Raw genomic sequence first — 70826 nt, 5'->3', positions numbered from 1 at the left:
AATTATTTTAAAAAATATCGACATCCCGTGGTCGGTAAATTAAAGAATTCTCTTAAAAAAAGAATGACAATATAAGTCTTACTCCTAAACACTAACTCTCAAAACCTAAGTCCACTTTCACTCCCCACTCCAGACCCACCCCCGACCCACCCCCATCGGCGCCAATCCCCACCCATCCCCGACCGGCGCCACACCACCATCCCCGACCGGCGCCACGCCGCCATCCCCGACCGCAGCCACCCACCTTCGCAGCAGCAGAGGACGTCGCGGCAGCTGCAGAGGAAGTCACGCCCAGCAGCAGGAGGTCGTGCGCCTCCATCCCGACCGGCGCGCCTCCATCCCGACCGGCGCCGCCTCCATTCCGACCGGCGCCGCCTCCATTCCGACCGGCGCCGCCTCCATCCCCGACCTTCTTAGTGAAGGTGAATTTTTAGAACCTCCATAATAGATTACTTTTGTTTCTATTTAGTTGAAGTATCTCAAAATTAGAGTACTAATATACTTAGTTTTATTGATTGTTAGTTTGATTGATTGTTAGTTAGTAAGTGAATGATTTAGGGTTTTTGATTGTTAGTTTGAATTAGGTATTATTTGATTGTTAGTTTGTGTTTGTTGATTGTGAATTGAAAATTTTAATGTTAGGGTTAGTGTGAATTAGGGTATCTTAGGATTTGTTTGAAATTCGGTATTTCTTAAGTTAATTACTTTGATTTTGGAATTGTAAGATTAGATTGAATTAGGGTATTTAAGGAGTTGTTTGAACTTGGGTATTATTTGAGTTAGTTTGAATTATTATTGAGATTTTAGGACTAATAGTTTGAATTTGGGATTAGGAATAGCTAGCTAATTTGAATTTAGGATTTTAGTACTAGTTAGATTTTGGGATTTTAGGGCTAGTTTGAATTTGTGATTTTAAGATTAGTTTGAATTTTGAATTTAGGACTAGTTTGAATTATTATTGAGATTTTAGGAATACTAATAGTTTGAATTTGGGATTTTAGCACTATAGTGTGATTTTTGAATTCTAGGAGTACTTTCAATTTGTGATTTTAAGACTAATTTGAATTTGGAATTTAGGACTAATAGTTTGAATTATATTTGATATTTTAGGACTAATTTAATAGTTTGAAGTTGGGACACTAGCTAGCTAGTTTGAATTTAGAATTTTAGGGATTTGAATTACAACTTAATTAGAACTTATAATTAATTATAACTTGAATTTACTATAAATTGAACTTGAAATTATAACTTGAAATTATAACTTGAACTTGGAACTAATTAGCTTGAATATATAACTAATTAAGTTTAGAAATTAAATATGAACTTGAATTGAAACTTGAACTTATTAAAACTTGAGAATATATATATATAAACTAATATTCTTGGATATGAAGTTTATATTTAACTAATTTAAGAACTTTTCGTGCTAGGCAACTGAGGAAGCTCAACATGTAAAAAAGTTGATACAGGACTATTTTGCTTCTTTCATCAAAGTTGGAGATAAGGTTGCTGCTTCTAAATTTCTCAAGTTCAAGTACAATTGTTTTGAATAATGTGTTTGTGTCCATCTAGTATTAATACTTGGCTTTAATGCTAGTAATTATAATTGATTGTTTGTTAGTATATCATTGTTTTTGTTTGTTGGTTGTGTTATTCAATTGTTAATTTGATTTGATTATTGTTAGTTAGGTATAGATAATTGAAGATTTTTATTTTAAGGTTTTTTTAAAAAGAAATTAGGCATTTTTAAATTGGGCATTGTTAGTTAGTGAAGAATTAGCATTTTTATATTTTAGAACTAGTTTAAACTTGAGAATATGTAATTTGAGGTTAAATTGAGATTTTTTTTGGATTTGATTTTAGGACTAGTTAGTAAAGTGTTAATTTGAAGTTAGAAATTAGTAATTGAAGTGTTATGAGTAGAAGATGAATGTTTGAATGTCATGAACTTAATTAGAATTTGAAGTTGAACTTAGAATTTGAACGTGAACTTAGAACTTGAACTTGAACTTAGAATTTGAAGTTAAACTTAGAACTTGAACTTGGAACTTGAACTTGAAATTAAAACTTGAACTTAGAACTTGAACTTGAACTTAGAATTTGAAGTTAAACTTAGAATTTGAACTTAGAACTTGAACTTGAACTTAGAACTTGATCTTGAACTTGAAGTTAGAACTTAGAACTTGAACTTGAAATTAGAACTTGAACTTGAAATTAGAACTTGAACATGAATTTAGAACTTGAACTTGAATTTAGAACTTGAAATTGAAATTAAAACTTGAACTTGAACTTGAACTTAGAACTTAGAACTTGAACTTAGAATTTGAAGTTAAACTTAGAATTTGAACTTGAAATTAGAATTTGAACTTAGAACTTGAACTTAGAACTTGCACTTGAACTTGAACTTGAACTTAGAACTTAGAACTTGAACTTGAACTTAGAACTTGAACTTGAACTTGAACTTAGAACTTGATCTTGAACTTGAACTTGAACTAGAACTTAGAACTTAGAACTTAGAACTTGAACTTGAACTTAGAACTTGAACTTGAAATTAGAACTTGAACTTGAAATTAGAACTTGAACATGAAGTTAGAACTTGAACATGAACTTAGAACTTCAACTTCAACTTCAACTTAGAACTTGAACTTGAAAATTAGAACTTAACTTGAACTTAGACTTGAACTTGAACTTGAACTTAGAATTTGAACTTGAACTTAGAACTTGAACTTGAAATTAGAACTTGAACTTGAATTAGAACTTGAACATGAATTTAGAACTTGAACTTGAATTTAGAACTTGAAATTGAAATTAAAACTTGAACTTGAACTTGAACTTAGAACTTAGAACTTGAACTTAGAATTTGAAGTTAAACTTAGAATTTGAACTTGAAATTAGAATTTGAACTTAGAACTTGAACTTAGAACTTGCACTTGAACTTGAACTTGAACTTAGAACTTAGAACTTGAACTTGAACTTAGAACTTGAACTTGAACTTGAACTTAGAACTTGATCTTGAACTTGAACTTGAACTAGAACTTAGAACTTAGAACTTAGAACTTGAACTTGAACTTAGAACTTGAACTTGAAATTAGAACTTGAACTTGAAATTAGAACTTGAACATGAAGTTAGAACTTGAACATGAACTTAGAACTTCAACTTCAACTTGAAACTTGAACTTGAAATTAAACTTGAATAGAGCTTGAACTTGAACTTGACTTAGAATTTGAACTTGAACTTAGAATTGAACTTGAAATTAGAACTTGAACTTGAACTTAGAACTTGAACTTGAACTTGAAATTAGAACTTGAACATGAATTAGAACTTGAACTTGAACTTAGAACTTGAACTTGAACTTGGAACTTGAACTTGAAATTAAAACTTGAACTTGAACTTAGAACTTGTACTTGTACTTGAACTTGAACTTAGAACTTAGAACTTAGAACTTAGAACTTGAACTTGAACTTAGAACTTGAACTTGAACTTGAACTTGAACTTGAAATTAGAACTTGAACTTAGAATTTGAACTTGAAATTAGAACTTGAACTTGAAATTAGAACTTGAACTTGAACTTATAACTTGAACTTGAACTTAGAACTTGAACTTGAAATTAGAACTTGAACTTGAACTTGAACTTGAACTTAGAACATGAATTTAAAATTTGAAGTTGAACTTAGACTTGAACTTGAAATTAGAACTTGAACTTGGAACTAATTAGCTTGAATATATAACTAATTAATTTTAGAAATTAGATATGAACTTGAATTGAAAACTTGAACTTATTAAAACTTGAATATATATATATATATATATATATATAAAACTAATATTCTTGGATTTGAAGTTTATATATAACTAATTTTAGAACTTTTCGTGCTAGGCAACTGAGGAAGCTCAACATCTAAAAAAGTTGATATAAGACTATATTGCTTCTTTCATCAAAGTAGGAGATAAGGTTGGTGCTTCTAAATTTCTAAAGTTCAAGTACAATTGTTTTCAATAATGTGTTTGTGTCCATGTAGTATTGATACTTAGCTTTAAATTTAGAAATAATATATTTGGTAAGCATAAGTACCAACACTAGTTGATCCTATTGATGACAAAATTGATTTTCTTGCAAGATCGATTTGTGTCCATCTAGTGTTGACACTTAGCTTTAAATTTAGAAATAATATATTTGTTAAGCATAAGTACCAACACTAGTTGATCCTATTGATGACAAAATTGATTTTCTTGCAAGATCGATTTGTGTCCATCTAGTGTTGACACTTAGCTTTAAATTTAGAAATAATATATTTGTTAAGCATAAATATCAACACTAGTTGATCCTATTGATGACAAAATTGATTTTCTTGCAAGATCGATTTGTGTCCATCTAGTGTTGCTATTAAGCTTTAACTTAGGAATAATGTGTTTGTTAAGCATAAGTATCAACACTAGTTGATCCTATTGATGACAAAATTGATTTTCTTGCAAGATCGATTTGTGTCCATCTAGTGTTGACACTTAGCTTTAAATTTAGAAATAATAAATTTGTTAAGCATAAATATCAACACTAGTTGATCCTATTGATGACAAAATTGATTTTCTTGCAAGATCGATTTGTGTCCATCTAGTGTTGCTATTAAGCTTTAATTTAGGAATAATGTGTTTGTTAAGCATAAGTATCAACACTAGTTGATCTTATTGATGACAAAATTGATTTTCTTGCAAGATCGATTTGTGTCCATCTAGTGTTGCTATTAAGCTTTAATTTAGGAATAATGTGTTTGTTAAGCATAAGTATCAACACTAGTTGATCCTATAGATGACAAAATTGATTTTCTTGGAAGATCGATTTGTGTCCATCTAGTGTTGACACTTAGCTTTAAAAAGTTGTTAAAGTTATAAAGTTGTTAAGTTGTTTAAATAAGTTAAATTAAATAATGTGGTTTTGTTGATGGATTTAGTTGTTGGAATTAAGTCAATATTAATGTAGTTAAAGTTAAAAAGTTGTTAAGTTGTTTAGATAAATTAAAATAAATAATGTGATTTAGTTGGTGGATTTAGTTGTTGTATTAAGTCAAAACTAAACTAGTTAAAGTTGTTATGTTGTTTATATAAGTTAAAATAAATAATGTCGGTTTAGTTATGAATTTAGTTGTTGGAATTAAGTCAAAACTAATCTAGTTAAAGTTCAAAAGTTGTTATGTTGTTTAAATAAGATTGCAGCAGCAAAGGAGGTAGAGAACAAGAGGTATGCAGCGCTTCAGGCCCAACTAACTTTTCTTTTTGAATCAGGAAATATTCTTCCTCCATGTCCGGCTAGCAGTGATGGATCTGATCAGGAGGGTGATGAGAATGATAAGGAGAGTGAGGGTGATGAAGAGTAGTTGTATCTATTTGACATTTTAGACTTCTATATTTTTAGAATTGTTTAATTTGATCGTATTTTAGTTTATTTTTAAGTTGGATGAAGTTTATTTTGAAATAGTTTGTATATGTTGAAAATATTGTGTTGTTTTGGTTGGATGAAGTTTATTTGGCTTTGGGTTGTTTTAGTTGGATGAATTTTATTTGGCTTTGGGTTGTTTTGGTTGGATGAAGTTTATTTGGCTTTGGGTTGTTTTGGTATAAATATGCAGGTGGGCAACTAAAAATTGCAGCAATTTGCTGCCTGTTTTGCAGCAAAAAACCGACCTCCGGAGGTCGAAATTTCAACATTACAAAAATAAAAATACCGACCTCCGGAGGTCGGAATTTCAAAAATACAAAAATAAAAATACCGACCTCCGGAGGTCGGAATTTCAACATTACAAAAATAAAAATATCGACCTCCGGAGGTCGGAATTTCAACATTACAAAAATAAAAATACCAACCTCCGGAGGTCGGAATTTCAAAAATACAAAAATAAAAATACCGACCTCCGGAGGTCGGAATTTCAACATTACAAAAATAAAAATATCGACCTCCGGAGGTCGGAATTTAAAAAATACAAAAATAAAAATACCGACCTCCGGAGGTCGGAATTTCAACATTACAAAAATAAAAATACCGACCTCCAGAGGTCGGAATTTAAAAAAATGAATATTCCGACATAAAATAAAAACCGACTTCGAGAGGTCAGTAAATACCGACCTCCAGAGGTCGGTATTGAATAGCGACCAAGCTTTTTCCGACCTAAGCTGGAATGTCGGTTTTAGGTTGGTATTTCAGGGAATACCGACCTCCGGAGGTCGGTATTTATAGGTCGGTATTCACTGTTTTTTTAGTAGTGTAACCGACTGCAGAGGGAATATGACCAAGCAAAGGAAGACACCTCAGAGTCGGCCTAGAGCAGTCCAGAGAAAGAGGTAGAGAATCAGAAATCATTTCACCAAGTTTAAGCAATTGAAGAAGTACAATATACTAGTTAAGGTATTTGAAAAGATAGCTCACTTGAGTGAAGCGAAAAAATATTATCGATGAAAAGGAGCACATCTTGCCCTTCAGTGTCTCGGAAGTGTTCCATAACTGTCAGTTCAGTGAGCCCAACACGAGCACAATGTTGATGGTTAATCGAAATTTAGTTTGCTTGTGCATTATTCAACTCTTACGAAGTTCTTCAAATGCTGATGAGGATCACTAGCATATATTTCCATACCAACACAATACATTCACATATTTTCTTTTCCATACCAACACAATACATATATTACTCTATACATTTTTAAAAGGCTCACTAGCGAAATTTTTTTTGTGGGTGTTCTAATCAAACTTCGGTCAAGATTTTGCGGTACTTATTTTCTTCATTTGAGGTTAAACTTTACCTTATCACTTTAATTTATTTATGAAATTTGGTGTAATTATGTGATAAGTTTTTTTTATAGTTTTGTTTTATTCATAATTTTATTGAAATGGATATTGGGTTAAGTGATATATATCTATTTAATGAATGAAGATAGTTTAATTGGTGATTTTTTTTTTATTCGTTAATTATCTCTTAAAGATGAACGGGTCATAGCGGTGCCCTTGTATTGATTCAGATGCCAATAATGATAAAGTAGAAATTATTAGCCCCAAATAATTTGTTGCCTCTTTTAATTTATCAAACAAAAATAAGATAGTATAAGTTGATAAAAGCAACCGTGCTAGAATCACGAGACTTGAGGGGTGCCTCATACCTTCCCGTCAGTCAACATAATTTCTTACCCAGATTTTATTTTCGCAGACCAAAATTAAAGAGTCATTTCTTTTTGATTAGGGACTAAAAAAATGTGACTTGGAACACCGTAACTTAATTCCAAGTGGCGACTTCGAACATAATAAAATAGTCCCTTTTCAATACCGTCACTTAAATAAAAAAAAATTCGTTCCAAAAAGGGGTGTGACAATGTCAAATAGACAATTTTACCTTATATTTAGAACTTTAGAATAATAGATAAAGATATAGTCATCTTTAAACTAACAAACGTAGTAAATGTTTTCAAGGTGAAATTAAATCAATAGTTGTTAATAGAATGAATATTTAAGCCGTTCATATTCAATATAAAAGTTTTGATTTGAAGAGTTCATCACTATATGGATTCACAACCTGATCAGTGAAAAGATGAGAGTAATTTTGATTGATTGGTTGATTCAAATCCACCACAAGTTTGAACTTAATTGAGAACCACTTCACATCACAGTCAACATTATTATCATGAGAGACTGCATCAATCAAGAAGGGAATTGCAATCGGTGGGCATTAAGGTCATGCTCATAATCTTCAAATATGAAGAAATTTGGCCCATTGAGATATATTTCCAAAGCTTACATCAAATAAATAGAAAAGTCTTTCGCCTTATGAGCGGCTTATAACTAAAGCTAACAAATTTTTTAATAAACTAATTTGGTTTTTCAGGTCATAAACTTTGTGTGCAATTTCAAAAAAAATAACACTCATGATCAGGTGTTAATCATAGAGAAACAAATTCTTCGACAATTTGAATAGTACCTAAGAGTCCCACCACCTTAAGCATTCCTTGTGCGTTTAATTTCGGACGCGTTTGATCATGAAATTTTCACTTTTTTGAAAGTTGAACTACGAAAAATATATATATTTTAAAAATTTATTTGCTATATTTTGATTTGATATGAATGTTACGAAAATAAGAAATTTTAAAAATTTTGTGATATCAAATCGTAGATATATCAAATTCATCAAAATGCATATGAATTTTGAATGTGACCCTATTTTTAATAATGTTCAATTTTGAGGAGCAACTAATGGTGTAAACATAGTACAACCATGTACAACCATTCATAGCATCACTTTCCCTCCCACTCCTCTTTCTATGGAGGCATCAAGAATAATGGGGGATTTCAGTCCAAGAACTCATAGCATCACTATAAGCTTATGATGCTCATAAAAGTAAAACTCCTGGAGATCAATAGACAAGTCGAATACAATCGCCATATAATTAAAAAAAAAAAAACCATATTATCGTTGCAATTAATTCTTTTTGAAAATATTCATATTTGTTTGTAAAATTTCAAGAAGTTTTTTTTTTAAGGAATGAATTAGTAAAATTCTCTTTTCATTTATAATTTTTAATATGCGTGTATAAAGGAAAGTGATCAACTAATATAGAACAGACAAGAAGTACAATTTTTTCTCATATTAATATAATAAAAAAAATATATAAGTATTGATCAAACTTCATATCATATATCATTTGATTCTAAAATAAAAAAAATTGTGATATTTTGGAAACGAGAGTAACAACCATCCAAAGAGAGTAATAACAGAAATATGAAATTCCAAGGATCAACATCTCTTTTCTCTAAACGCAGCTCCTTTTTCCCATTCACGGGCCGCTGTTCACCACCACAACTCTCACCGCCATCACTCATAAAGTTACCATCATCATAAGGAAAAAAGACACTTCCTTTTATGAATCATAATGTTATTAATATGGGCGGTGTGACATCATCCATCGACTTGTCTGTTTACTCCACTGAATGAATCAATAGACAACCAGGAGATCGGGATTCCATGTCTAACTTGTGATACCAGATTATGTCCTTTTAGAATTAAAAGGAAAGGAATCACAAAATCCGGCAGCTTACCTTGTTCTCTTGGGACAATTATTTTCACAAAGCAATTCTGAGGATAAGGCTTACTAGAGATCTCAGCCGACATAACAGTGATGTAAAATCATTCACATTCGGCAACTGTCAGTTCAGTGAGCCCAACACGAGCACGAGCACGAGCACCATGAATTTCATTCATTTGACCATATACCAAAGCAGATAAATATGTATAAAATCAGCCAGTTGCAAGAAATTTATGTACTATATATTGAAAAGCAAATGTTATCTACAGAAACCTGTTTTTCACCATGTTTAAGTAATAACACTACTCTCAATCATTTATCTGTACAAATCGTTACCCTCTCGAGTACGTTCACCAACACCAGCAAACTAGCGATTTTTCCCGGTCTTGAACCTCTCCTCAAGCCTAACCTTGGTCTCTTTCGCAGCAGTCACCTTTTTGTCACGTGCCTGAAGAACATCAACATTGACGACATCCTTCAGATCCCCATCGACTGTGTAACGAGTAGGCATGATGTGGTTGTAGTTCACGAGCTTGATGAAAGCCTTCATACGAGATATATTCGCCTGCTTCTTTGCTGAATCCTTACGGATCACCTTTTTCGGGTACTTTGAGACACCTGCAACCAAATAATGGCCATATGGCCTGTCTCTTGTTTCTTCATCAAATGCAGCTTTCCAGGCAGCATAAAGCTTTGTTTGGCTTCCAAAACTTCACCATCCTCACCGCCACAGATTCTCACTATCTCTCTTGGCTGGATGAAATGGTAAATTTTGAACTTACGAACTCTACAAGTAAACCATTTCACATCCAAATCCAAAAAATAATTTGAATCGCTGAAAAACACAATAGATAACCGCTAAATTTTGAACTTATGAGCATTGCAAGGCTATTTCACATCCAAAACCAAAAAAAAAAACCTTCAATCACAGAGTAATACAACAACAATTGCTATGAACTAATGAACACTACAAGTACACAATTTCACATCCAAATTCAAAAAATAACTTAAATCACTGAAAAATGCAATAGGAAAAAGGTAAATTTTGAACTTATGAACGCTACAACTACACTATTTCACAGCCAAATTCTAGAAAAAGAATAACTTTAATGCACTAAAAGATACATCAAAAAACGTGAAAATAAAGTTTTGCACAATCACATAAACAACATAAAGTACTTGCAAAAATCGTCAAGAAGTTCCTCCCGTCATTCCCATTAACTAGAAGCTCACTTTTTTGGTTAATAGGGCCAAATATGATGCCCCTAGGGAAATGACTCTCAAAATCTCATGTTTTTGTTGTCATTTACTTGGTGTTGCTAGCCACCACTCCCCCTGGAGGCCCTCGAGCCCACCCCCTGGATACCCTCGACCCCCCCTCACACACGAGCCCCCTGCCCCACTCCCTCAAGGCCCTGCCTGCCTGCCTCAAGTTCTCACCCGAGATCCCTGTGAAACCCCTGAGACCCCAAGGCCCTACTCGAGGACTCACCTACTCTTGAGGCATTCCCGAGGCCCCGCACTCCCTGAGGCCCTGCAGTCCCTGAGGCCCTGCACTCCCCAAGGCCCCGCCCGCCTCGAGGTCCTGCAGGCCACGAGGCTATCCACCCACCTCGAGGCCCCACCCGCCCGCCTCAATACATCACTCCACCCGCCCTTGAGGCCCTGCCCGCACTCCCTTACCTGCTCAACCCAAGGCCCCGTACGCCTCGAGACCTGTAACATCCGACAATTTGAAATAACTATGAAGAGGCTTAGAATTGGAAATTTTCATTTTTTGGAAAGAATTTAAAAATCTGGAAAATTTGGCTAAGTAGGGAAAATAATGAATTTTTGGCCAACTTTGAACAGTTATAACTCCTAACTCAGGATGATCTAGGTGTGGTTCCAGTTATGGTTGCAAAGTTCATGGATTGGTCTTTCTAACGCCATCGAGTTTGCTCATTTCTGAGTTCGTATGAGTGAGTTATGCCCTTTGAAAGTTGGGCAGTTGGCAGGGAATCCGTCCGGAAATTTGTAAGGGCATTTTGGTCTTTTTCCTAGCTTTTTCTTTTGGATATATATGAGTGTGTTGGACTGATTTTGATCAGTTTTTCTCATTTTTAAAGAGTGAAAGTAAGGGTTTAAGAGTGAAGAGGAGAAGAAGAGGAAAAAAAGAGAAGATCAAGCTAGGTTTCGTTAAAGATCGTCGTGGTTTTCTTCGGGGGTGATCCCTATTAAGGTATGTGAGTTCATAGTGTTGGGTTGGTTCTTTCCCCCACACGCCAAGCTCGTTTAATTTCGAGAAAAGATTGATTATGTTTGATTGAAGTTGTTGGTTGGAATTGTTGAAGTTGTAGTTGTGTTGTGTTGTAGTTCTTGTTGGTTTGGTGTATGTTTCCGGTGGTGTTTTTGAGTTGAATCTAGTGTATGTTAAGGGTTTTGATGATCCTAAATGTTTGGGGGATGAAGCTTTGAAGTTTAGAAGGTTTAGAGTTGGAGAAAAGAAGGAGAAACGTGTTTTCGGGGAAAAGGGCTGGGGTGTCGCGCCAGCCAGCGCGCCCCAAGAGGGACTCTGAGGTCCAGCCCTTGGGGCGCCGCCCCTACCAGAGCCCCAACCAGACTTCTCTGAAGTTTGAGGTCTGGTGCTCCGCGCCTCTCAGAGCGCCAAGTCTTCCCATTCCTTCCCCACTTTTTCATACATGTTCCTAAGTGTTGTACCTATGTTCCCAAGTTGTTTCCAACACCCCAAGGTACGTTTAAACGTCAAGAACTCATCCATAACACGTGATCAAACACCTTGAGTCCATGATTCCAATTCAAGGAGAGTAAGTTTCCAAGTCAAGGGAAGTTAAGAGTTGAGTCTAGAAGTTCAAGAAGGGAGTGCGTCTTTAAAGCTTTCTAAGAGTCTCTGTTGAATGTTTTAACTTCATTTTTAAGGCTCAAGTTTCAAGTTAAGTTAAGAGTTTCAAGTAAAGAGTCAAGAGTTTCAAGTTAAGTCAAAAGTTTAAAATTGAGTTCATTTCTCAAAAGTTATTAGGGAACTATGTATTCCCAAAGAAGTTTCCAAATGTTTTTACATTTGAGTAATAAAGGAACTATGATTCCAAAAGAGCCTTTGGGCTAGTTTTCAAGAAAAAGGAACATTGATTCCAAGTGAGCCTTTAGGTAAAGTTTTGAGTAATTATCTCAAATAAAGAAAGATGTGTTTAAAACACTTATGAGCTAAGTATTTTTGGGAGTAGTCTTGAGCACCGAATTGGGGACACGAGTTCATATTAACTCGACTCTCCATAAGAACCATGCGCCAACATGGGAGTTAACGGGTCATACTTTTTAGATGATCACGTAAAGTTAATCTAGTGGATCCACTTAGTAAAGTTAGCTTCCTATATCACGGCAAGGTATAGGATGGTCCTTGGACAACGTGAGGTAAAACGTTGTATCACCACTAGGGCTCATGGTGGTGATTGTCGGTTAAAGAATCTCCCACTAAAGTTATATTACTTTTATATAAGTAAAGTTGAGTTGTTATTGTTTAATCTTTAACAAGCTAATTTGTTTATACTATTTTATAAGCTTTATATATTGCATGTGTCGTACTGCTTTATATATTGAGTTCAGTTATTCATGAGTTGAACAGAGCCAAGGTAAGAGTTCCTTTGTACTCTTTCCAAGCTTAAGTGGTGTTTAGCTTTCCATCTTGCATACTCGTACATTCAATGTATTGATGCCAGTTGGCCTGCATCTTATTATGATGCAGACACAGGTACCCAGGGCCAGCAGTCGGTTCGCCATTGATCCAGTTGAGTACTGCCGAGTCTGTGGTGAGCCTCTTTGTGTTCCGGAGGACTCGATTATGTTGTTCTTTTAGTTTTGTTTTATTAGGATGTTGCGGGGTCTGTCCCAACATCCATCTTAGTATTATAGAGGCTTCATAGACAGTCAGTCAGTTAATTTGGAGTCTCTCATCTATGTATATATGTAAATATTCTATTTTGAGACTCAAGTTGCCTTTTTGGCCAGATTTTATTTTAGTCAGGTTGTTTTAAAACCTTGCATTGCATTGAGTTTTCCGCTGAGTTAATAAAGCCAGGCCAAGGGTTCGCTTGGGGGCCAGCAATGGTCTTCGAGTGCCAGCCACGTCCAGGGTGTAGGCTCGGGGCGTGACAAGACCCTTCCCACCCCCTAGGGGTGCACCCATCCTAAGGCCGACCACCCACCTCGAGCCCTGTCCGCCCGAGTTCCCATCTGCCCCTGAGGCTCTACCTGCCCCCGAGGCCCTGTTCACCCCAATGCCTCGCCCATTTCACGACTTCGCCTTCCCCGAGGCCTTGCCTTAAAGCGGGCCAAGCTTCTCCCCACCACCAGGCCCCTTCCGCCTCGAGGCCCTGCCCACCCTTAGACCTCGCCTACCTCCAGGCTCAGCCTTCCCCAAGGCTTCGCCCTCCTTAAGGCTCCACTTGCCTTGAGGCTCCGCCCGCCTCTAGTTTTGGCCATTCCCACCTAGAGGCCTTGCCCGCCCCAAGGCCTCGTCTTCTTCGATGCCTTGCCCACCTCGAGGCCTTGCTCACCTTGAGGCTTTGCTCGCCTTGAGGCTTCACCCACCTTGAGGCACCGCCTGCCTCGAGGCCCACCACCTCGAGTCCTCTGCCCTGAGGCCGCCCGCACCTCCTACTCTTTCCATCCACTAACTTAAACCCGAGACCCTACCCCAACCTGAGACCTAAGATTCAAACCCAATCCCGACCCTGACCCGGAGACTTGACCTTGACCAAAACCTGAGACCCGACACCCTTCCTGAGATCCAACCTTGACCCTAACACCTAACCCGAGACAAAATTGGGATGGAAAGTTGAGGTTTGAAGTTCAAAATGATTTTGGAAAATGTTTTACTTACTTTTTTAACAAAATAAAGTAGAACACAAAAATGAAAAAAGTCTTTTAGGGAGATAAACAGATCAAAGTATTCAGAAGCTGTATATAACTTCTACAAGCTATAATACAAAGTAGAACATCAAATACTAGCCAATATATGGCCTAAAATTAATAAGGAAATATGCATGAAAAAATTCATCATGGAAGATAGATCATGATTAAAATTGTAGTGCAGGTGGTAGTTAATGCATGAAAACAATATTCTAACAAATAGATAATCCAAGAAGATGATACAACATAAATGTCGGCGTAGCATGATAATTTAGAACTTTTAACATGAAACTTAAGTGTTATTCTAGAACCATATGTCAGCTGCAGATTATGTCCAAAAAGATCAATGTCCTATAAGTTTATAAACATATTTCCCCATACAACTAGAATATACGCCATGCGAAGTAAATCTCATACGACCTCCATGATACATATATGCTATTTATGCCAAATGCACTTCCTTGGAAAGAAGAGAATTATGGGATAGTTTGGAAAGTATGAGCAACTCTATAGATGATCCATGGTGTATTGGACAATAATGGATCCTAATGAGAAACTAAGGGGGCATACCCCACAGGGCTAGCAGGTGTTTTGACTTCATTAGCACCATGGAGGCGCATGTGGACTATCTGATATTGGTTTTGTTGGTCCTAGGTATACTTGGTGTAATAACAAGAGACCTGGTAAAAGAATATGGAAAAGACTTGATAAAGTGTTTGTTAATGATATATGGGCTGAAAACTATCAAACCAAAACCATCAAACATCTTGCTAGAGTTGGATCAGATCATAGACCTTTACTGATGAAAAGCCACTCTGATAAGACTGATTTCATCAGATACTTTAGGCTTTTAAACCTATGGACTCAACATCAGGACTTCCTTTAGGTAGTGCAAGATTCTTGGAATATGTATGTCATTGTGGAGATTACAAAATAAGTTAAAAGCTCTCAGAAAAAGACTCAGTCAGTGGTCTAGAAACACTATTGGAGATATTTATAAACATGTTAACACTTGGGAAGCTAAGGTCCTGCTTCTTGAAGAACTGGATCTTGTCAATAATACTAAACAAAGCAGGGAGGAATTGAACAAGGAGCATGCAGAGTATGTGAAATGGCTCAGTATGCAAGACACTCTTCTTAGGCAAAAAGGCTAAGAAGATTTTCATAAATATATTCATAGTGTTATTAGAGATAGGAGGAAGAAACTTCATATTCACAGGATTAAGAACCACAATGATAAATGGACTCAAGAGGAAAACAAAATTGCCAAAGCTGCTATTAGGCTTTACAGGAAACTTTTTAATTTGGAGCAGCCTGCTATGAATAACAACTTCCTGGAGTGTACTCCAAGTCTGATTATTGATGATGATAATGAAACACTTCATAAAACTCCTACGGAGGAAGAAATCAAAGATGCAATATTCAATATGAGTGCTGAAAGCAATGCAGGACCAGATGGCTTCAATGGTAAGTTTTTTCACACTTGTTGGGATATTATTAAATATGATATTTGTGAATTTGTTGTTGGATTTTTCTCTGGTAAAAAGCTTACAAAGTATTTCACTCACACTTGTCTGGGCTTGATTCCTAAGGTTGTTTCCCCTTCAAATTTCTCACCTGAGACCTATTAGTCTAAACAATTTTTCCAACAAAATTGTTTCCAAAATTTTAGCAGAATCATTTCTGTTAATCAAAGTGGCTTTATTACTGGTAGGTTGATTACTGAAAATGTTATGTTTGCTCAAGAAATTGTTCATGTCATGTTTAACCTAATGTTGGTGGTAATATTGTTATCAAATTAGACATGGTTAAAGCTTATGATCGAATGGACTGGAATTTTTTAAAGAAGTCCTTAAAAGATTTGTTTTTTCAGACTAACTGATCACTCTTATATGGAATCTTATTTCTAATATTTGGTACTCCATTTTGATTAATGCCTATGGCTTCTTCTCCTCTTCTCAGGATCTCAAACAGGGTGATCCTCTATCCCCCTCTATTTTTATTTTGGGTGCAGAGGTTCTTTCCAGAACTCTGAACATTTTGCTCACTAACGATAACTTTACTCCATTTTCCATGCATAAAAGAGGCCCCCAAATCAATCACCTTGCTTATGCTGATGATATTGTTATCTTCAGTAGTGGCAATAGTAAGTTTTTTAAACTTATTATGAAACAGGTGAAGAATTATGAAAGTGTCTCAGGTTAAAGAGTGAACAAGGACAAAAGTTACTTCCTCACTGTCCCCTAAAACTGGTGCTTACAAGATTAATAGAATGAGGTGTACTAGCTTTATGGATAAAAACTTCCCTTTTACATACTTGGGTTGCCCCATTTATATAGGGAAACAAATTTCTTACTTTGATGACATTGTCACCAAGGTAGTCAGAAGACTCAATGGCTAGAGGGTAAGATGCTCACCTATGGCTGGCAGGGTAAGATGTTCACCTATGGTGGAAGAATTGTTCTGATCAAAAGCGTACGTCAATCTCTTCCTACTTATTTATACTCTTACTCCCATTAATCCGCCTGTGAGCACTCTTAATTTGTTAGAAAAACATTTTGCAAGGATTTTTCTGGGGATTCAATGAGAATAAATCCAAGTACCATTGGAGATCATGGAAGAACTTATGTATCCCTAAAGATGAAAGTGGCATGGGCATTAGAAGTATGAATGATATTTCTAAAACATTGGCTATTAAAAGGTGGTGGAGGTTTAGAACTCAACTATCTCTTTGGGCTAAGTTTATGATGGCTAAGTACTGCTTCACAATCTGATGCAATTCAGACTGCCTCAAGACCATTCACTCATAGCCAAGTTCGGGAACTTCAATGTATTGAAAGATTGTTCACAAGGACGGAGGTTCTTGAGCTTGCGTTGATGACAAAGAGGGGATTCCATGCCTTGCATGGTAACATACGCGCTTGGAAGGAGCTCCCAATTGAGCAATACCATGTTTGGATGATAGCTTGGATTGTGGGAGGTCTAACGAAGCAAGGAGGAGCAAGTGAAGACGCTACCTCATTCGACGAGCTAGAGACCACTTCGGCAACTAGCCAAACTGATTTGGTGAGGGTTCCAAGATCGCCTAAAGTTCCAAGGAGATACAAGGGAAGCTGCTCATTCGGCGAGCTGGAGATCAATTGGCGACTCGCCGAGTTCCTTAGGCGAGCACGACCTAGATCATCGAACTTTACAGAATGCTTCAAGGGAAGGCTTCTAAGGGTCACGTCGCCGAGTTCATTAGGCGAGCCCGACCCAGCTCGCCCTTTATCCTTATTGGGCCACTATTGGGACTTTTATGGTGTAATAGCCTAAAACTATAAATAGGCAGTTTAGGGTTCATTTTTAGGTAGACTATTTTGAAAATAAATGATTGATGAATTGGATCTCCTTTGAGAGACTTGAGAGCTTGGTAAAGCTTTTGTTGAACTTTGTTAGAAACGGGGGTTGCTTGGGTATTCAATTTCCTTGAGGTCTTCGTAAGAGATTCGGTGCTTGATTCAGATTAATCGATTGAGGTCTTTAGGTTTAATATACCTTTAGGTTTAGGTTGCTCTTGATTTCCTTTTCCTGTGTCAATCTATTTATCTTGATTAGGTGCTTGTTTAGGATTGTAATTGGAGGTTTTACGATTTAATATATCCTTTAGTTGCCAATTGTTCCTTCTTTTGTATCTCTTCTTCTACCTTTCTTTTGTTTCCGCATTTTATCTGTAATTCCCTTTTGAGAATTACATCATTTGGTATCAGAGCAAGGCTTAGAATCGTTCCTACGAATTCTAGTCTTGGGTTGTTACAAAAAAAAAGAGTCAAAACAAATGTTTTTCAAGAAAACCCTAAAAAGTTTTTGTTGATTTGATTCTTGTTTGAAGTTTCCAAGGTTAGATTAGTATTCTCTAACCTTATTTGAGTTTAGATCAGAGATTTGGTGAAGTTTGGAGATCTATTGAAGAATTCACCATTGTTGGGTGAAGAAGCTTGAAGAATTTCAAGTGGGTTTTCAGATTTAGGTTAAATTGGAGACTCTAGGGTATTGGGGTTTGATCTCTATATCCTTAGGAGCTCATAGCTGAAATTTGAGTGAAAACGGATTAAAAATCCATTGGGTTTGAAAATTGTTGTTCTTCATGTTCATGGTGTTCTTCATGACTTGAAGAAAGAAGGAAATGGGTTTTGAAATCCGAAGATTTTGGCAAGGAATTGGAAGATAAGAAGTATTGGGGTTTGCTTCCTATATCTAGGGGAGCTTGTATCTCAAATTTCGTGAAATTCCGAGCTAAAATCGTTGAGGGTTTATTTTGGGTCTTCATCTTGTTCATAGTGTTCTTGAAGTCAAATCTTCAAGAAGAAATCTTCCAAAAAAGTGTTTGATCCAAAAGGAAGAGAAAAGGAAAGAGTACTTGTGTTGGTGCAAAAGGGAATTTACCAAAAGGGGTGAGTACTAGGTCAAGGAAGTACAACGGGACCACAAAGAGTGCAAAATCGCAGGCTGAAAGTGTGCAGGAAGGTCAATTGGGCGAGCTAAGTCGTGCTTACAAAGAAGACTCGATGACTTGCCAAATGGGAGCTGAGCTTGCGAAATGAACTTACCTCTCTAGAAAATTCGGTGAGCTGAGGGAACTTCAGCGACTTGCCGAACTGATTCGGCAAGCTACAGGGAGTAAGTTGGCGATGTGAACTTCAATTTTTTTTTAAAAGTTTAAGTTTGGACACCCGAGCTTCATTTTATGATAAATCTCATGTTTTAACTTCCTAATCTCATTTTCCTTGATTCCTACTCACTTTGATTTTAAAAACTAATTTCCAACTAGTAAATGTCCTTGCTTAGTTGTTGATTAGTCTTGTGTCCGTTTTTCTTTCTTGTGCTTTCTTTGTGTGTTTTTTTAGTTTTACTTCATAGTTAACTTCTTGATTCAAGTCCGTGTTGCTTTAACGAATCGTCCGTCCTTCTTGAAACAAGAATCCATTTCGACGAAGAGCTTAATTGACACTTGTGTACCACCGGATTGAAACAAGGTTCAATTTTAGCCAAGCCAATTTGTGAGGTATTCAAAGGTGAGAAAATGCGAGTGTTGGTGAGAAGCTTTTACTACTAACCTTGTTTGCTCGTTTTGTAGGTACAAAGGAGTTATAAGGAAGTATGTCATCAATAGCCTCGGACCCATGTGATTATGATATGGGAGACAATGATTGTAATGATGGAGGCAATGGATGTGAGGATGATGGTGATTATGGAGGTTATGATTATAGCCATGATCAAGAGCCGAATAGGAATGGGAGCTAATATTCGGAGGAGAATATGAGGAACATGGTGAACATAGCTCTTATGGTGAAGATGGAGTGTACGACGAACCTTGTGATGGCTCCAATGGTGCTGATGGAGCATGTGAGAGATCTTACTCCCACTCCGAGAGTGAAGATGGTTCCTATAATGGTGCCGGAACATATTACACTTCCCACTCCAAGGATGAAGGTGAGGTGAGGTATACTCTCTTATATAAGAATTATGAGGAGCATGCCCCTAAGGCTTGTGAAGATTCATATTCTTTGTCTTGTGGTAATCCTTGCCCTAGTCGAAGCGGTGTGTATGGTTACACTAGTTCAAGTCAAAGTCATCCGATGGGAAGAAGAAAGTGTGCATATCTAATGTCTAAGGATACTACATCCTACACTTCTCATGTTAATGCACATTTGTCAGGATATAGGAACCAAGGCAGATATGGGGGATGTGTTAGGGGTCTCGGTACCAAAAGGGTTAGTCTTCCTATCTTTGAAGGAAAGTGTGATCCCGAGGCGTATCCTGATTGGGAGTGGCAATGTGAGCAGAATTTCCAAAACCATGATTTGGGAGACATTGAGCAATCCATGTATGCCCTTGAATACTTTAAAGGTCTTGCATTGAGTTGGTGGAAACATACGGGATGGCTTCGAGGACTCAATGGAAATACCAACCCATTGACATGGGGAGAATTGAAATGGCTTATGAGGTTCAAGTATGTGCCAAAGGGGTACACAACTTTATAATGTTGACCTGAGAAGACAAGTTCTTAGGATGAAGGTTCACATTTGTGGAGTTTTGGGGTTTGATATTGTCCTCGATGATTATTGCAATCTTAACTGCATCACTCCATCTACGGTAGCCTACTTGAGACTACCCCGAAGATCAAGGTGTTATCCATACACCATGGAGGGATGTAAGGTGAAAGAATTTGTAAAGGTCTCTTTCACACGCGGTGCATACTATGAGGAGGTTTTGTGTGATATAATTCCCATGGACTTTTGTCACTTATGTTTGGGAGCCAATTGGTTTAACCAACATAGGGTCCCAAACGAGCAAAAATGATCCAAGTATGTTGTGGATCAATGGGGTACACATCTATTTCCTCCTTCTAAGGTGAAAAATGAGAGACAAAAGATTGAGAGGAGTAAGGGAGAGCAAGGTTGCCACAATCTCAATCTAACCTTTTTGTTTATCCTTCACTTTGTAAGGATTCTTATGTAGGTACTGTTGAAGAGTCTGACCATCTCATCTAAAGCTTAAGTTAATAGAGATAACATACTTTTATTATTTGATTATATTCTCAACACGCCCCCTCACGTGCGGGCCTGATTTTTTTTCATGGGCCAAGCACGTGGAAATTCTTTTTGATTTGGGTGGCGGTGAGATTCGATCTCAGGACCTTTGCCTGCTCTGATACCATGTTGAAGTGTGTAACCATCTCATCTAATAGATTATGTTGTTAGAGAGAACACACTTTTATTATTTGATTATATTCTCAACAGGTACAAGCATGATGAATGGAGGAACACGAGTTCCCAACAAAGAGCCTACACTTGAAGGTGTGATGGATGCACTTTTGGGATGTCCCAACATTCCTAAGGGAGTGTCATTCCAAGGTAAAGAAGATCTTTCTTGCGAGCGTCAAGGTACAAAAGATAAACTTAACACTTTTACAATTGCAAATGAACAAAGTGTAAGTGATAGCTTGTTTTTATGTGAGCCTAATGCTTCTTTACCATGTGTTGATAATGTACATGTTGAGAGTGTGGATACACTAGTTGATCCTATTGATGACCGAATTGATTATTCTAATAAGATCGATTTGTATCCACCTAGTGTTGACACCCGTGCTTTGAGTGATAGTTCATTATCATGTGATAATTGTGTTGATCAACTACTTTTGAGTGTAGTTCACTAATTGAGGGATCTTGTGATGTGATTAAGGAACCTCAATTTGGTGATACTAGTGATAATGTTGATCATTTGAATAGGAGTGACTCTTTGAGTATATCTTTTGTGGAAAATCCGATTGCTTGCTTTGCTCATAGAGATCATGTTCTAGAAAATGCTTCGAAAAATGATGTGTCTTTTTTAGGGTAAACTTGCATGTTTTAATTCTCCCATGGTGGTTGATCATTCCTTTTTTAAGTACAATATCTTATTTGAAGAAGATGAAATCACTCCTAGTGATGTACCTAGTGGTGTGAATCATGAGAGTAGTGTAGTTCTTGATAGTATGCTTTCTACAGTAACCCACTATGGTGTGAAGATTGTCCTCACAAAGATGGAAATCTCTTCTTGGAAGATGAGAGTACTCTTGTAGGGAAGGATCATGATGAAAAGGAAGGTGGTATGTGTTTTCCCATTACCTCTTCGTCTTGGTGAGTTTCAATTCTTAATGGTATTGTTAGTTTTCAGAGAAGGAAAAACATAACAATCTGATTTTATTTTGTTATTGAACAAGTAGGAACATTAGTTTGATAAACCAACAAAGAAAAAATTTATGAAAGCAAAACTACTACATTATAAAACAGATATTTATAGAGTTTACAAGTAAACCAACTCCTAAGGATAAGATTAAAAAACTAAGGATAAGATAGAAACTAATTAACTGTTAAACAGTAAATAACTACCCTAACTACCCTACAGTACAGAGAACTTGGACTGTTGCAGTTCTTATGCATATTTCTAACACTCCTCCTTGCTTTAAGAGCTGCAAACTCCAAGTTTTTGCCTGAGAAGTTGAAATTTATTGCCTGATAATGGTTTGGTGAAGATATCAGCCAACTGCTCTTCAGTTTTGCAATAGAGCAGAATCACGTCACCATTATTTTGCACTTCCCTCAAGAAGAAAAGCTTGATGTTGAAGTGTTTTGTTTTCCCATGAAATACAGGATTATGAGAAATTGCTATCGTAGATTGGTTGTCCACAAATACTTCAGTTCCCGTTGTTTGATTCATGTGCAGATCACGAAAAATTTTCCTCAACCACAATGCTTGATTCACTTCTGCTGTTGCAGCCACAAGTTCTGCCTTTGCAGTGGATTGAGCCACAATGTCCTGCTTCTTTGAGCAACACGAAAACATTCCTGAGCCAAGACTGAAACAATATCCAGATGTGCTCTTCATGTCATCTGCGGATCCAGCCCAATCACTATCAGAATACCCAAGTAGTTTCAGATCTAATTTTTTCTGAAACTTGACACCATAATTGATGGTACCTTTGATGTATCTGACAACTCGTTTTGCTGCTTTTAGATGCACCTCAGTAGCACAATGCATGAACCTCGATAGAATGCTTACAACATACAAAATATCGGTTCTTGTAGCTGTGAGATACATCAAACAACCGACTAAGCCTTCAGACGTTTCCTCCACTTTCTCTGCTCCATCATTCTTGCCTAGTTTCTCTTTTTGGTTCATAGGAGTGAGTACTCATCTCCTTGCAATCTTCCATGTTGAACTTCTTGAGAATTTCCTTAGCATATTTCTTCTGGTAAATGAAAACTTCATCCTGTCCCTGCTTGATTTCCATACCAAGAAAATAAGACATTAGACCAAGATCAGTCATCTCGAGGCTTGCATCATTTCTTGCTTGAAATCCTCAATATGCCTTGTATTGCTTCCTGTAACTAGTACATAATCCACATATATAGACACAACAAGAATATCAATGCCATGATGTTTAACATAAATAGTAGATTCTGATAGACTTTTTTCAACGCCTAAGCCAAGTAAATGGCCATCTATTCGACCATACCAGGCCCTTGGTGCCTATTTAAGTCCATAAAGTGCCTTTCTTAGCCTATAAACTTTGTCCTCCTTTCCTTTCTCCACAAAGCCTTCAGGTTGCTCAACATAAATTTCTTCCTAAAGAAAGCCATTAAGGAATGCTGATTTGACATCCATCTGATACACTTTCCAACCCAATTGTGCAGCAAGAGCAAGAAGTAACCTGATAGTGTCAAGCCTAGCTACTGGTGCAAATGTATCAAAATAATCCACACCAAAAATTTGAGCATACCCCTTAACTACAAGTCTTGCTTTATGCTTGTTCACTAAACCATCAACATTTAGCTTGGTTCTAAAGACCCATTTCAATCCAATTATCTTTCTGTCTTCAGGTTGATCAACAAGCTCCCAAGCCATGTTCTTCTCAATCATAAACAACTCTTCTTTCATAGCAGCCACCCATTTTTCATCATTCTTGGCTTCATTGTACCCAACAGGTTCACATACTGCTACATTGCATCTCTGATATATATCAGTGAGTTGTCGAGTACCTTTGACTGGTAAATGATCAACCGTTTCATCCTACCATGAGAGTGATATTTTCTTGTCAAAAAACTTGATAGGAGACTTTTCTGCTTTGTCAGAAGTGTTAAGGACAGATTTCTTCGAGTCTTCCAACACCACTCTTCATTCTCTATAAAATACACATCTCTACTAAAGATTATATTTTCAGTTTGTGGTTGGAAGACCTTATATGCCTTTGAAACTGAACTATATCCAATAAAAATGCCTGGGACAGATTTTTTATCTAGTTTATCTCGTTTAACTTGAGGAGTGTAGGAAAAACAGAGACAACCAAACACTTTAAGAAAATTTAACGATGGTTTAAATCCATACCAAGCTTCAAATGGAGTTCGGTCTTTCACTGCCTTTGTGGGAAGCCTATTTTGAAGAAAAACTGATGTATTTGCTGCCTCTGCCCAAAATTTCTTTGGCAAGTTCTTCTCGTGCAACAAGCATCTGGTTATCTCCATAATGTATCTGTTCCTTCTCTCGCTTACTCCATTTTGTTGTGGAGTATAGGGAGTAGTAAGCTGATGATGAATCCCTGCTTCCTCACATAACATGTCGAACTGGTAAGAAGTGTATTCCCTTCCATTATCTGTTTTTACGGACTGAATTTTACAGTTAGCTTCATTTTCTACTTTTGCTTTGAACTTCCGAAAGACATTAGCAGCCTCTGACTTATGCTTGAGAAAATAAATCCAGCACATGCGGGTTAGATCATCTACAAAAATGATATAGTAAAGACTACCTTTTAGTGAAGGAGTCCTTTGAGGTCCTGCTATATCAGTATGAATTAGTTGCAATTTATTCGAGGCTCTCCAAGTTGTCTTTGGAAATGGAAGTCTGTTTTGTTTTCCATATTGACACGCAAGACAATTTGAAGAATGTACTTCTAAAACAGGCAAGTCCTTACCTATTTTCATTTTTTGCATTTTAACCAACCCTTCATAGTGACAGTGTCCGAGTCTCTTGTGCCATACTTCTGCAACATTTTCTTTTGCTGAAAAAACAACATGCTCCTCCTCAAATGGATCTAATGAGAAACTTTTGCCTCTCATTCTTACTTTAAATATTTCTTGATCTGAAGCATCCTTGATCAACCAATGATTATCTTCAAAATTTAATTTGTAGCCTTTTTCCATCAATTGACCAACACTAAGCAAGTTTTGATCTATTTCAGGTACATAAAGCACATCAGAAATTGTTTTAGTACCTGAATGACTTGGAATAGCAATGGTTCCTTTCCCTCTTACAGGAAGATGGTCACCATTACCTATTCTGACTTTAGTAATGGTCGTGAGCTTCAATTCCTTAAAGAGAGACATGTCATTTGTCATATGATTAGTGCTTCCACTATCAATCAGCCAACACTCTCTCGATGATCTGCTTGAAAAACATGTAGCAACAAAGAGTTGATCTTCCTCTTCACTATCAATAATTTGAGCCTCTGCTTCTTGTTGCTGACCATTGTTCTTGCAAATGACAGCTTCATTCCCAAGTTTATTGCATTTACTACATCTAGCATCAGGTCTTCTCCAACATTTATATGGTGGATGACCTTTCTTGTTACAATGCTTGCAAGGAGGATAACTTTTCTTTGAGTGTCCACTTTTTCCTTTGGTAGTACTTGCTGAAATGCCTTCACCATTCTTCTTGTTCTTTTTTTTTGTTTTTGTCTCCATCTTGAGGCTTGGCAAACAATGCTCCCTCAGTATTTCCTTCTTCTCTCATGACTCTTCGTTGTTCTTGAGCCTACAAAGCATTCAATAACTCTGTGAAGGTGATCTTGGACAGATCCTTAGGGTTTTCCAAAGTAGTTATGGTTGCTTCAAATCTTTCCGACACAGTTACCAGAATGTTTTCAACAATACGTGAATCATTAAACACGGAACCAAGCAATCTTACCATGTTTGCTATGTTCAAGAGCCTTTCAGAGTAATCTTTGATGGTTTCAGTTTCTTTCATCTTCTGCATCTCGAAATCTCTTATAACATTTAGCACTTGCATACCTCTGATTCTTTCATCCCCTTCGTATTCTGCCTTGAGATAATCCCAGATGGCTTTTGCTGACTTTAGAGACATAATTCGAGTGAAGATTGAAGAAGATACTGTTGAAAATAAACAGACCTTTGCCTTTGATTTTCTGGTTTTCCTGTCTTTATGGTTTTTGATCTAGGCCATAGTCGGATTGTTAGGCAACGAAGGAACTTCATAATCCTCTTCGATTGCCTCCCACATATCCATGGCATCTAGATAAGTTTCCATCCTTACCACCCAAATATGATAGTTATCACCATTAAAAACAGGTGGTACCATTACGGAAAAACTTGATTCTGCTTCCATGATTGATAAACTTGTCTTCTTGACTACAATCGTAACTTTGATGAACACCCACAGATCCCTCAAGAAATAGATGCTCTGATACCAATTGTTAGTTTTCAGAGAAGGAAAAACATAACAATCTGATTTTATTTTGTTATTGAACAAGTACACCAACTCCTAAGGATAAGATTAAAAAACTAACTGAGGATAAGATAGAAACTAATTAACTACTAAACAGTAAATAACTACCCTACAATACAGAGAACTTGGACTGTTGCAGTGCTTATGCATATTTCTAACAGGTATGACCAGTGATTTTGAGCCTATTAGTAGTCATACCTATGAAAACACCTTAGATGAAGTTGATTTGTGAGACACCTTTCTCTACTACTTGTTTGCATATGATGATGTTCACGCTTTTGAGTAGAGTATGTTGTTAGAAGATAAGAGTGTCGATCGGGCAAAAGGGAGAGTACTTAATCCAAGTTCATGGAATTCCTTCCCATTTGACCCCGGTAGTGAATTGAATTGCGGCACTTGTGTAGTGATGCTTGGTCAAGATGATAGGTATCATTTGGATGGATCTGTTGACACCTTTCCCTATGATGGAAAGTCTTTCTTGAGGGTTTACAATCCACATGAGGAGCCTACATTATGTATGGGGAAGGGTAGTTTCCTAAACCCCTTTCTTTACTCTTGTTTTGAGTATGATCTTGTTGATCGTACATTTTATGGGGGTAGGAGTTTTTTGTTGAGAGAAGGTGAAGTTTATTTTTAAATTTGCCATGATGTCTTTATGTGTTCCTTCTTGTAATGTAATGTGTGCTAGGATCCTTGAACCTAGTTGTGCTCTTGCATATGAGAACACCTTAGATGTCCCTAGTGTGCATGACACCTTTCTCTATTATTAATTTGCATATCATGATGCTCATGCTTGTGTAGGTAGCTTCTTTTATGCTAATAGTAGTATCAATAGGGAAAATAGGAGTCTCCTTGACTCGATGCTATATATTCCCTTCCCATTTGACCTCGATGTTGGTCTAATTTGTGATAAGTATGGTAGTAACACTTCCTTTCATCGTTATGATTCTTACTTGGTGTTATTACTTGAGCCTATGTGCTTGAATGAGGTATGTTTACCGATCTGCGTGGGGAATACTTGTGTACTTGACCCCACTCATGAATTGGGAATAACTACATTCTTGAAGCTAGATAGTGCATTGGATGGAACCTTAATTTGGGTTAACATTGTTTATGCCTTTGCACTTAAGTATGAAAGTGTTCATGTGCTACTTGACTTAAAAGGGGAATTGTGCTTGTTGAAATGCGGAACCAATGAGGGTTTACATGTGTGGTTGCCTAAGTATAATGTTTCCTTCGCTTTACCCTTTTGTCAAAGTCTCTTAAGTAGCCAAGTATCTCTTGTTTTGGTGGGTTACAAATCCTTGGTTGATCATTTTGATGCTTCGTTATATGTTAAGTTTGTGCATCTTTGGCATGGTGATAGAATAGTTATTGCTAACGTTAACCCTCGTGCCATGAGGATTTTGTTGTTACTTGCTTTCCCTATGGTTTTGCAAGGTTTGGATTCGAGGACGAATCCTTTTCAAGAAGGGGAGAATGATCCAATTCAGATTGCCTCAAGACCATTCACTCATAACCAAGTTCGGGAACTTCAATGTATTGAAGGATTGTTCACAAGGACGGAGATTCTTGAGCTTGAGTTGATGACAAAGAGGGGATTCCATGCCTTGCATGGTAACATACGTGCTTGGAAGGAGCTCCCAATTGAGCAATACCATGTTTGGATGTTAGCTTGGAGTGTGGGAGGTCTAACGAAGCAAGGAGGAGCAAGTGAAGACGCTACCTCATTCGACGAGTTGGAGACCACTTCGGCGACTCGCCAAACTGATTTGGCGAGGGTTCCAAGATCGCCTAAAGTTCCAAGAAGAGACAGGGGAAGATGCTCATTCGGCGAGCTGGAGATCAATTGGCGACTCGTCGAGTTCCTTAGGTGAGCACGACCTAGATCACCGAACTTTACAGAATGCTTCAAGGGAAGGCTTCCAAGGAAGGGTCATGTCGTCGACCTAGTTGGCGACTCGCCGAGTTCATTAGGCGAGCCCGACCCAGCTCGCCCTTTATCCTTATTGGGCCACTTTTGTGCCTCTTATGATGTAATAGCCTAAAACTATAAATAGGCAGTTTAGGGTTCATTTTTAGGTAGACTATTTTGAAAATTAATGATTGATGAATTGGATCTCCTTTGAGAGACTTGAGAGCTTGGTAAAGCTTTTGTTGAACTTTGTTAGAAACGGGGGTTGCTTGGAGATTCAATTTCCCTGAGGTCTTCGTAAGAGATTCAGTGCTTGATTCAGATTAATCGATTGAGGTCTTTAGGTTTAATCTACCTTTAGGTTGCTCTTGATTTCCTTTTCTTGTGTCAATCTATTTATCTTGATTAGGTGCTTGTTTAGGATTGTAATTGGAGATTTTAGGATTTAATATATCCTTTAGTTGCCAATTGTTCCTTCTCTTGTGTCTCTTCTTCTATCCTTCTTTTGTTTCCGCATTTTATTCGTAATTCCCTTTTGAGAATTACATCACAATCTACCCTGTATCTAAATCTTGGATTTGGGGTAATTCGCAAGCTTGGAAATCTTTACTTAAAGCTAGAGATGATGCAGAACACAACATTTTATGGAAGATAAATTGTAGAAATTGTAATATGTGGTGGCATAATTGGTGTGAGAAAGGCCCCCTTGCCTATACTATATCCTGATTGTACAAACAATGCTATGCATTGTGCCAAGGAGTACATGTTGAAAGTGGTGCCTCAAAACCTGGAGATTAGTTCCACTTTCTGCTGTATCAATATACAGCTTAAAAGTAGGATTAAGTTCAGATAAATTAGGCTGCAGTATTTGGCAGAATCTGATTAGTTAGTTGCTATATTTTAGGCTTTAGTTATTGGAGATAATGTTAGCTTATTTCACTCCTTTTCTTTAGCTTTTTAAGTTATGAATTCATGTATTTATATTACAGTCATTATTTCAATAAACAATGCAACTTAACCTTGTTTCTTCTCTTTTCTTTCTTAGTAAACATCTGTTATTCTCCCGTTAAAAACCTTCATATTGGTATCAGAGCATTGCCATCTTGAGGGATCTGTGAGAAGAGAGTGAACCATATAAACCCTTCTTTGAACTACTATTTTAAATAGTTTATAGAAAATGAATTCTGAAACAAGCTTCTTAACTCCACCAGTCTTCAATGGTGAGAATTATCAAGCTTGGGCAATAAGAATGACGGTTCATCTTGAAGCGCTAGATCCCTGGGAAGTAGTAGAAGAGGATCATGAAGTAACTTCTCTCGGTGATAATCCAACAGTGAATCAGATGAAACACCACAAGGAGAATAAGACAAGGAAAGCCAAAGCTAAAGCTTGCCTTTTCTCGGCAGTATCCCCTTCAATTCTTACCAGAATTATGCAAATGAAGTCTGCTGCAGAAATTTGGGAGTATCTCAAAAAAGAATACCAAGGAAATGAAAGAGTGCAGAATATGCAAGTGATGAATCTGATTAGAGAATTTGAAATGAAGAGAATGAAAGAATCATAAACTATTAAAGACTATGCAGACCAACTACTCGACTTGGCCAACAAGGTGAGATTGTTCGGTAAGGATTTCACTGATGAAAGAATTGTTCAAAAGATTCTTGTTACACTTCCTGAGAAATATGAAGCCACAATTTCTTCTTTAGAGAATTCTAAAGATCTGTCAAGCGTTACCTTGGCAGAACTTGTTAAAGCTTTGCAGGCATTAGAGCAAAGGAGATTAACGAGGAAAGAAGGTTCTGTTGGAGGTGCTTTTCAAGCTAATTCACTGAACAGCGAGTCAAACAAAGGAAGGAAAAAGAACAAGAAGCAGAGGCCAAGCATTAATTACAACAATCAGGGAGGAATTCAGCCTCCCTGCCCTCATTGCAAAAAGACAAATCACTCTCAATAGAAGTGTTGGTGGAGACCAGACGTCAAGTGCAACAAATGTGGTCAATTAGGCCATGTGGAGAGGGTATGCAAGTCACAACCGCAACAAGAAGAAGCTAAGGCTGCAGTAAATCAATATCAAGAAGAGCAATTGTTTGTAGCAACTTGTTTTGCTAGCAAAAGCGCTTTTGAAAGTTGGTTAATTGATAGTGGATGCACAAATCATATGACCAGCGACCAAGAACTCTTTAAAGATCTAGATAGATCTTTTATTTCCAAAGTGAAAATTGGAAATGGAGAATATCTTGATGCGAGAGGCAGAGGAACTGTTGCAATTGAAAGCCTTACAGGTTTGAAACTTATAATTGATGTTCTTTTTGTTCCTGATCTTGATCAAAACCTCTTAAGTGTTGGACAACTACTTGAAAATGGTTTGAAAGTGTTGTTTGAAGAAAAAGCATGTGTCATCAAGGATGCTGATAATAAAGAGATGTTCAAGGTCAAGATGAGAGGAAAAAGTTTTGCCTTGAACTTGTTGGACGAGGAGCAAGCAGCAGTTATCAAGTTGGAAAATAACTCAGAACTATGGCACAAAAGACTCAGACATTTTCATCATGATGCTATACTCTTCATGAAAGAAAATCAACTAGCAGAAGGTCTTCCAAGCCTTGAGAAGAACCTGTCTGCTTGTGAAGCTTGTCAATATGGGAAGCAAACACGGTTGCCTTTTCAGAATTCATCATGGAGGGCAAAGCAGAAGCTGCAACTTATTCACACGGATGTAGGCGGACCTCAGAAAACACCATCTTTAAAGGGTAGTAAGTACTATATTGCCTTTATTGATGATTGTACCAGATATTGTTGGATTTATTTTTTGAATTATAAATCTGAGGTCGCTGATGTATTCTGGAAATACAAGGCTTTTGTGGAAAATTAGAGTGGTTGCAGAATTCAAGTGATAAGAACTGATAATGGAACTGAGTATACTTCAGAAAAATTCAACAAGTTTTGTAATGAAGCGGGAATTGAGCATCAGCTAACAACACCCTATACTCCCCAACAAAACGGAGTAGTGGAAAGAAAAAATAGGACTCTAATGGAGATGACAAGGTGTTTGCTCCATGAGAAAGGAATGCCAAAGAAATTTTGGGCTGAAGCTGCAAATACAGCAGTATTTCTGCTAAACAAATTGCCAACTAAGGCCTTGCAAAAGAAAACACCATTTGAGGCTTGGTTTGGTTACAAACCTTTGCTAACAAATCTGAAAATATTTGGTTGTCTTTGTTTTTCTTATGTACCTCAGGTGAAAAGAAATAAGTTGGATAAGAAGGCTGAACCTGGAATTTTCGTAGGATACAGCAGTCTCTCAAAAGCTTATAGGATCTATCAACCTCAAAATGACAAAATCATTGTTAGCAGGGATGTCAAGTTCGTGGAAAATGACACCTGGAGCTGGCAAGATGATGAAAAGCAAAAAAATCTAGAATCTCTAGATGAAGATGTTGATGATGTACCTGTTAGAGGCACAAGAGCACTTTCTGATATATATCAAAGGTGTAATATTGCAATTTTAGAACCAGGAGGATTTATGGAGGCTGCTAAAGATGAAAAATGGAGATATGCAATGTAGGAGGAGCTCAAAATGATAGAAAAGAACAACACATGGGAGCTGAGCTGGTTGACAGACCATCGCACAAGAAGGCTATTGGAGTCAAGTGGGTTTATAAGACCAAGCTAAATCCTGATGGTTCCATAAACAAGTACAAGGCCAGGCTGGTTGCAAAAGGGTACGCACAAATGTTTGGAGTAGATTTTTCAGAAACTTTTGCTCCTGTCACCCATTTGGATACGATAAGAATGTTGTTAGCTTTAGCAGCTCAACTGGGATGGAAGATACACCAGCTTGATGTGAAATCAGCTTTCTTAAATGGCTACCTTGAAGAAGAAAGCTTTGTAGAACAATCTGAAGGTTTTTCTATCAAAGGCAAAGAAGACAAAGTGTACCTTCTAAAGAAGGCATTGTATGGCTTAAAACAAGCTCCTAGAGCTTGATATAGCAGAATTGATGCTCATCTTCTGAGATTAGGCTTTACAAAAAGTCTCAGCGAGTCTACACTCTATATTAGAAAGAAGATTCTGATTTAACTATTGTTTCTTTGTATGTAGATGACTTGTTAGTTACAGGTAGCAATTTGAACTTGATTAATTTGTTCAAGACTAAAATGATGGAAGTTTTTGAGATGGCAGACCTTGGTGAAATGTTCTACTTTCTTGGCATGGAAATTCAGCAAAAAAGACATGAGGTCTTCATATGCCAGCAGAAATATGCTAAACAAATTCTCATAAAGTTCAAAATGGAAGAATGCAAGTCTACAACAACTCCTATGAATCAAAAGGAGAAGTTCTGCAAAGATGATGGAGCTGAAAAGGTTGATGAAGGACTTTATAGGAGCCTGATAGGTTGCCTAATGTACTTGACTGCAACAAGACCAGATGTTCTTTATATTGTGAGTTTACTTTCAAGATATATGCATTGTGCTAGCGAAATTCATTTTCAAGCAGCTAAACGTGTGATTAGATATGTTAAAGGTACTGCAAATTTTGGCATAATGTTTAAAAAAGCATCAGACTTTCAGTTTCTTGGATTTTCTGATAGTGATTGGGCTGGTAGCTCAGATGATAAGAGAAGCACCTCAGGTTACTGTTTTAGTTTTGGTTCTGGAATATTCTCTTGGTGTTCAAAGAAGCAAGATATTGTGGCTCAATCTACAGCTGAAGCAGAGTACATTGCAGCTGCATCAGCTGTGAATCAAGCCCTTTGGATTCGGAAGCTACTGACAGATTTGTATATGGAGCAAAAGAAGAGCACTGAAATCTTTGTTGATAATCAACCTGCAATTTCAATTGCAAATAATCTTGTTCCACATGGAAAGACAACATTTCAAGATCAAGCTTTATTTCTTGAGGAAGGTGCAAAAGAATGGAGACATAGACTTGGTGCACTGCAAAACTGATTTTCAGACTGCTGATATTTTAATTAAGGCCCTACCTAGAGCAAGATTTGAATTTCTCAGAAAAAGGCTTGGGACTGCTGCTCTTGAGTCAAGGAGGAGTGTTGAAAGTGGTGCCTCAAAACCTGGAGATTAGTTCCACTTTCTGCTGTATCAATATACAGCTTAAAAGTAGGATTAAGTTCAGATAAATTAGGCTGCAGTATTTGGCAGAATCTGATTAGTTAGTTGCTATATTTTAGACTTTAGTTATTGGAGATAATGTTAGCTTATTTCACTCCTTTTCTTTAGCTTTTTAAGTTATGAATTCATGTATTTATATTGCAGTCATTATTTCAATAAACAATGCAACTTAACCTTGTTTCTTCTCTTTTCTTTCTTAGTAAACATGTGTTATTCTCCTGTTAAAAACCTACAGTACATTTCACAGGTTTGGAAAACGTTTAGTTTCCAGTTGTATGTGTTGTACAACACTAGTTGTATGTGTTGTACAACACTAGTTGTATGTGAATCCTTGCTTCATGTTTTCAGTGATGTGATACGGCCAAATTTATATGGAATACTTTTGGAAACTCTCTTGGAATTAATCACCGAGGGGAAGATGATCAAAGAATTTTCAGTACTTGGTGGAACTTCAGCACCACCAACAGTGTAGAGTATGATGCAACAAATACCGAGGGGAAGATGATCAAATAATTTTCAGTACTTGGTGGAACTTGAGCACCACCAACACTCCAACAGTGTACAGAGTATGATGCAACAAATTACCCCTATTTACATTTCTTGGGAAATCTGGAAAAGCTGGACAGCTTGTAAATATGGCGATCATAAAATATAATTTGTGACTTCAAGTATGGAGGTGCATATCCCGTGGAATATCAAGGAAGCCATTTCCACTGCCTTTCGAAACTATGACACTACAGGTACATGGGCTGAGCTTTGTGCAAGAATGGAAAGGTACAAACCTATTGTGAGCTGGAGACTAGTCAGGTGGATGAAACCTGATATAGGTAAGATCAAAGCCAACACATATGCAAGCTTCATCCATGAAAAGTCTAGAGCTGGCATAGGAGGAATCATTAGGGATGCTACTGGTAACCTTATCCATTATAAGTCCCTGCTCAATGCAAGATCAACAATCAAGCTGAAGCTATCCCAGCATTATATGTTACCAGATGGTGCAAGCAAGCTGTCTATAACAAATATGACTTGGAACTTGATTCTATGATAGTGGCCAACATGATCAAAGACAAGGATACCAAAAACTTGAAGCTGAAAGGAATCATTCGAGACATTGACCAGGCCATGAATGGGGAAGAAGCAAATATTTCCCACTGCTATAGAGAAGCCAACCAAACAGCTGACTTCTTTGCTAAACATGCCTCTTCAAGTGGAAGTGGTGCCTTCTGTTATTCTTTTCATCAATTTCCTAAAGAGGTGAAGGTACAATTTCTACTAGATAAGTGGCAACTTCCTAGCATAAGGAAAAGATACGACAAATGTAGTTTTTTTGTTAGTTGAACAATTGTATTTTGCTTATAGTATGAAAGTCTATGTCATCTTAGCCTTTCCGTAGATTGCTTAGTTTATTGTTGTTGTTCTCCATCAGAGGTTAGGTCCATGTCCCCCTCTGCTTTTGTAAGTTTTTGGATGTTATAGAAATGGCAAGAGTTAAGCCTAGCCCCCACACAGTTAAGGTGATGGCTTAAATTTTTTTCTAAAAAAAGTCAAGTTAATGAAGATTCACTTGATTTGTTTTAGACCATCAATTCAGAATAATAATTATATATAGAAAAATTATATGGAAAGCACAACTATACACAATTAGTTAAACTGAAAATAGACTATGCACTAAAATGGTCACCTCAGAAAAAGAATGTTTCGAGTCTCTAAGTAGTAACTAAGTCAGGACGTAGGATGAAGCACAATCACTGTGATAGAACCTAAGTAGTAACTAGATGTGCATAATTACAATTGTCAACTATCTGTAGCAAAGAGTTACATTAAAGAGCATAATGCAAGACTCACCTGTCATGGATCTTCGCTTGACAAGCATATCTGAAAGCATTCAGGACACTCTTTACTCTTAGTGCACCTATACTGCAAAACAAAAGAGGGGCTTGTAATCAAACAATGAACTCAGATACTAATGACCATGAACGAAATTATACAAAATCCCTAGATAATCATATCTAAATTCAAATGACAAAAGCAGAATCCACCTAGGTCTATTCTTGACTGAAATAAGAAAATTTAGTCTTCTCTTAGTTGTCCACATGCCATGGAAATAACCACTTTTACTTCTGTTAGTGCAATCAAAATCTTAGTAGGTCATGGAACTGTAATCCTTGAACTGGTGGATTTCAATATCAAGTTGCTTAAAATCCACCACCTGCTGCTATAAATAATCAGAATCAGAATAGAAACCGCCTCTTGAAAGATTCAATTAAACAAACATAAACATTAGTACTACTCATTGAGACATGGTGAGGTTGTTTAGAAGTTTTTCAGCCTCCTTAAAGAAAAGGGACACCACTTCAACTCTCAAGAAACCGACTTTCCAAGAATTCCTTTTGCGTTCAACACAAAAATGATAAAAGCCTGATAGGGAGATAAACACATCAAAGTATACAAAAGCTGCATATAACTTCTACAAGCTATAATACAAAGTGGAACAGCAGGGACTTGCCAATATATAGCCTAAAATTAATAAGGAAATGTGCATGAAAAATTGCATGGTGGAAGATAAATCATGATTAAAATTGTAGTGCAGGTGGTAGTTAATTGCATGAAAACGATATTCTAACAGAGATAATCCAAGAAGAAGAAGACGACAAATCAGTTAATTCATTGAAGACGAGAAACTGAGGGAATAGTTTGAAAGCCATGATAAGTAGCTATAGAGTTGAAGGTAGTAGAATGCATAAAAGGACAACAACATCAACAACATACTCGTGTAATCTCACAAGTGTAATCTCACAAGTGGAGTCTCGGGAGGGCAGAGTATATACAATCTTACCCCTACCTGTAAAGGTAGAGAGACTGTTTTGACGCCCAGCTCAAGTAAAGCATATCAAAAATCAAGTACCTCATGATCAGGAAAGTACAACAATTTAGAAATGCAACAGTAATTGAAAAATCAGGATCTAAGGCACTCATCAAAAATGATACAAAAGAGTAAACACACCACTTACTATTTTTTTTAACACAAATTAGCTAAGGTAAAAAGAGTGTTTGAAGTTTGTGATATAAGGTACAACATTTTTTTTTTAACAAGGTACAACTTTCTTTAACTACTTTCAAGCTTCTTAGCTGCCTACTTTTACTTCCAGATTCAAAATGAAACTTCCATAGTAAAAAAAGTATTGCTAATGTGCCTAATTAAAATCAAGTTTCATATTATATAGTAACATAATTATTTAGCACTCCAAGGTGTTCAAAATTCTATTGATGAAACACCACATTTTTCTCACTTCGATAAATCAATCAGTAATGTTTACTTATACAGAATCCCAGGCAAAAAAAGCTTAACTGCAATCATAAGAACTCTTACAGATGTTATCGACAACATCGTAGAGAGTACAGAGTAGAACTTAACAGACAACTTTGTATAATGAGGTTTGAAGAGATGATTTCAATATAATGGGTAAATGGTCAACGTCATTTGAAAAGAACCACCTTTCCTTAGAAGAAGCTGTAGAGGGTTTCATTTGCCCTACATTTCAGGAAAAGTAAAAAGGAGTGGATGAAGTAAGAAGAAACAAAAGGAAAAAAAGGTACATAAGGAGTGAGAAAGAAAAACATGGTTACGGGAATCAAAGGTTAGGCAGATTACTTTATTCCTATCTGTTACTCCTTTTTTTAATGTTGCCAATTGCCAAAATACTAATGTACCTTCGTGTACAGTAGTCCAACAACTTTCTTCCTACAACTTCGTTAGCCACTTATGCATCGGTCATATTTGGGAAAGCTTGCTATGTGGTGGAGCTTTAGCAATGCAGTAGCCTAAAGAGGGTTGGCTATCTTAAGACAAGTTAAGGCAGGTCCTTCTGGGCTTGCTTCTCATGAGATTGGGTAGGGGATCAGAAAGGGTTTCAAAAATTGGGCTGTCGGGAGCACACAGGAAAATGGAAGTGGGTGGAAGGTGTTTCTTAGCTAGAGAGGTCCCGTAGTAGCGGGTGAAGACACGGTTGGACATCTGGTTCTAGACAAAGTTGTAGGGTTACCACCACTTCTGCATCTATCATATTTGGGAAGGCTTGCTCCGTGGCGAAGCTTTAGCCATGCTAGTAGCCTAAAGAGGGTTGGCTATCTGAAGATAAGTTAAGGCAGGTCCTTCTGGGCTTGCTTCTCATGAGATTGGGTAGGGGATCAGAAAGGGTTTCAAAAATCGGGCTGTCGGGCACAAGGGAAAATGGAAGCGGGTGGAAGGTGTTTATTAGCTAGAGTTGGAGGTCCCGTAGTAGCGGGTGAAGACATGGTTGGACATCCAGTTCTAGACAAAGTTGCGGGGTTACCACCACATCCTTTCCCAATAGACTTGAAGTTCTTCATAAGCAAGCGAGATAGAAAGTTTTCTCTCATAAAGAAGACAGACAAGAGATGACACAGGAAGGCAATCAGTTCAGAAAGAGAGATGACAATCTGAATAACTTCAGTCCGAAATTGACGAAGGATAGAAGCAAGCTACAAGCCTTAGCGACCACTTTCCTATTAACCTTATGTAGTAAAAAAAAGAGAATAAAAAAGACACTAAGTTGCTGCTTAGTTGCAATCATAAAAACTCCTTTCATTGATCTCTATGGTGAAGATATGAGCAATTTCTGGCCAGTACTCCCCCTTTTCAAATTCTAGGAGTGGTTTGAGCAATGGGCAGTTGGAAATAGAAAGTTTAGTGAGGGAAGAGGGCATACCTTTTACTGGAAGGGATTGGAGATTACAGCAATACTGGATGGTCATCTCAGAGAGGGAGCATGACAGTGCTGATTCTGCAAGAGATTGGAGTTGATTGCAGGACGTATAGATGTTGAAGCGAACTGAGGTGCATGCCAAAGACCTTGGGTTGGTAGAGAATGGAGCTCATGATGGCAATATAAATGTAGCTCAGAGAGAGATGAGGGAAGCCCTTCTTCCAGTAGAGAGTGAATTTGAGGTAAATAAATAGTAGACACATATTCAAGAGAGGTGAGGCTTTTGAGAACTTGGCTACTTAATTGTTTCAGATTTCGTATCGTAAGTCTTCGAATACAGCAAGGCAACTCCCAATTCTCATTAGTATGAATCTCTTCGTCACTGCATCATGGATAATCATTATCTCTCTGAGACAGGGGAGTCTCTATAAGTTCCACTCCTTTCGGCCATTCACCAGTTTCTCGCAATCAAGATCTCAAAGACTTCTAAATTGAAGGGCAATCCTCCTTCAGAAAAGAATCCTATTTCTGGACATCCAAGCAGTTGCAGTCTATTAAGAGATGGAAGGAGTTCCTGCATACTTTCTGGCAGCAGCTTCAGGTTCTTGCTGTTGACGATAATCAAATAACGCAACGGCTGAATCCCACATGACAACGAAAGTAATTCAATATTCTTACAATCCCAAGTCACGAGACCAACTCAGGTGATATATCATGAAGATCTAGCACTATGGAGGACTGAAATTGATGCCAATTTTATAACTCACATTCATTGGTGTGCTAAAACAGGCTCACCAACTCATGGAGTTGGCGTTTGGAAGCATATTAGTAGCCACCAAGCAGACTTCTTCAAGAATATCTCAAGTTAAATTCTAGAAGGATAAATGTCTTGACAACAATGCTTTAAAGCCTCATATCCTGGACTATTCCTAATAGAAAACAGCTAAGAGTCAACTGTCGAACGACAAAGAGACAACAACTCCTGGACCCCTCAATTCAGAAGGAACCTTTTTGATTGGGAACTCCATTACCTCCTCACTTTGTTTGCCACTCTAGAACAATACACAATTGATATACATCAACAAGACAAAATGGTATGGGGGGATTCCAAAGATGGGCAGTTCACAGTCAAGGACAACTACAATCTCATGTGCTATCAAAATGGTATGCTTGACAAGTGGCCTTGGAAGTATGTATGGAAAATCAAAAGACCTCCAAAGGCCACTTACTTCACATGTATTGCTTTAAATGAAATAGCTCTAACCTATGCATATGATAAACCAAAATATGTAAACCTACACAATATTATAGTCAGTACGGTCGAGCAACGTAGGATCAAAACAGAGAATTCATTATATAAATGGGCATGGAAAGAAAGCTTTTTTTACCAACTAGTATAGCAGCATAAAAGGGATTCCTCACATTCAGTTGAAAGTGTCATCATCACTTAGTTCCTCTTCAATGCTAGAAACATCCATCCTAGCAGATGCTTGTTTTGCCCACTTAACAATCTTCTCAGCCTCTCTATTAATCTTCTCTTGCTTCTCCATAGCTTTCTTCATCAACTTCTCTTGATTTTTCGACGAAAATATACACAAGTCCGATAAAAACTCATCACCCTTCGCCCATTTCAGCCCCATACTCATACCCCTATTCTCTTTCCCCTTTTTATTAAACCCCATCTTAGGTGAACACCCAACACCCTGTTTTCGCGGGTGGAAACAAACAATCCTTCGAAAAATTTCAAGAATCCAATGGAGATGATATTGGCCCAGAGGAAGATTTTTTCCCATTTGTGGTTTTCGAGAAAACATCATTTTCAATTGAACTAACCTTTGATTTCTACTGTTTTTCAACAAACCCATCTTCCAAATTCACCTTAGAACCTTTCTCCTCATCTGGGCTTCCTTCAATTTTCTCATTTTCATCATCCATTTTCATCGTTTTAGGGGTGTTTGGGAACTCTGAGGAACCGAAACTCCTGGAATTTCTTGCAACAGTATAAGGTTTTGGAGTTGTCGGAGCAGCAGGAAGGGATTTGAGTAGAGTGAGTGAAACCAGAACAATTAATGGCAGTAACTTGTTCAAGAATAGATTGATCCATTACTTGTGATAGAAGCTCTTCTACAGCTTTTTCACTGTCGCTGCCAGAAAGAATTGAGAAATCTGCTATGATTGAAGGTGCAGTTGAGGTAATTGGGAGAAATTTTTTGCTCTTTACATCAATAGAGCCTCTTCTCTCACTGCAATAACGGCTCACTCAGTTTTGGAACGTTGTATTTCAATTCAAAAAGTGTGGGAGGTGGGATCCATTATTCATTTTATTTTATTTTATTTATTTTAGTACTCAAAGCATTTTATTTCATTTTATTGAGCTATATGTTAACAAAATTAGATAGGATGCTATCTTATAATTAAAAGGAACATGTGCCACAATTTAAGGTTAATTAGCCTTAGTAATCATCATATCCACTCAATGTTAGACCAAAAATAATTTTTATTTTGACCAAAAAAGTATATGTTGTGGATTTGTGGTACGTATATTGCATGTGTGAAGGATATAATATTAATTTTGATATATGAAAAGGTAACTTGAAAAAATTCCACTGTTATGCATTATATAGTAAGAAATAGCGTGTCTCAATAAATTTCATGAGTTCGAGGGCAGTAAATGCAGTTATCCATTTTTTTATTTGGTATTCAATACCCATATTGGAGTTTGATGAATCATAATTTGCACTGTGTGGGGCCTATTTATGGGAAGCACTCTTTATCAAGAATTTTTTCATAGCCAAGATAGATAGAATACTTCTCAGAAATAGTGTAGAGAATAGCAGAAGAAAAGTATAATCGAGGAACCTTGTCAAGCCCCGAGCCAACACCCTGAACGTAAATGACATTCGAAAACCATTGTTGATTCCCAAGCGAACTCTTGGCATGGCTCCTTACACAGTGGAACTTACTCAAGCAAGATGAAAACTCATGATGCAAAAATAACTTTAAAAACTTAATTTAAACTCAACTCCAATAATCGTCTCAAAATAATTTAACAAGTATTAGTTAAATACCTCATGGACTCAAAACATTACAAAAACAAAGGAAATAATGATAGACTCCTCGACCTTCAAACTATCTAACAAGCCTCTACTATTACAGAAGAATTATCGGGACAAGACCCACGACATCCTAACAAACTGAAAGTAAAAAATGGAACACTCCGGAAGCAAGGAGGCTCACCATAACTAACTGGAACTGCAAGTGGTAATTAACGAAGCTTCTGTTGATGACCCTGAATACATGTATCGGCATCATAAAAGATGCAGGCCAAAAGACGTCAAAAATGTACGAGCATGTAAGGGGAATTCTAAAGCATAAACAAAAGCTTGAACTGATAGAAAAGAAACACACTTACCTCTTCTCAAATTCACTCAACTAAACTCAAACTCCCCTCAAGAATAGGATACTCAACTCAAGATATTCAAGGATAAACCAACAATAAAAGATGCAATATATGAAAAACTGTAAAACAATAGATATCAACTCAATTGTATGTAAAAATACAATAATAATTCATTTGTATGTAAAAACACAATAATAACTCTTATTTGGGAGATTCTCTAACCGACAACCATCACTGTGAGTTATGAGATGATACATCGTCTCGCCCACGCTGCTAGAACCGTCCTATACCTTGCAGGGGTATAGAACTCCTCAACTAAGTGAATCCACTAAGCTATGCTTAAAAAGCAAAAAGGAATCATCTAAAAAGTATGACCCTTTTTACCTACGTTGGTTACATGGTTTATGAGTACTTTGAGTTATCTGAACTCGTCCCCATATCGGTGCTCAATACTACTCCCAAAATATAACTTAGCTCATATGTTTAAAGACATTTCCTCATCCTCAAACTTTGAGATTATTACTCAAAAGATTTCTCTTAAAAGAGATACTACTCAAACTCCTCATGAACTCATTTGGAAATCGATGTTCCCCTCATTTCAAATGTAAAAACATTTACTCTTGGGAATACTTAGGGCCCGTTTGGCCATGCGATATGGTATCATGATATGGAATCATGAGATGAAATTGAAGGTTTGTTTGGACATGCGATATGGAATTTTTGTGTTGTATATTTTCTCATAAACATAAAAATTCCATAAGTTGTAAAACTATTAAAATAGCCCCAATTGTTTATTCAATCTTATCAAATAAACAAAAATTATAAAATCGCATAATAAATTATTACAAAGTTATTTGTTCTTCAGTTAAATAATTGTTTCATCTAACTTTAATTTAATTTAAAAAAATTGGACATAAATTGTACTTGATAAGCTCATATCTCTCAACTACTCTTACAAATAACCTATAAAGTAGAAAAAAAACATACATTAGTGAGTAAATATTAACTTAGAAGTTAAATGCACTAAGATAAAAATTAACAAACATCACTAACTTCTAACTATTTACAAGAAAAATCAATAGTTAAATATTATTGAATAACGAAATTTTAAAAAGTTACCACAAGTTTGAGTCAAAAACACTTCTAATAAAATTTAATCAAAAAAATTATAACTAGTCCACATGACTAAATATTAATAACTAATTGATAGTACTCTTTCTCAAAGATACTCAATTTATTGAGTTCGTGCGGAATTATGGGTATGAACGACTCGACTCAGGGATCTCAATAATAATGTAAACTCATGAATACATTCTTCTCATTCTCGTACTCAAGTACTCAAGTCTTAAATCAAGTTTCAAAACATTGTAAAAGACTTCTCAAAATGATTCGAAAGAATTCTCAAGACTTTTCTCTTAACTCTACCTTGAATTTGAATTATGAATTCAAGGGTCATGATTCATGTTATGAAGGATTTATCTATGTTTAAATGTATTTTAGAGTAGTTAGAATCAGAAGGGAGTGAAGGTACACTTTAAGAGGACTTGGTCAGAGCAATCGACGGAAAAAGGGTGGGGACAGGCGACCATGGCGCACTGTTGGCGCGGGGCGCCAGCCCCTAAACTTCAGAGACTCAAATGTGGCACCCCAGCCCCCTTGGCGCATCGGGGACGCGTCGCCTCTGCCCCTCCCCAAATCCTTCCGACGAATTTTCTTCTTCGATTTTTGGCCCTAATTCGCCTAGAATCGAATGATTTCTTTCCAACTCACTTAGATTCCCTAACATTCATTTCAAGAACTCATCAAACTCATCACTAACGATTTAAGAACGAAACTCAAGAAACTCATCACGAACTCAAATCATTCAACCTCAAGAACGATATTACAAATTTAAAATCACATGATTGGCATGTGGGTGAACGAACCCAACACTATGAGAGCTTATATAACTCTTAGGATCGAATCCTTGGAGAAAACCCATCGAAGATTGCAAGAATCTTGATCGTTCTTCCTTTTGTCCTCTTTTCTTCTTCTTGAACTCCTCTAAAAACCCTAAGCATAATTGAGGAATAACTAAAACTGACTCCAATCAGCTTAGACCCCTAAAAGGCTAACAAAACAAGCTAGGCTAGTAGGGTAAGTAAAAGACCACAATACCCCTCATTAATTCGGGTAACTTTCCTTAACTAGACAGGCTGAACTCAAATGGGCATATCTCCCTCATCTGAACTCAAAATTTAGCAAACTCGATGTGTTGGAAAGAAGATTCAAAGACCTTGCATTTGATATCTTATGGGCATCTAACTCATATTGTGCTAAAAGTTATGGTCATTTGAAGTTGACCCAAAACTTAAAAGAACTTATGAATGACTTGAATGAATTCTATTTAGTTCTTTTTGGAACTCAAGGTGTTACATCTAGTGACCTTAGCACTTAAGAAAATTTAAATTCCTCGGTAAAAATCTTACTCACAATGAAGAATGGTTCGAGTCTTAGCTCAAAAAACTTTCGGGGTGTTACATTATCTCCCACTTGGGATCATTCGTCCTCGAATGATGGTTGGACTGGGTATGGAGCGACATTTTCTCTGACTCATGAACTTGCCTACTAACGCAGGCTGGAGTAATTCACACCAAGAGTCGGGACCTTCTATAGCACTTAAATCAAGAACAATGTTGTTATGAACATAGTCACGCTCTCTCTGAAGTTACCTAATCTGAAACAAAGGAAGTCTGGGTATAAGGTAAGAATAGAAATACCATGCCTTGGGGTAATATGACTTCTAGTTGTTAAGCTTAGCAACACTCCTCAACTACGTTATTCTTTCCTTATTGATGTACCTCATTGGTTTTGACGTCCATAGCCCCTACAAGGGTACATGACCTCTCTTACTAAGGCTTGAGTCTACTGACATGCTCTTACTATATTCAAGCTTAACCAAAATCCTAAGGTTCGGGTTCTACACCTTTCTATAGGGAATCTCATCCCAAGAGTATTACTCTTTACCACCATATTTAATCAACATTGGACTCATATAAAGAACCACCTTATGTTTAACAACACCACATTTAAGCTTAGTACTCTAACAATTCCATGGACTCCTACTAACCAGCTCCTTAAGAAGTTCTCATTCTCTCATTATCTCTGCCATACCAACTAGAATTTCCCGCATTACTACTCGGAACCAACTAAGGACTCTCATTTAAATATTCCTCATAGTAAAACCTCATCCTCATCTTCCTCCTCACTTATATCCTTATATGGAATTATCACACCATCATTATCACGATACGATCATTAAACTTCTCTAACTAACATCACTCCACTACTAAAAGGGCCTCTAAAAAGATATCTCACATACTCTTTTGAACTCATTACTCTTTTATTCTCAACACTTGACTTGATTTCTCATCATATCATCTCCCCCTTAGGTCTAAGGCTGACACTCGAAAGTTATGGACCTATTCCATCATCTAAAAACTGGTCTACATCCCCCTTTTACTCTAACACTCGGGAAAAGTTTATCTCATGACTACCGAACTCTCCATAAGAAGGTACTAAGACCTCTTTCTAAGATGTTTCTCTTGACCTCAATTGGGACTTCGTCTGGCCACATACCACCTCAAGTGTACCTCTTACTGCTCTACCTTCATTCCTCTCCTCTATAGATCATAATACCACATTTTCATTGCAGGTACCACTTTGATCTCCTCACCTATTTCAGGTCAAACCTACTAGATCAGATCTCAAAACAAATGCCATCACCCTCACGTTGCCATTTTTTGACCACGACACTTATCTCAAATTCAAGCATAGTGTCTAGTACTAAGAACATATATCAATATGATTGCTCACACCTTATACTACTTGCGACTACTAGAAAAGTCAAGAAACAATCATCCACTAAGATCTCATGACAAGTAGGAAATCTTTAGCTCTTCGTCTACCCTCTATTCTAGTTACAAATATACTCTACCTCATCTTGACTAGTAACTATTCCTCTACCCTCTATCATGAACCCTCTACAACATTATTATTCCTTATTCTACTCATAAAGGAACTCATCTCTTATAACTGAGTGGGTACGTGATTGAAATAACATAATATGTCCCATCACTATCTCCTTTTCATAGATTTCTATACCTCTGTATGTTTTTCTCTAACTTAAGGGCACTATTTACTACTACTGCTCATAATTTCGTAATTCATACTGTCTCTTAAGGTGAAAATATTACCCAAGGTCTAAAACACACTTTCTCATAAGGGTCTCACATGAATAAGGTTTAGAGAAAAGAGTACATCTCGATTTCATCTCAAACGCACGATTCATATGAATATGAGTGCATTCTTTGAAAAATCAATAATTAACTCTCTCACGGGCTCCTCTCAAGCCTCTGTAAAGTCTCATGACTTTCTTAAGATTTTTGTTAAGAGCAACGCATCGATAAAGGACTGACTTTGTTTTTCAGCCACCTCTAGTATGAGGGGTAGTCAAATGGATATGTGAACACATGAGTTAGAATAAGTCTCTATGACATAGTTCTATTTCACGATTAAGAGTATGAAAGAAGCTAAGGGAAACTTTTCTTACATGTCTATAGTCCCTCGTTTATAGAAGTGGTTCCCTCACAACCATAAACAAGACCCTAGTGACACGGCTTCATAGACACCCTAGGACACTTGAACTCTATGCTCTGATACCAAGTTTTTCACACCCCGAGCCTACACCCTGAATGTAAATGGCATACAAAAACCATTGTTGGTTCCCAAGCGAACCCTTGGCCTGGCTCCTTACTCAGCGGAAGACTTACTCAAGCAAAATGAAAAATCATAATGCAAAAATAACTTTAAAAACTTAATTTAAACTCAACTCCAATAATCGTCTGAAAATAATTTAACAAGTATTAGTTAAATACCTCATGGACTCAAAACATTACAACAACAAAGGAAATAATGATAGACTCTTCGACCTTTAAACTATCTATGAAGCCTCTACTATTATAGAAGGATTATCGGGACAAGACCCACGACATCCTAAATAACTAGAAGTAAAAAATGGAACCCTCCAGAAGCAAGGAGGCTCACCATAGCTAACTGGAACTACAAGTGACATCAACGAAGCTCTTGTTGATGACCCTTAATACATGTATCTGCATCATAAAAGATGTATGCCAAAAGGTGTCAGCACAAGGAATGTACGAGTATGTAAGGAGAATTTTAAAGCATAAACATAAGCTTGAACTGATAGAAAAAAATATTTACCTCATCTCAAACTCACTTAGCTCAACTCAAACTCTCTTCAAGAATAGGATACTCAACTCAAGATACTCAATGATAAAGCAACAATAAAATATGCAATATATGAAAAACTATAAAACAATAGATAGAAACTCAATTGTATGTAAAATACAATAATAACTCATTTGTATGTAAAAATACAATAATAACTCTTATTTTGGGGGATTCTCTAATCGACAACCACCACTATGAGCTATGTGATGATACAACGTCTCGCCCACTCTTCCAGAACTGTCCTATACCTTGTCGGAGTATAGAACTCCTCAACTAAGTGGATCCACTAAGCTATGCTTAAAAAACATCAAGGAATCATCTAAAAAGTATGATCCTTTTCTACCCACGATGGATACATGGTTTATGAGGACTATGACTTATCTGAACTCATCCCCATATCGGTGCTCAATCCTACTCCCAAAATATAACTTATCTCATATGTTTAAAAACATTTCCTCATCCTCAAACTTTGAGATTATTAATCAAAAGATTTCTCTTAAAAGACATACTACCCAAACTCCTCATGAACTCATTTGGAAATCGATGTTTTCCCTCATTTTAAATGTAAAAATATTTATTCTTGGGAATACTTAGTTCTCATATATTCATTTTGAAAAATGAAACTCAACTCTCCTCATCCTAATACTCATTTACTCAAGTCTTTAAACAGATTATAAATAATTATAAAAGACTTCTCAAAATAGGGTTCATGCTGAATTATAGACGTGAACGACTCAATTCAAGGGTTTCAATAACCATATATAGAACTCAATATTTGAAACTCAATAACTCCAGAACCCATGGACTCTATGATACTACTCATCTCATGAATGCTCGACTCATAGGGTTCATGCGGAATTATGGGCACGACCGACTCAACTCAAGGACCTCCACGTATAACACATGGTAATCCATAATTATGAAATATAGTTTCAAAAATGATTAGGAACTTAATACTCAAGAACTTAGAACTCGAAAATACTACTCCTCTCAAAGAAACTCAATTTATGGAGTTCATGCGAAATTACGGGCATTAACGACTCGACTCAAGGATCTCAACAATAATGTAAACTCATGAATACATTCTTCTCATTCTCATACTCAAGTACTCAAGTCTTAAAACAAGTTTTAAAATATAGTAAAAGACTTCTCAAAATGACTCGAAAGAATTCTCAAGACCTTTCTCTTAACTCTACCTTGAATTTGCATTATGAATTCAAGGGTTATGATTCATGTTATGAAGGATTTCTCAATGTTTAATTGTAGTTTAGAGTAGTTAGAATCATAAGGGAGTGAAGGTACACTTTAAGAGGACTCAGACGGAGAAAACGACGGAAAAAGCGTGGGGGCAGGCGACCCTGGCACACTGCTGGCGCAGGGCTCCAGCCCCTAGACCTTAGAGACTCAAATATGGTGCACTGCTAGCGTGCCGCACCAACCCCCTTGGTGGATCGGGGATGCGCCACCCCAACCCCCTTGGCGCATCGGGGTGCGTCGCCCAAGCCCCTCCCTAGAACATTTTGATAAATTTTCTTCTTCGATTTTTTGCCCTAATTCGCCTAGAATCGAATGGTTTCTTCTCAACTTTCTTAGATTCGAATACCCAACATAATTAAATGAAAATATACCCAAAAACAACCCTTAAACTCCTTACATTCATCTCAAGAACTCATCACTAACGATTTAAGAATGAAACTCATCAAGAACTCAAATCATTCAACCTCAAGAATAAAATTACGGATTTAAAATTACATGATTGGCATGTGGGTGAACGAACCCAACACTATGAGAGTTTACATACCTCTTAGGATTGAATCCTTGGCGAAAACCCCTCGAAGATTGCAAGAATCTTGATCGTTCTTCCTTTTCTCTTCTTTTCCTCTTCTTGAACTCCTCTCAAAACCCTAAGCATAATTTAGCAATAACTAAAACTGATTTCAATCAGTTTAGACCCCTAAAAGGTTAATAAAACGAGCTAGGCTAGTGCGTATGGAAAAGACCAAAACACCCCTCATTAATTCGGGTAACTTTCCTTAACTGGACAGGCTAAACTCAAATGGGCATATCTCCCTCATACTAACTCAAAATTTAGAAAACTTAGTGGCGTTGGAAAGAGGATTCAAAGACCTTTCATTTGATATCTTATGGGCCATCTAACTCATATTGTGCTAAAAGTTATGGTCGTTTGAAGTTGATCCAAATCTTAAAAGAACTTATGAATGACTTGAATGAATTCTCTTTAGTTCTTTTTGGAACTCAAGGTTTTACATCTAGTGACCTTAAAACTTAAGAAAATTAAAATTATTCTGTAAAAATTGTACTCACAACGAAGAATGGTTCGAAGCTTAGCTCAAAATTTTTTTGGGTGTTACAAACCTTCGTCTAGCCCAAGATCTTTAACTAAGATCGAAAGATTCAGTTAAGGAAGTGGAAGCTAGAAAGGAGAAATTGTTTATGGAAGAAGACTCTTGAATTGTCTTTGTTTTGGTTGTTCTTGGGTTTTTCGGTTACATACAAATGACTAAGGCCTCCCCTATTTATACTTGTGTGGGATGGTTCTAGATATTACAAGATCTAGAATATTCTATCTTTTACTACAAATATCTAACTATCTAGAATATCTAGATAATTCTTCAAGGCAACTTCTCTAGAATATCTAGATATTTCTTTAAGATAATTATTTTAGATACTACACTATACTATTCTAGAAACTATAATAGATAAATCTATTATATTCCAAAAATCAACTTTTTCATTTTTTACACTCCTACTTAAAGTAATTTTTGTAAACTACCCTGCACTTGTTGTGGAAGAAATCAAACAAAACTTTGAGCCACGTTTTGGTGATCAACAGTTTCTTTCAGACTCCTCTTGCTTCTTCAAATGATAAAAGATTCTTCATCGTGAATTGATCCATGTAGATTATCTCCTTGTTGAGTTTTCAGACTCCCCCTTTCTCTTAACTTTCCGACAATTATATTATCCAGAGAAATACTATCAATTTCCTGTGAAGTCTCAACACCAACATATGATCCGTTGCCATATTCTCTTATCATCTCCTCGATAGATTTTTTGGCAGCTTTAGAACTTTCAGAAATCATATTGTTTGTCTTTAAGATTTCAATATCAGTTTCTCCTCTATTTGATCTCTACTTTCTCCATCTGCTTTCAGAATTTGCTCTGAGTCATTAGTTGATCTTGATATTGCATATGATTGACCATATACTTTTGTTTCCAATACATCTTCCCCAATGCTTTCTTTGTAAAGTTTGCCACTAGCACATGTAGTTTTAGATATTGCCTGTTCAAGATCTTCTTCTTTGATTTCTTCAATAGAAGATACCCTGTCACCACTAGGAACATCCTCAAAAATTTCTTGTTTCATGCCGACAACATCAGTATCTTGCTTCTCCACGTGATCGGCTATATTATATTCTAGATTCTTGGTCTAGTCTCTTCAAGATTGATGGAAATCATGGCATCTATTGATCGAGTCTCAGTTACTAAACACTTTCTCCACTCTTCTTATTCTTCAACAACTTTTTGAGCCATATTGCTCTCCTTGGCTAGACAATATCTTTTTATGTGCCCTACTTTACCACAACGATAACATCTAAGAGGCTTTTACCATAATAGTTAGAAAGCTCTTCCTTCTCTCCAGGTGAGCGTGAGCCACCTGAGGATCGAGAGTGTGGTATATGTCTTGTTTTTCCTTTAAAGTTCCTCTTGTTGGTTACAAGTGTATTTTCTTCTCCTTCTTTGATAAATACACTAGCCAACTGCTTGGCTAGTAGTTCTTGTGACGACAACAAATTTTCAAACTCCTCCAAGGATGGTTGTTAAGCAAATCCTTGAATCGACGTCACAAATGGAATATATTCAGGTTTCAAACCACGAATGATGATTCTTCTCATTCATGCTTTAGAAATAGCCTCTTTCGGACTCAACAAAGATATCTCGTAACATAAGTTCTTAATATTAAAAAAAAACTCGGTGATAGAAAGGTTACATTGAGTGGTGTTAGCCAATTCATTCTCCAATAACTGCAATCGAGCTTCATTCTTCTTGTTGAACAAATGATCGAGGATCCTCCATATTTCATGAGTTTATTTACACTTTAAAATATGGTCGAATAAACCAGAGGAGATTGTCCTCTTCAGAATGAACTCCGCCTTCGCATTAATTTGCTTCCACTTCTTGTACGCACTGCTATTTTCCGGTCCGTCATCAAGAGGATTTGTGTTACTCTCGTTAACAACATTCCGCAAATTCTCGCCCACAAGGTATGATTCCATACATGTCTTCCATATCTTGTAATTGGACTAATTCAACAACTCCATCCCTAGTCCATTAACACATCGCTAAAATCCATCTACACAAACTAGTTGAATCTACTACCAACCCGATCTTGAAATAAAACTCACAAGCCAATATACGACTATGGCTCTGATACCATGTAGAGAATAGCACAATAAAAGTATAATCGAGGAACCTTCTGCTTGCCCAAGATCATTAACTAAGATTGAAAGATTCAACTAAGGAAGAGGAAGCAAAAAAGGAGAACTTATTTATGGAAGAAGACTCTTGAATTGTCTTTGTTTTGGTTGTTCTTGGGGTTTTGGGTTACATACAAATGACTAATGCCACCCCTATTTATACTTGTGTGGGATGGTTCTAGATATTACAACATCTAGACTATTCTATCTTTTACTACAAATACTAACTATCTAGAATATCTAGATATTTCTTCAAGGCAACTTCTCTAGATTATCTAGATATTTCTATAAGATAATTATTCTAGATACTACACTAGACTATTCGAAAAACAATACTAGAAAAATCTATGATATTCCAAAAATCAACTTTATCATTTTTCACAAATGGGGCATAACGCATGCGAATACGAATTAGTCAGACTACAATACAAATATTGAATACCGTACATGAAAACAAAACAATAGATAATTGCATTTACAATTACTGGCACTCGAACATATCACAAATTTTATCTAGATGTAATTTTATCCAGAAAATAAATAAGAGATACTTCAAGATTTCGAAATGATGGTAGATTTGATAGTAATTAATAACATAGCTATATATATAGTAAATATATGTGAATTATCTTTTTTTTTTCCTAAAAAATCCTCCAGGTATAATTGTATAAGATTCAATTTATTCTTCTTCTTCTTGTTGTTTTTTCCATCTTAAAATGGATTCACCACAAGTCATGATGTCTTTGGCAATCATTGAAGAAAAAAAGAGTGATGAACCAAGAAATTTCAGCAAGATTAATTCAGCCAGCTACTATGGAGATTGGGGAATTGATGAACATATTAATGCAATAAATTCAATTTTTCCAAAGAAAAACAAGAAACCTTGAGGAAGGATAAAAAGAAAGAAATTAAAGAAAGCAAAAAGTAGTGAAACTTGTTATATAAATTTATGAAATTGTAAGGCAAATTGTTAGTCATAAATTATTTCTCTAGTAAGTTAAAAGATGCATTTATTTTTCTTATAAATGGATAGGTTCCTAGTTAATTTTCTCTTTAATTTTGAAATTATATATGGTCATAGGTAACAATTGATATTTGATATGTTATTGAGAACAAGTTGATTATTTATTCAATATTACTATCATTGTTGAGGTTTAGATAAACAATCAGCTGATAGTTTTTTATGTTACGCTTTGTGAATTGTGAACACTCCTAATTTAAATCACACAACAAAACAAGTAGTCAAAAGTAAATTTGAAAGAAGAATATTGAAAATTAGTGGATATTTTAGAACAAAGTTCAAAAGGAATTGAAAGAAAAAAAGAAAGGAGGAAGATGTTAATTCTTTCTCAAATAAGTCAGTTTCAAATTATATTATATACATAAGTCAGTTCATATTCATATTTCTATCAATTTGTAGCTATTATACTTCACAAATTTATCAAGTTCATGTGTTAATATATCATATAATAAAGAAATTATAAACAAAAATATTTGTATTTGTGATTCTCAAATAATTTGATAAATAGAATTCATTTTTGATATCCTATGAGTTTTATTTGGTAAACTCATAGATGTTTGTAATTTGTATAAAATTGATTTAGGGAGTGATGCAGTAGTACCTTCTATAAGCAAAAGAAAAGGGTTATTTTATTTTATTGGTAGATTTATCTTTGTTCTTTTTATTTTTTTAGTTTTCTTTTATTTTTGTAACTTGTGTGTTTTTATTCGACACCTATATTGAAGTTCATAATATATCTTTTAAGTGATTTACATTTACCAATTAACTCAAATATATATTGTTTAAAATTTATTTTATTTTCATAAAAAAAGAGGGTACAATAAATTTAAATAGCTTTTTACAACCGCGCGAAGCGCATACAAATTCACTAGTTTAAAAAAAAAAGGAATTAAAGTTTTATGATCCACATTTACTCTATTAATTTTGGCCTGAGTAAGTTTTGAGATATATATATATTTAGAGAGAGAGATAGAAGGTGATGTGACACCTCTCAATAGTCTTCATTCATATGTAGTATCTTTTTTCTCCTTTTTTTTAAAGACATTTTCTCACTTTTATTGCATTGTTTGGATTATTTTTTTGCTACAAATTAATTATCTATTAAATGCCAATTAAATATAGAAATCAAATGCAATAAATTCCAATTAAATCTGAACCCGCATAATCGCATCCCCTTCATGCTAAATTAAATCTTTTTGTAACAAAATTATATTATAAGTACAATAAAGGAAAACACTTAATACTCATTCAATTTTAGTTACTCAATATATGTATTATTTCTTTTCATATAGTGTAACTATTTCATTTAGTCATTGCATAACATTTTACTTTTTCCATTTCATAGCTTCCTTCTCAATTCTTCTTATTTTATTTATTATTTCTTTTTACTTTCAATTATTGATGTTTTTGTCATAATTATTGATTTTATAAATATATATATATATATTGATGCCTAATTTTTATTTATTAGGAAGTGGGAGGTCCGTGAAGACCTATTAAATGGTGTGCATTGCGTTGGAGGGTCAAACGTCAATATTTTCAAGTTCAAATGAGGCACAAATCGAGAAATTGGGATTTTTTAAATCATTTTCGTGTGTTATAGTCCATGGATTTTGGTGATATGTGCGCCGGATGGTTTTTTTATTGAAACTTTTTGTAGGCGTCCGTGACAACCTATTAAATGTTGTGTGTTGGTTCAGAGGGGCAAACATTGAAATTTTCAAGTTCAAATGAGGCCCATAATGGGAAATAAGGATTTTATATTTTTCTTGTGTTGTAGTCCATTGATTTTGGGTGATATGTGTGCCCGACGGTTTTTTGGCCGAATTTTTTTTGAGCGTCCGTGATAACCTATTAAATGACGTGCATTGTTTCAGAGGGGAAAACGTTGGTATTTCAAGTTCAACAAGGCACGGACCAGGAAATACACATTTTTCCATTTTTCGTGTGTTTATAGTCTATGGGTTTTGGGTGATATGTGCATCCGACAGTTTTTTGGCTGAAATATTTTGTGGGCGTCCGTGACGACCTATTAAATGACATGTGTTGGTTTGAAGGGTAAATAATCGGTATTTTCAAGTTCAAACGAGGCCCGAACGGAAAGTAGTATTTTTTCATTTTTCGTGTGTCATAGTCTATGAATTTCTTGTGATATGTGCACCTGGTGATTTTTGGCCGAACTTTTTTGTGGGCGTCCATGATGACCTATAAAATGTCGTGCGTTGGTTCAGAGGGGAAAACATTGGTATTGTCAAGTTCAAATGATGCCAGAACAGGAAATAGAGATTTTTCCATTTTTCATGTGTTATAGTCCATGGATTTTGGGTGATATGTGCCCCAAATGGATTTTTGGCCGAAATTTTTTGTGAATGTCCGTGACGACCTATTAAATGAAGTGCATTGGTTCGGAGGGGAAAACATTGGTATATTAAATTTCAACAGAGGCCTAAAATAGGAAATTGAGATTTTTCTATTTTTCATGTGTTGTAGTCTATGAATGTTGGGTAATATGTGCGCCAGATGGTTTTTTGGCCGAAATTTTTTGTGGTCGTTTGTGATGACCTATTAAATGGTGTGTGTTGGTCAGAGGGGTAAACAGTTGTATTTTCAAGTTCAATTGAGGCCCGAAACAGAAAATTGGGATTTTTCCATTTTTTTCGTGCGTTATAGTCTATGAATTTTGTGTGATATATATGTGCGTCCGACGATTTTTTGGTGGAATTTTTTGTAGGAGTCTGTGATGACCTATTAAATAGCGTGCGCTAGATTAGAGGGTCTAACGTCAATATTTCAAGTTCAAATGAGGGCCAAAATTGGAAATAAGATTTTTTCCATTTTTCATGTGTTATAGTCCATGGATTGTGTGATATATGTGCCCGACGGTTTTTTTTGGCCAATTTTTTTTATGGGCGTCCGTGATGACCTATAAAATGGTGTGCATTGATTCAGAGGGGCAAACGTCGGCATTTTCAAGTTCAAACGAGGTCTAGAATAGAAAATATAGATTTTTCATTTTTCGTGTGTTATAATCCATGAATTTTGGGTGATATGTGCACATGATGGTTTTTGGCCGAAATTTTTTATGGGTGACAACCTATTAAATGACATGTGTTGGTTCAGAGAGGCAAACATCAGTATTTTCAAGTTCAAATGAGGCCCAGAATGGAAAATTGTGATTTTTCCATTTTTCATGTGGAATGTCGGGTGATGTACAACATGAGGTTTTTTGGCTGAAACTTTTTGTGGGCGTTCGTGATGACCTATTAATGGCGTGCATTGATTAGGAGAAGAAAACACTGATATTTTCAAGTTCAAACAAAGCCCAGAACGGAATATTGGGATTTTTCCATTTTTTTGTGTGTTATAGTCTATGAATTTTGTGTGATATTTGTGTCCAACGGTTTTCTAGTCGAAAATTTTCTTGGGCATCTGTGATGACCTATTAAATGGTGTGCATTAGTTCGGAGGAACAAATGTCGGTATTTTTAAGTTCAAACAACGTCCAGAATGGGAAATATAAATTTTTCCATTTTTCTTGTTTTATAGTTCATGAATTTTGAGTGATATGCACGCCTTACGGTTTTCTTATCGAAATTTTTTGTGGGCATCCATGACAATATTTTAAATGGCGTGCGTTGGTTTGGAGGGGTAAATGTCGATATTCACATTTGTATTACCCTAGTATTTCAAATTCAAAATTCATTTTGTTTCATCGCATTTTTACCAAAAAAAAAAAGAAAAACAATTTTCTGCAAAGCTAGGGATAATTTAAAATTGACTAGTTAAAAGACATTTTTTAGAAAATCGGCTCAATCAATCCACCTTACGGTAGTTTGAACACATATATCTCGAAAAATACCCGAAATGAAAAAAAAATCACATGAAACAGACATCTGAGGCCAAAATTATGAACATTTGAAATTTCACCAATTTACAACTTTCCACTCCTTAATTTTTATGACCTGTAATTGGATCCATAAAAATCAAACCAAAAATAATATTTCGAAAGTTGGTTTTACGAGTCTTATCAACTGATTGTAAATAGTGTTCGTAGTTGTCAGACAATTTTTTTTTATTGGGCTAGTCTCTAGTAAATTGGTCATAACAATTTACTCTAAACTCTCACTGATACAAATCTGGTGGTGTTAGAAAGAAAACTCATAGACCTAAAGTTTGATAGGTCATGGGACACTCAATATATTATGTATTAAAAGATATGGTAGTATATAGGCAATCATTGATTACATTATTTATTAGGCTTTTTGGCCAAAAATTTTCGTAGAGGTCTATGAAGACCTATTAAATGGTGCCCGTTGGTTTAGAGGGGAAAACGTCAATATTTTCAAGTTCAAACAAAGCCCAAAACGGGAAATATGAATTTTTCCTTTTTTGTGTGTTATAGTCCATGAATTTTGGGTGATCTATGCGTCCAACAGTTTTTCGCCAAAATTATTTATGGGCGTCTTGTGTGGGTTGGTTCAGAGGGGCAAACATCGGTATTTTCAAGTTCAAACGAGGTTCGAAATGGGAAATAGGGATTTTTCCATTTTTCGTGTGTTATAGTCCATGAATTTTGGGTGATTTGTGCGCCCGACAATTTTTTGTGGGTGTTTGTGACGACCTAATAAATGGGTGTGTTGCTTCGGAGGGGCAAACTTCGGTACTTTCAAGTTCAAACAAGGCACGAACAGGAAAATAAGAATTTTTCCATTTATCGTGTGTTATAGTTCATGAATTTTTGGTGATATGTACGCCCACCGGTTTTTGGCCGAAATTTTTTGTGAACGTCTGTGACGACCTATTAAATGGTATGTGTTGGTTCAAAGAGGAAAACGTCGGTACTTGCAAGTTCAAACGAGGCTCAGAATGGGAAATAGTTATTTTTTCATTTTTCGTGTATTATAGTCCATGAATTTTGTGTGATATGTGCGCCCGATAATTTTTTAGCTGTAATTTTTTGTGGGCGTCCGTGATGACCTATTAAATGGCCTGCATTGCCTCGAAGGGGCAAACGTCGATATTTTCAAATTTAAACGAGTCCTAGAGCGGAAAATAGGGATTTTTCAGTTTTTCGAATGACACATTGACAAGGCTGACACAACTTGATTCTGATATCATTTATCTTTGTGGAATTCTTTAGCTGCAATGATTTGCGCCACCAGGGCCGACTCTTTGCTTTGTTGAATAAGGCATTGGCCTTAGGCCCCCAATTTTATGGGGCCTCAATTTTCTTACCAACAATAAATTAAATAAATTATGTGTTAATTTTTTATTAAAAAAATTGATTATTTATAATAAATATTATATTCTTTTAAAAAATTATTTTATTCTTTTCAACCCCATTCAAATAGAAGAAATATTAAAAAAAATTATTTTATTTTCTTATACGCTCTATACTAATACTCACATTATTTTATTCTCTTAACTCCCTTTACACTTACTTCTTTAAATTTTTGATAAGTTAGAGTAATACTTTGTCAAAAATATGAATCAATAGTCGAAAAGTGTTGAACGAAGTGAATTGTAAATTTTTTCTATTATTCTTAGATTTTCAAGCATTACAACAAGCATAGTAAAATGTGGGGTATACCAAACTATCAACTTCTTGAGTCAAATTTTATGGTTCTAACTCTTATCTTTATTTGAAATTTGTCAACTTATTACTTATAGAACCATTAACAATTCATATAATGATTGTCAAAGTAAAAAGATGTTTTTCAACGTTGAATTGATAAAATCTTATCTAAAACTAATAATTGAAAAAGAAATCAAATAAATCACTTATTAAAAAAATATATTAAGTAATACTTTGCACTTAAAAATGTAAGAAAAATTAATTTAAAATAAATGCATATAAAGTTTATTTAGATTTTAGGCCTCTAGTTGAGATTTCAGTCTAGATCTTTGATTGCGTTGAGTCGTCCATATGCGCCACTACGATTGAATGACTCTAATACCATGTTAAGAAACTCCATTAATGGGAGCTGAAAGAAGATATACAGTGATTAGAGTCCAATTTATAGACATCACAGTGATTAGAGTCCACCGACTCTTTCTAATCTATCATTAACTAACTAACAACTAAGCTTAACTAACTAACTAATACATATAGTTTGTTAAATTAACCACCAATGTTTAAAATCTTTGTGTTGCTAATATAAAGATTTCAAATTTAATTAGAGTTAAAGTTTCGTGTATCTCTATATTATAGAATAGGAGAGGCAAAAGTAACTTCCATGATTTTTTAATTACTAATAACTACTCGAAATTGTTGTCATTTTTTTTTTCTTTTATCATAAGTTAAATTGCTCCTCTCGAAGATGGTAAGTATATATTTTTTCTTTTAAGTGACAAATGTGTATGTGTAAAACACATCTTATATTTATAAGTTGATGTAAATATCTGATGCGTGTAAGTATTTACCTTACCATGTATGTCTTAATTTGGTGGTGAAAATTTACTTTTTATCCCACCCCACTTAACACTTTCCTCCTATATTCTCTATCCTACTGATCTTCTCAGCCAACAAATCCAAATTTTCAGTCACAATTCAGAAAAGTCCAATTTGTGTATTTCCAAGTAAAAAAGGTTGGTACTAGAGATATTAGTAATGTTGTACTATTCATTTTTTTTTAATCACTTTGTACCAGACCTGACATAAAAATTAATGAATATTGTCTTATTTACTGTCTTTGTACCTTCCTTCTCTCAATTATACACTATCTATGTTACGTAAGGCACCAATTGGATTAGTCACAAGATTTCACTTTCTCCATTTTATAAATTGGGATAATACAACTGGACACTCCATTTGTGAGAATCAAAGGGCAAAAGGAAGAAAAAGAATTAGATTCTTGATTAGACAAGTCTCAATTCTCTGTCTTTCTCTATTTATATGACATGGATTGTTAATGCAACCATATCTTCAACTAATTATACATAAACTATTGAGAGTTTGAGTTTCCTATCTAAACTATCACTCAATGGTTAGCGAAACACAACAAGACGTCTAGACCAAATATTTGTCTAGAAATGCTTCTAGGCACATTTGTCCATAAAATCTTCGTTCAACTGACATATATAACAACTCTATTTGCTTCATTGGCTGCAGAAATAGATGTCAAGTGAATAAATAGAGTACAAAGGATAAAAAGAAGAAAAGAAAGGATTTTTCACACCAAAAAGCACAGAATAAACCTTATTGTCTGTAAGAACTATGCTTTTTTCTCTACATTTCAAGATTACAATGTCATTATGTTCTTTTGTTTTCTATCTAATTACCCTCCTTTCATTCATGTTCAATATCTCACATGCCTTGAAGTTACATAGTGGTAATGAAACTGATATGCAAGCCTTACTTGCCTTCAAAGAAGGGATAATTCAAGATCCTTATGGTATTTTTACTTCATGGAATAATTCATTCCATTTTTGCAGCTGGAAAGGTGTCACTTGTGGCCATCTTCATCAAAGAATGACTAAACTGCACTTAACATCACTTGACTTAGTAGGTACTTTGTCACCTTACATAGGAAATCTTACTTTTCTTACTAGTCTCAACCTTGAGCTCAACAATTTACATGGAAAAATCCCACCACAGGTTGGTGGTTTGTTTAGGCTTCAGCATCTTAGTTTGACTAATAACTCATTTTCTTGAGAGATACCGATAAATCTTTCTTGTTGTTCGAATCTTGTTGCACTTCATTTTGGTTGGAATCAATTGTCTGGAAAGATTCCATTTGAGCTTGGTTCATTGCAAAAGCTTGAGAGATTGCAAGTTCATAACAACCTCAATGGACCGATACCGGAAAAATTAGATAATCTTTCCACAATCAAATCACTTTCGTTATCAGTTAACAATTTGGAAGGAAGTATTCCTAGTTCTCTTAGCCAGTTGAAGACATTGAATGTTCTTGGTTTGGGTATAAATAAGTTATCTGGTATGGTACCTGCTGCAATTTTTAATCTTTCATCTCTTGAGATATTCACAGTTTGTTATAATCAGTTATATGGAACTTTGCCATTAGACTTTGGGTTAAGTTTTCCTAAGTTGAAAGTTCTAAGGATCGGTCATAATTCGTTTACTGGACCCCTTCCAAAGTCATTATCTAATGCTTCCAATCTAGTCGAACTTGAGGCATATGGTAGTAATTTCACTGGAAAAGTGTCGATTGACTTCGGGGGGTTATCGGATCTTTGGTGGCTGATTCTTGCATCGAATTCCATTGGAACAGGAGATGTTGATGACTTGAGTTTTTTCAATTCTTTGAGTAGATGCAGAAATCTGAAAGTTCTGGATTTGAGTGATTGCAAATTTGGAGCTGTTCTACCTGATTCTATTGCAAATTTATCGACGACTCTTATGTCACTTAGATTGGGAGGTAATCAACTATTTGGTAGTATTCATTCAGGAATAGGTAATCTTGTTAACTTGACTGAATTGCAATTGCAAAAGAATGATTTTTCTGGTAGCATTCCTGAAGTCATTGGCAATCTTCGTAGGCTTCAGTTAGTGGACTTGTCCAAAAACAAGTTTTCAGGTAGTATATCATCGTCTATTTCTAACATGACTCGATTATATTCACTACATTTGGAAAAGAATGAGTTAACTGGTAATATTCCCCTTAGTTTTGGCGATTTCTGGTACTTGCAAGATATAGACCTTTCTCAGAATCATCTAAGTGGTAGCATACCAGATGGAGTTATGAGTTTGTCTACCTTAACAAATTCTCTTAATCTTGCTGACAATCAATTGTCCGGTTCGCTATCAGTTGAAATTGGAGCTCTCAATAATCTTGGAAGATTGGATATTTCTAATAACATGTTGTCTGGGCAAATTCCTAATAGCATAGGGAGGTGTGTAGCGTTGGAAAGCCTTGTTTTAGCTGGCAACTTCTTTGAAGGTATAATTCCTTCATCCCTTAGTTCTTTGAAAGGTCTCGAAGAATTGGATCTTTCTCGCAACAATTTATCTGGTCAGATTCCAACATCTCTTCAGCTCATTTCCTTGAAAAAAGTGAACTTGTCTTTCAACCAGTTTGAGGGTCAGTTGCCAACTGAAGGTGTTTTCAGAAATGCAACTGCAATATCCGTATCAGGGAATAAGAAACTTTGTGGGGGTATACCGGAACTGGAGTTGCCAATATGTCCGAACACTGACCCTGAGGAAAGAGATAAGTCCAGAAGCATTAAGCTAATGATCCCTCTTCTTTCTTGACTTGTTGCACTTGTTTTCATCATGTCTTTAGTCATAATCATTCGGTTAGAAAAGGCAAGGGGAGAGCCTTCTTTAAAATCTTCACCGGTTACTTATGAGAGCCTATATAGAGCGACAAATGGATTCTCTTCTGCCAATTTGATTGGAAAGGGTAGCTTTAGTTCTGTTTACAAAGGGGTACTTGATCCAGGTGAAAGTATGGTTGCGGTGAAGGTGATAAACATTGATCAACAAGGGGCTGCTTCTAAGAGCTTCATGGCTGAGTTTGAGGCCCTGAGAAACATTAGGAATAAAAATCTTGTTAAGATCTATACTACATGTTCGACTAGTGATTTTGAGGGTAATCCGTTTATAGCTTTAGTTTACGAATACATGCCTAATGGTAGCTTAGAAAGTTGGCTGATGCCTCAACTAATGAGGTGAGGATTCTAGGTCTAGTTGAAAGACTAAGCATTTCTATTGATGTGGCATGTGCACTGGAATATCTGTATCACCATTGCCACAATCCGATTGTGTACTGTGATCTGAAGCCGGACAACATTCTTCTCGACAGCGACATGACTGCCCATGTAGCTTATTTTGGATTAACAATGTTTTTCTCAATCCATGAGCAAATATAGTTCAATTGGATATGCTGTACCAGGTAACAGAGTTGATAGTCCCTTATCTTTGAATTTAGACTCAAAGGCATCCTTGTTCGGAGCACTAACAGTCCTCCATGTTTTTAGTATTGCTGAAGTTTTAGTCCATCCTCAAACTTGTCTTTATTTTTTCTTGAGATTGAGAGTTTCATCACATTAGATTTCACGTGCAATGATGCTTGGACTGGTTGTACAGAACAAGGAGCACGTACCCTTCTTCACACCTTCTCTCTCATGGAGTTATTGTTTCTAAACATTCCATACACTAAATTGTCGACAAAACCAACGTTTAAAAATAGACAGAAGTTTAGGGGAAGACCAAAATTGTACCAATATTGCAAACATGGGGACTGAAAATTCTCCATGTGAAAAAACAAGGATGACTTTGAGTCTTAACCCAAAGATAAGGGACTATTTTGGGTCTTTTCGCGTGTCTTCTTGAGAGAGTTTTCATATTGATTTTACATGTTTTCTTTCCTATTTGGGCAGAGTACAGCATGGGAGGTAAGGCTTCCGCATTTGGTGATGTTTACAGCTATGGGATCCTTTTGCCCGAGATGTTTACTGGAAAGAGACCTACTGACAGCATGTTCAAAAATGGACGGACTCTTCACAGTTTTGCTAAGACGGCTTTACTTGATGAAATAGTAGATCCCATGCTTCTACCTAGCAACAGCAGAGAAAGACAAGAGGCCGAGGAAGAAGGAGTACTTATCAATCAAGATGATACTAGTATAAAACAAGCGCAGGAATGCTTAGTCTCGATAATACAGATTGGAGTTGCATGTTCAGCTGAATCCCCGAGAGAAAGGATGGATATCGGGGATGTTGTCAAGGAACCTCAACTAATTAGAGACATTCTCCTTGCTTTTCATGCAATTCACAGCTCAACCAGCGGGTAAACTTGTTCTACTAGCTTTGTTCTCAATTGTGATTTATAAACCTGAGAGTTCATTGCTATATAAAGAAATTTTTGAGGTGCTTAAAAACAACATTTAGAGTTACATCTGCATAAAACGGACTATAAAATCTGCTAGCAAAAGTTAAATAGCTTACACACAGTTCCTTTGCTAGATATTGAGAAACTAGTTTCTAGACACGTGTTACACGTGTATCCATGTAAATTCTTGTAGATCCATTAGACCGATAAAAGTTCTATGAAGACATGCACGTGTGTCCTATGTAAATATTCTTCTTCTTGTTGATCGTTGTCTTTCTTTCCTCGGTTTCAGGAGCTTGAGGTTCGAAGGGTCTTCCAGTAGTTCTGTTACTAGTAACTGGCAAAATTTCACATCATTTCGTCTGCCTTGATATTTTTGGTGAAAAACTCGAGATGTCAATGCATACTTGTACAATAATTTGTTCATTTGGCCTAATGCTGGTTAGTTTAGTTGAGCTTAAGCAAATATAATTGGGATTGTTTACGTATGATGTTATGACTTGGAAAGGGTCATCAATGATTCGACTTTAGCGAAATACATGCACAAACCCCTTTAGCTCGCCTCAAAGTTTTATTTTGGCACTCCAACTTAGTTTGTTCTATTTTAACCCTCCAACTCCATTATCCATGTAATATTTAAACATAAAAAAATATAATTGGGATTGTTTATGTATGATGTTATGACTTGGAAAGGGTCATCAATGATTCGACTTTAGCGAAATACATGCACCACCCTTTAGCTCGCCTCAAAGTTTTATTTTGGCACTTCAACTTAGTTTTGTTCTAGTTTTGTTCTATTTTAACCCTCCAACTCCATTATCCATCTAATATAAGTGTTCAATGCATGTTACACAAACATTTAAAGGGTAAAAAAGATATTAACTAACGCCACATGTTTTGTTTAAACTTTAGCAGTGAATGTATTGTTTTTACAGAGAAGGGCCTAAAATATCCCTCAAGTATTTGAATTGGTACAAAATTACCCTCCATCCACCTATTGGCCTTAAAATACGCTTGTTGTCCATCTTTTGGCTCAAAAATACTCTTATGTCTAACGGATCATACTCACAGGTGGATGGAGGGCAATATTGTACCAAATCTCATTGCTTAAGGGCATTTTATGCCCTTTTCCGTTAAAATAATTTGAAATTACTTAATATATAAACCCACATGATTGACTTTATTTTGAATTTTATAGTAGATTAAAATTAAAAAGAGGTTAGGCATCTACTCTCTACACCCCCCCCCCCACCCCCCCCCCCCCACACACACTTCTTATCTCTTTAAATTTTTTTTCTATTTGGATCTTTTCCACCATTTTTAAATTTATTTTTTTCAATTTATGACAAACAAGAGAGAAAAAAGGAGGAAAATAACGATGCATTCATATAAAAATAATTAGTTCAATAAAAGATAACTTGATTAAGCAAATATGTATGAATTTTGTGTTTTTCTTTTGTGTACCCAAAATTCAAAACAAAAGAATAAAATTAATTATTTCACTTATTCCCAACCTCATGCCACCATAGAAATAACACAAATCATATATATATATATATATATAGGAAAACCTTATGGCTACCTACGTGGCGCCACCACAAACCAGAAAACCCTTTTAGTTTAATATATTTCCAAAAGTGCCCTTCCCCTCTACAAGAAAAACGCGCACATCAAACCCCACTTCAACCCAAACGCTGTGGCGTTCTTTCGCCAGCCAACTATTACGCCGCCTCATGAACGAAGTGGCTGTTTTGAACTGACGCCACTATTCTTCGTCTCCACACTACACTCTATAATCACTGCGTCTCCTGCTCCTGTTCACCAACCTCCACTCTCTTCCGCCTTCTTCTGCGCACTTACAACATTGTTCGTATGAGTATTAACACAGTCCTCACTGATCAGGAATTATTGTTTTCCTTAAAAAAAATTACTATACTCGTCTCTTTTACTTAAAAACACAACGATTGCTACCTTTAACCCTCTTAATATCCCTTTCTTTTTTGTCACTCCTCACAATTTTGCCATTTTTTCACTTCTCTCTTGCAGAACATATGGATTGATGGGCAGACTACAACCAATACAAAACAGAGCACCACTACATATAAATTACTTTGACTGAATCTTTTTCAACAAATACAAACCAACAACTCCAAAGATTAGATGGGGAACCAAATTGATTAATTAGAGTAAGAGTATCTGAGTATAAATTTTTTTTACAGTTGCAATGCCCCAAGAAAGTTCTCCATCGCCTTCAACTACACTGAAAGTCAAAATATGTTTCAATTTTTGTTGATGATTCCGCACAAGGTAAATTTCTTTTTTCCAATGTTCAGAATATACGTAAATGCGCCAACACTAGGTTATTTACCTTTAACATTTGTTGGTAGATTGTGTGAAATGTAGCTACAATAAAATGTACCTAGAGCAGGGGAACACAATTTCGAAATTGTGTTCACGGACTTTGAAGTTGTAAATTAGGCCACACAAAAATCATCAGGACATCGAGGTATTACGCTTTCAATTCCACACACCCTTTGGTATACTTCTTCCTCATGATTTTTTTCCATTTACCTTTCCTTCAACTTCTTGTGTTTTAGATAACATTCAAATTGACTTTTTCCGCTTTAGATAACATTCAAGTCCTCATTGTTGTTTAAAAAAATGCTTCAAAGTTACATAACACTTTACCTTTCCAGATATATTGTTCTTCAAAGTTTATTGTATTTTGCCTTTGAAGTATAATGTGTCGTTTGTATTCAGTATTTGTGGTTTCTAATTAATTTTAGGCTGATTGTAGTGATGAAATTTGTATGGTAACAAATACACATAGAAACTAATCTATTTTTTTTTTTTAAAATAAAAATTGTTATTCTAGAAATGAACAAGAGTTCTCTTTTAACTCATTGCCCGGCACTCAACACCGAAAGGCAGCCACTCAAAACAGAAATGCCACGGTAACACTGAAACGGCTCCACTCAAAACAGAAACAGTGTCTTCACAGCATCTTCCTCAGCATCCGCTTTGTCAAACCCTTTTGATCCCTCACGTCCTATCTTTGAAGTTGATCCCAACTCCGCTAGAAATACTTACGCCCTGTTCAGTTCTGAATCCATGTCTTCAAACCTATATAACAAACCAGTCCGAAATTATACCCTCCTGATTTCTCTTGCCCCGCCATAAAAGTTGTTCACCACGCCGCCAGAATTTCCTATAAACTCTCCATGTCTTTTTATTTACCAATCTAATCTATTGTTTACAACAGTTCTCACGCTTTTCTAAGGAACTAAGCTGCTTGGAATTTGTATGAACTCTCCAGGTTTTTAAATTTACCATCTGATCTATTGCTCTGTACAATTCTCACGCCCTGTCTACAGAATGATGCCACAATTGAATTTTCACGCCTGCCTAAGGAACTAAATTTTCACGCATGCTTAAGGAACTAAGCTGCTTGAAACTTCTATACCAATCTTAACTCTCCAGGTTTCACGCCCTCTCTTAGGAATGATGCCATATGAAATTCCTAATAAATCTCCAGAAGTTTTGATTCAGTAGTCTAATCTACTGCTTCCGACAATTCTCGGTCCATTTCTAAGGAAGTCTCCACTTGAAATTTCGATAACTCTTCAGGCATCTTGATTTACCAATCTAAACTCTCCGGGTATTTTGATATTGCTTCCAACAATTCTCAGGCCCTTCCTAAGGAATGATACGGTGTTAAATTCTTATAAACTCTCCATGTATTTTGCTTCACCAACACTAGAAAAAAGACTTTTTAATCATTTAATGTTGCAGGTACTGATCCACATGTTACACAATACAAGAAGTTGTGCCACATGCAATAGGTGAAGGTAAGAATGCAATAGGCAACTGAGTAAATCTACTGATTGATATATTAAAGTTGGCTTCCTGATGAGTTGGACGTCGGGTTGCTGGCTTTAATTGCTGATTTCTTGCCCAAAATACTGTCGCACGTGAAGTTGAAAGGACATACTAGAAAGACAAACAAAGGCCTACATTAGTAGCACGGTCAGCTCAAGGAACATGGTAACAAAGGTATAGTTCAATACAATGTGAGATTAATGCTTTGAGCAGAGTTATACCGGCGGCTTCCGAACTTGCGGTGTTCTCCCGATTGAACCTGTAAGCCTGATTTATTGGTGGAACAGGAGTAGATATCATAAAGAGGTCGTTGAAAAATGAAATATTCACCAGTGAGGTATTAAAAGGAAATAACAAGTTAATGAGCAGCTGAATAGTTGGTTTTTTATAACCCATATGCCTTTCCATGTACACAAATTGTAGCTATAATTTAACCTTGACTGCTCCTAATTTTCTTTTATTTCATCAGAAGGGACATAAATGATGTGAATTAAGCTATGTTAGGTATCCTTTGTCGGTTATGTGACTATCAGCTATTACCTGGTGGCAAGTTATATTGAGAAGTATATATGGAATATCTTGATCAGATTGATTTCTTCGCGTGAATTTGTTCAGGATTGACATACTTTGTATACGTGGGGTGCTTGTAAAACGTGGGAACATTGAGGTTGACACTAATTGGAGAAGGACAAGGAAGATAACATGAAAACAAATGAAAGGTGACGAAATAGTGGTTGCCATATGAGCTGATATATACGAGGAACTAGAAGTGCTGAACAATGTGGAACCTCAAAATTAAAATGCATAGCCACGTTGGAACTACCCCAAGTAATAGCAAGTGAGGAATGAGATAGGACTTGAAAGCCAAGAACGCACTAAACAAATATCAGGCACTGGGCCAAATTGGCGTCATGCGGCCAGGTATAAAACTTATCCATCCTCTAGCGATTTCGTACACTTTGTCAATGAATCATAAGTGCAGGTGCAAATTTAACGTTGCCCTGTTTCTTTTCTTTGTCTGACTCTTTGTCATATTTTTGGAAAAACTTTCTACTTTGCAGGGCTTACCTAGAGCAAGTGGAATTCATTGGCTGGAGTAATCAAATACATTCTCAACTGGAATTTACTATCAGTAGTTCCTTCGGTTGTTACATAAAAAAATGCATACAGTACAAGTAGTTTCTTGATTAGATATTTTTTTACGATAAGAAAACAGAGTTCATCAGCTTATCACGGTAAGACTTTAATGCAGTCTTTCTGAAATTAGTAATATCGCATCTTCGTGTGAGTGTTTATATGGCCAGATTTATGAAATTTCCCAGTTGGGACGTTCAAATTGGAGTGTTCGCGGACACCATGCCACGGGGAACTCTTATCCCCCTTAAATCTGGCGCTACAATGAGTTTATGAATGAGTTTTTTGAGCAAAATAATGAATCTTGGTTGCCCCAAATCTAGCAATGTAGTATGATAAAGTTTAAGGATGCATTCAATAACACAATTGTCATTACTATGAAAACTTAGTAGTAAAATGATTTCCACTCTTTCAAAACGAATGGGCTAGCTTACAAGTTGACGTAACTGTGAAAATAATAAATTAACTATTTAAATAATTATTTAGTTGCCTATTCTTGTGCTAGATTGTGTGAACTTAGTATCGGATCCATCTATTAAGACAATATTTGTTGATTATCTTTATTATTAGAATTCCAGATGAATGTAATGTGATAAGTACCCCTCCCTTCTAACCTTTAAGGTTGTGAGTTCGAGTCACTAAGGTAACAAATAGGTGGGAGCTCATGCCAGAGGGGTAGTAAAAAAATGTAATATGATCGTATTCCTTTGGCTTACTGAAGGGACTTGTTAAAATTAAAGGCAAGGAATTTTGACGGATATTAACTCTAATGAGCAAACTTTTATAATGATAATGAAATAGATTGTGTGTAGATGGCTAAAGGCATGGGATAAAAATGGAATGACAATTCTCTTATGTCTCCACATAGAGACAACGCTAACACAAACTCATAGTTGGATAACTCTATAGACATAATTTTAAACAGACTTATGTTGCATGTTAGAATAAAGTCGAAGTTATAAAATATCTCTCTCTTCTCAAAAAGTATTAAATCAAATTGACATAGTGTGCATCCATGTTAGAAAACCTGTGCTTTTAAATTTTTAAAAACATAAGCAATTGCACGACAAAATTAATAACCTGTAACCTAATTGGGGTACTTAACCCTGCACGAAGCGTGGACAATTTACCTAGTTAAAAGAATATATAAACATGTGAGTTCAATTCAAGTTTAAGTCCCGGATATCCTAATTAAGAATAAGAGATTTAAAAAAGAGAATAAAAGAGAAAATGAACAAGACATTTGGATAATTGATAGAAAATTTTATATTAATAAAAATAATAATTCTTTTTAGATGGATAATCAGTCGGGGTGAGTATGAATTTTAGTTGGATCCTCATTTATGACTTGGGTTCTGTTATAATAAGTTGGGGGTTGATTAAAAATAGGTCAATAGGAAGATATCATGAAATTAATTATTTTTTCAATATTATTTTCAAGTGTACTTGGTCAAAATATGAATCATATGTGGTTTTATAAAAAATAATTTTTAAAAATATGATTTTTATTATTTATTTGAGAAGTGTTTATATTTGGACCAATCACATTAAGCAACTTAATAAATAAATATTTAATAATTTTACTTTAAGGAAGCTATAAAATTAAGGGCAAATATGAGCCAAAGGATTAACATCAAGGGTATTTTTGAGCTAAAAGGTGGACGACAGGGGTATTTTAAGACCGAAATGTGGATGGAGGGTAATTGTGTATCAATTCAAATACTTAAGGGGCATTTTAGGCCCTTCTCCGTTGTTTTTATTATTAATTTCTTGCAAATTATGAGTTTAGAAATAATAGTTGTTGATGTTTTGTCAAATACAACAGTCCCTTTCAATGATTCTTTTCAGAAATATAATAAATCTATAGCGAAACAACGTTATCAAACATTAGTCCCTTTCAATGATTCTTTTCATTTGTATTTTTCTATTACAATGTTTTTTAAAAAAATAATTGAATTCATATATATTAATTGAAACTAAATCATGAGAATACTATAATATATTTCATTAAGAGCATTGCAGTACAATCAGAATTTCCAAAGAGAAAGCTATAATTTATTTTTAATAATACCAAGATTTTTTATTTTGCTACTAAAGCAATAAGCATGTTAAATGTAATCTCATAAAAAATTCCAAAGCCAGTACTAGTTTTCACAAGCTATTGTCTTCAAAATTTTGAGAAAACTTAACCAGTTATCATGCTGCAAAAGAATAACCACATAAAGTTAGTAATTAATTTACCAGAGCATTTCATAAATGAATACTTGATGAAACAAAAATTAACCTCTGCATTCAATTGGTCACCCTCCTCACAATACTTAATTAGAAGTTTCTTTTGCTCTACTTCAGCAGTAGCAGCAGAGCAAGTTGATCTCTTGATCAATAGATTCTTCACTTCATATTTCAATTCAAGTATTTCCTTTTTGAGATCAAATGCGTTGGTTACTTTCTTGGTCATCTCACTAACTTATTTTAAGTCATTTTTGACTTATTTTTATATTTGTCAAATACTTTCAGAAGTCCAAAACTGACTTAAAAATAGGTTTGACCAACTTTTAAGTCAATCCAAACACCATCTAAGAATCAAAAGCATCATACAAACATCATGAAACCTGTTAAAGAAAAGGACAAACAACAAAAACTAAAAAGGACTTCGAATAGACTCGCAATTGATTGTTAGTTTGAATGATTGATTATTAGTTAGTGTTTGACTTTGGGATTTTTGATTTTAGGGATTAGTTTGAATTTGAGATTTTAGGACTAATTTGAATTAGGTATTTTAGGACTAGTTTGATTTGGAATTTTAGGACTTGTTTGAATTTGAAATTTTAGGATTAGTTTGAATTAGGGTATTTTAGGCCTAGCGAGTTTGAATTTGGAATTTTGGGACTAGTTTGAATTTTGGATTTTAGGACTAGTTTGAATTTGGGATTATAAGACTAGTTTGAATTAAGGTATTTCAGGACTTGTTTGAATTTGTGATTTTAGGACTAGTTTGAAGTAGGGTATTTCTTGAGTTGATATTGAAGTGCTAAT

The 70826-nt window shown here is 35.8% G+C and overlaps 2 protein-coding genes and 2 pseudogenes across 2 annotated transcripts; 2 read left to right on the top strand and 2 right to left on the bottom strand.

The window, feature by feature from the left end:
* Nucleotides 1–9422: 9422 nt before the first annotated feature.
* On the bottom strand, nucleotides 9423–14583 carry LOC125812428 (60S ribosomal protein L27-like). Its single transcript, XM_049491919.1, has 2 exons — nucleotides 14534–14583; nucleotides 9423–9765 (listed from the first exon to the last, which is right to left on the bottom strand). The coding sequence occupies exons 1-2, from the start codon at nucleotides 14581–14583 to the stop codon at nucleotides 9423–9425; spliced, it is 393 nt and encodes a 130-aa protein (XP_049347876.1).
* A 24613-nt stretch (nucleotides 14584–39196) lies between these two features.
* Nucleotides 39197–40712, bottom strand: LOC125812426 (uncharacterized; annotated as a pseudogene).
* An 18741-nt stretch (nucleotides 40713–59453) lies between these two features.
* Nucleotides 59454–61619, top strand: LOC125812425 (putative receptor-like protein kinase At3g47110; annotated as a pseudogene).
* Nucleotides 61620–62406: 787 nt separating this feature from the next.
* LOC125812447 (uncharacterized) lies at nucleotides 62407–63189 on the top strand. Its single transcript, XM_049491938.1, has 2 exons — nucleotides 62407–62735; nucleotides 63070–63189. Exons 1-2 carry the CDS (start codon nucleotides 62425–62427, stop codon nucleotides 63146–63148), a joined length of 390 nt encoding a protein of 129 aa, XP_049347895.1. The 5' UTR covers nucleotides 62407–62424; the 3' UTR covers nucleotides 63149–63189.
* The last annotated feature ends 7637 nt before the right edge of the window (nucleotides 63190–70826 follow it).

Source organism: Solanum verrucosum, unplaced genomic scaffold (genome assembly GCF_900185275.1).
Source record: "Solanum verrucosum unplaced genomic scaffold, falcon-dt-bn FXZP01000159.1, whole genome shotgun sequence".
NCBI lineage: Eukaryota > Viridiplantae > Streptophyta > Magnoliopsida > Solanales > Solanaceae > Solanum > Solanum verrucosum.
Note: the sequence above shows the minus strand (reverse complement) of the source record. Positions and strands in the feature narration are given on the sequence as shown.

Coding starts and splice junctions, on each gene's coding strand:
- LOC125812428 (XM_049491919.1), bottom strand. CDS start 14,583: ATGCGCCTCCATGGTGCTAATGAAGTCAAAACACCTGCTAGCCCTGTG. Junction 9,766..14,533: donor ACACCTGCTAGCCCTGTGGG/GTATGCCCCCTT, acceptor AGGATGGTGAAG/TTTTGGAAGCCAAACAAAGC.
- LOC125812447 (XM_049491938.1), top strand. CDS start 62,425: ATGTTCAAAAATGGACGGACTCTTCACAGTTTTGCTAAGACGGCTTTA. Junction 62,736..63,069: donor ATTCACAGCTCAACCAGCGG/GTAAACTTGTTC, acceptor CCTCGGTTTCAG/GAGCTTGAGGTTCGAAGGGT.